The following is a 72,089-nucleotide window of genomic DNA, read 5'->3' as shown; positions in this document are numbered from 1 at the left end:
GCCCCCGAGCCTCCGGGTGACTCGAGTAGAGTTGCCCGGGGGGTTGTATCGGCCCCTTCGCGGGTAAGGCTGAAGGACTTAGTTTTTTATCAACTGGATGTTCTTCCGAGTGGGTCGTGGCGTCCCATTCGCTGGGAACTGATTCGGGGCTGTCCTAACTGGTGCTTCTGCCCTTGATGACGGATCGTTCGTGGATTCCTTCTTGGTTGGGCCGGTGGCGAGTTTCTGGGCCCTAGGTGGGCCAGAGAGAAAAAGAACAGGCCTTTGTGGCTTGCGTTTCCCGGGTGGGTAGAGAGTCCGGATTCGCTTGGGGAAGGCGAACCGTCCGCCGAGATTTTTGGGGTGAGAGGATAGGGACTACGGGCGCGTGTCCCGCGACGTGACGCGGTGGCGTGCGTGGCAGGCCTAGAGATCGAGGCGGACGGTTGCGCTTCTCGCGTCCGTCGCCCCCTATAAAACCGCGGGATTCGCCCCCCAGGGTCTCGTATTTCGCTCCCCTTCCTTTGCATTCTGAAACATTCGCCGCCAATCTTCCCAGCCTCTCACGCCCGCATCGCCACCGTCGACCAGCCTGCGTTCGTGTTCTAGCCGCCGTTAAGCTCGCGCCTGCCCATCCCCCCTACTGCTTCAATGGAGTTGTGGGTAGATCAAGAATCACCTCCCGGCGTCTGGAGGGCCTCGTCCGCCGTGGCCTTCTCTGCCCACTGTCCGCCGTCCAGGAGTGGTTGCTTCCTGGCGACGAGGGTGAGCCGGTGCCACCTGAAGGGTATGTCGTCTCTTTTGCCCTCTTCCATGAGCGGGGATTCGGGGTACCCGCGCATAGATTCCTTTGGGGGCTATTAGATTACTATGAGGTAGAGCTGCAGCATCTAACTCCTAATGGGATACAGCATATGGCAGCGTTTGTTGCCCTGTGCGAGGGTTTCCTGGGGATCGATCCCCATTTTGATCTGTGGCGGTATTTCTTTAGCGTTAGTCTGTCGAAGAGGAAGATTGGGGGGAAAGAAGTGAACGCGTCGATGGGGTGTGCCAGCATTCATCTGCGCCATACCCGGTCGAAGGGTTACCCGTACATGCGTCTGGCTACATCCAATAAGGGATGGCATTCGCAGTGGTTTTATGTTAGGGATGATGTGAGTGCCACCCTACCGAAGTACACCGGACGTCTTATTGTGGATGCTCTGGTGTCGTGGGGCTGGGGCTTCCAGTCTAAAGACAAGAAGCACATCTCCGACCTTCTCTCCGCCCTCCATGCCCTGAAGGGTCAGGGTGTAAAGGGGTCGGGGATTATCGGTGCCTACCACGCAAGGAGGGTGGCGCCACTGATGGCGCGTGTGCTTCCCCTGCATCGGATGATGCCCGAGATATCGTTCGAGGGGACGGTGCTCGTTGATGAGGCGCTCCCTTATTCGGAAGTGGCGCAGCGTGTCAAGGAGGCGACGGAGCCGATGAAGGATTCTGCCAACATGGTCCTCGACATCGTGTATTTGGTGCCCGGGCATCCTCCAATGCGGCTGGAGCCTGGGTTCTTCGAATTCGTAAGCCCTCTTCTCCCGCACTCTTTTCTTTCTCCGGAATCTCCCCTTTTTTAATACTTGCTTTTGTGATGTTGGGGCTAGCCGAGGGGGCTATTCTTCAAGGATAGTCCGGCTCCACTGCCGAAGGACAGGGCTGCGGCAGCGGCGAATCGACTCGCGGCCGAGCGGGACAAGAAAGCAAAGGAGGAGATGAAGAAGGCGAAACGACTGAAGCAGGAGGCACGGGATCGGGGAGAGGACGTGAGCAGTGAGAATGATGACGATGATGAGGATGACGATGACGACGACGAGGTAGCCATCGACGTGGATTGGGGCGTCCTGGAGGATGAGGAGACGCTGACAAGTGGCCACCCACCCGTGCAGGGGCCCTTCGCTTTTCACGCAGAGGGAAGTGAATCGATGAGTTCAGTGGAGGCCGGCGAGTCCACCGTTTCGCACGGCGTGCTGGCCGAGGATCGTTGGACGGGGGACGCTGGGCTTGCTGCCGCCGACCTTGAGGCGATCGTGGAAGAGGGTAGCACCGGAGCCGCGCTCGGCTCTGATGCCGCGCCCTGCAAGGTGATGGAGGGGAGCAGCTCCGGTGCTGCGCCCCGTGAGACAATGGAGGGGGACGGCTTCGGTGCCGCGCCCAATGAGATGATCCTCCCTGCCCTAGAGCAGGGGGTAGGCACGAAACGGTCCCGTCCGGATGAGTCAGGGCAGGGATCTGGGGATCCGTCCCCAAAACGCTTTCGCCGGCCGAGGACATCAATGTAAGCTTTTGACTCCTCTGTTTTCATCCTTTTTCCATTTTTATTTTGACTTAACGGTTATTACCTTTGTGTAGGTTCTTGCGGACGGGTCACCCCCTAGGGCTGGCGCCCAAGAAGAGTCTCGCCCTTCAAGTGGGACAGACGGCGTCACCTGAAGCCACCCCTGTTTTGGGCAGGGGTGGTGCCGATGTCGGGGCCGCGTTGGCCGAACCGACGGCGTCCATGGTGGCTCCCACGCCCGCGGAGGTTATTGAGCGAGCGGTCTCTTCCGTGGCGGGCGTGGAACAGCCGGCCGAGGACTGCATACCGCCGGTGAAGGTGATCGTGACTACGCCGAGCCTGGATCAGCTGGGCGCGGTCGTGGTGGCACCCAAGGGCGTGGTGCAATCTGTGCCGCCAGGCGCCCATGTGGATCCGCCCGTGGCGCCCGAAGTGGTCCAGACGGAGGAGGGTCCAGCCGGAGGGTCCTCGAGTGCGGCGGTGGTGCCGCACAGGGTTAGGAGGGAGCCGCCACCGGCCCCTTTGTCGGGAGGAAGCCGCTCCCCTACGTGGGGGGAGCTGCCACTCCAGTGGATGGCTATTCAGGACCCGACGTCAGCTCTTTTCTCGCTCGATGATCATTCCGAGAGCATGGAGCGGGACGGTCTTGACATCGGGATCTCAACCATGCTGAACGCCCTGGACCAGGCCAGAGGAGCCCTTCGTGAGATCGTTATCCCTACCACTCAGGTATTTTCTGGACCTTCTTCTTTCTTCGTGTGTTCTTGTGTTCTCGCATTTCTGATATCAGTCCTCTTCCTCCTCAGATTCTTGTTGCTCGTAGCTGGAAAAATCCCAATTCCTCCGTGAGCAGAAGGTGGAGTGGGATCGCCTCTCCGAGGAGGCCCGGCTGCGGGCAAACATGGCCGCCCAGCTTGCTATCGTCTAGGAGCGGGAGGCCCAGGTGCGTCAGGATGCGGAGGAGGCGCACGGGATGTTCGAGGACCTGTCGGTGAGGTCTAAGCTGGATGGAGAGGAGATTGCCAGACTCAAAAAAGAGCGAGACGAGCTGCTGCAGAGGAATGTCACGGCCAATGAGAAGGCCAGCGAAGTCCTGAAGGAGCTGGAGATGGAGCGGGACCTCCGGCAGAAGGCCGAGAGTAGGGCCACAGCCCTCCAGCAGAAGGTGGACGAGGACGTCGAGGTGGTCCGCTCTCTCCAGGCGGAGCTTGATGACGCGGTGAAAGGAAAGATGAGTGCTGAGAACGTCGCCACCAAGCTGGAGAAAGAGGCTACCTATACGCGCAGGGCCCTTCAGGCTGAGAGCGATGAGCACGATCTTCTACAAGCTGCGGTCGGGGTGGTCCTTAACGCCCTGAATGTGATGGAGCCGATGGAGACCAGCCCGCTCGCGGCTCGTGTCGGAGGTATCACGGCTCGGGTGGGCCAACTTGAGGAGAGTGCCTTTCACGCCGGGATTACCCAGGCCTTCACCGTCGCCCACGCCCATTATGAGAAGGAAATAAACCTAAGGGTGATGAGCGAAGGCTTTCCGTCCACCTACGAGGATGAAGAGCTGGAGGAAATGGAGAAGATGGTCGCTCCCCTTGCGAAGAACCTGGCAGACAGTCTGAAAGAAATGGTTCTCCCTTCGCGGGAGTAATTAATCGAACAATTTTGAGAACAGCTTATATGTAATATGTGGACAAGTGTCGGTACTTTTCGAGTCTGGATGCCTTTCGTGCTTTTGCGTCTTAATTTTGTTTTGTTTGATTTTTTGCGATTTCATTTTTTACGGTCTTACCAATATGTTCCCCTGAATTATGCCGCTGATTATAATGTGAGGAGATTGTTCCGAAAGAAGGAAAGGAGGTGGCCATACCTTAACAGCCCCCGAGTAAGGTCCGACCCCCGCACCTGCTGGGGTCGGGTGTTACTGGAGATCGGAATCGTGGTTCTGGTGATAATGGATGCCATCGCAATAATCCCCGCCCTATCTTCCAACAGAAATCCCAACTGGGGACTCTATGGGCTCGGCAAGGTGGGGCCTTTGAACCTGTGTCCCTGCATTGTTTGGCCCGAGCCCCCGAGCCCTGTTTGGGTCTGATAGGGTTTGGCCGTTAATTGCGTGTTACCCCGTCCTCGGTTTTCACAATCGGAGGGGCTGAGTGAACGACACTTGCCTCGACGGCTTGAGTACCGCGCTCAACGAGCTCGCTAACGGGTACGTTCGTGCGGAATCCGGGTCCATCATTTGCTGATGGGGTCGGCAGAGCCCTCTGGTGGCACTCCACAACTTCTTAACCCGCCTCCCGGCAGATGCCTGAGTCATTTGATAAGCTCAGGGGGCCCGATGGCCTCTCCTCGATGGAGATTCTGTGGGTTTGGCTCGAGGTTAGAATCGAACGAGAGAAGGTCGAGACGTCCCGGTTCGCTTCTGAGCGGGGTCGGGCAGGGCCGCTGGGGCTCGTCTCGGTTATCTCTCGCTGGCTCTGTTCGGCGTGAGGTGGCCTCGAGCCCTTTGCGGGCCGACCTTCGAACCTCAGCCTGTGGTTGCCTATATCGAATGAGGCGACAGCCGTTTCGTGGTGCGACATGAATCGTTGGGATGCAATTTTTTGCATATGAAATGTTTTGAATGCAAGATTTAATTGAAAATAAAGGCGGGGTCGGTAACGTTACCTTGGTGGTATGAGTGGTGGAAAGCTCCTACCGGATGGGTCTAGGCCCTGACGTTTGTGACGAGGTTGGAATAACCTGCATAAGAATTGCTGTTCTTTGTTTTCGTGTCTCGGTGACGATCTGAGCCGTTCGATTAACTTGGGCATCCTGACAGTTCTTCCCTTGGGGGAGACTCTGTAGGCGGACCCCTCCGAGCCTTCTTTGAGAAGGCAGATGTCGAAACTAGAGACGTGAGGGGCGTTGAGTATGATTTTTCTGGTGAACAGAAACACCATAGCTATCGGGGCGTAGGGTTTGCTAGTTCGTCCAGTTTTACTCAAAGCTTTCTGCCTGTATGTCGCGCCCTTAGTTTCAAGCGTACGGAGGGGTCGGGTGAAGAGGATGTCTAGACTGGTAGTCATCCTTGGCAGCCCGCTGTTCGCGTCCCTGCTATTTGACGGGGTCGGAATCTTGCGAACGAATTTTAACGCATAAAGTGAGAAAACTGAGAGGCTTATCTTTCTTTGGTCGTTCGTTCGTCGTGTCTTCTAGGCCGAACGGCCGACCCAGGAGATCTGAAAGGTCCCATCGTCGGGTCGTCCATGGTCTTGCATGGGGGAGGCGAAAAGTTGTCTGCCTTTGTGGGTGCCTTAATCACCGCGTCCGGAGCGGGTTAGTGGCGGGCCATACCCAGACAGTATTCAGTTTGACCAAAGAGGGACGCCTCGTAGACCGGGGTTCATCCCGTCACTTCTGGCACGTCCCCTCAGATATCAATCAGCATTGATTGCGTATTAAAAAAGGGGAAGGGAGAGGGTTTTTCGTCCGACCTTTCGCCTTTCCTTAGTTACAGCGCCTCCTCTTTAAATAGGGAGGGGGAGAGGAATTCTCATCCCACCTCCCCTTCTACCTCCGAGCTGCTATCTCTCCTTCTTCTTCCTTTCCGCCGAACGCGTCCGTGCGTCGTGGCAGTTCCTGGGTGAGGAAGAGTAATGCCAGAGAGAGATAGAGAACTTACAACCTTGCTCGTGAGTCTGGTGCGTGATGTCGAGCTGGAGGTTATCCAATGTAGATGAGATGGTGCGCGCGGCCCTTGGTGAGGAGTCGCTGCTGCTGAAGGAAAAAAGGCGTCGGTGGGCGTCCTACGTCATTGACTGCGCCGTCGTTCGCTGCGCTCCTCCCTTGGCGGGAGGCATTTCCTACCCATACGCCGTTGTCAGGGTTATGGCTGGGGATGATGGCGTAGTCCCCAGATGCCATGGCAGTGGTGTTGCTGCCGGGGTTGCGGCTGACGACGATGCCGTAGTCCTCGGATGCTCCGGCGGAGGCGTCGTAGATGGTGGCACCTTCGAGGATCTAGCGAAGATGTCGCCGATGGAGAGCGTGGCACGGCGACCGCAGTAGACGAGCTGGCCCATGTACACGCCCCGGACGTCACCGATGGAGAGTGTGGCGCGGCGACCGCAGTAGCACTTGTGGTAGAGCTGAGCCGAGACTGTAATGAAATAACGTTGTGGGGAAGCCCCCGAGTAAATAGTCCTTAGAGTATATTGTTCCTTTTTGTAATGACATCGCTTTGTAAGTGGTGAATTTGTGCAAAAAAATGAACAAAATTACATCCTTTGCTTATGGCAAGTCATTTTAACGCTTTCCAACTCTTCTCATGGTCTAAGTCATAGGAAACTAGGAACGTGGGCGAACTAATTCTGATTGAACTGGTGAGCAAAGAGGTTGCAGCCGCTGGGGCGTGGGTGTCTCACAGTCCTACCAGTTGTGTTCAGAATTGGTTCCCAAGATTTTAGCCCTTGAGACTCGTTTACGAGGCGAATGGAAAACTTAGAGAATGTTTGCAAGTATAACACAGGGATTTTTTACAAGCGTAATACTTGTATTACACATGACATATGTTACGATCACATGCCAGCCCCCGAGTGAGGTCTGACCCTTCGCGATTTGCAGGGGCCGGAAGTCACTAAGGATCGGGGTTCTGTTAAGACAAAAACTGATAAAGAAAAGTGTAAGCTTATTTTAAGGATAGAAATGACGTAGCTGCTCAATGTTCCAGGCGTTGGTGAAGACCTCGCCTTTGATGGTTTTCAACCGGTAGGCGCCTGGGCGAAGTATTTCCGCGATGATGTAGGGCCCTTCCCAGGGTGGGGAGAGTTTGTGACGATCCTTGTTGCTCTGCACAAGGCGGAGGACGAGGTCTCCGATGTTGAAGGCTCGACCCCACACCCGTCGACTGTGGTACCGCCGTAACGCTTGCTGGTACTTGGCTGAATGGAGGAGGGCGATGTCACGGGCCTCATCCAGCTAGTCCATGGCGTGTTGGTGAGATGCCTCGGCTCCCTTTTCGTCATATGCTCTGATTCTTGGTGCTCCATAGTCGAGGTCCGTCGGGAGAACGGCCTCGGAGCCGTAGATCATGAAGAAGGGTGTGTAGCCGGTGGCCCGGCTAGGAGTCGTCCTTAGGCTCCAGAGCATAGCCGGGAGCTCAGCGAGCCAATGCGCGCCGCACTTGTTCGACCGGTTGAAAATTCTGGGTTTGAGGCCTTGAAGAAGCATGCCGTTTGCGCGCTCGACCTGTCCGTTCGTCCGAGGGTGCGCAACGGCTGCCCAATCGATTCGGATGTGTTGTTCATCATAGAAACGAATGAATTTCCTACCGATGAACTGCGTGCCATTGTCTATAATGATGGAGTTCGGTACTCCAAAGCGATGGATGATGTCGAGAAAGAACAACACAGCTTGCTCGGATTTGATTGTGGATATTGGCCGAGCTTCAATCCATTTTGTGAACTTGTCTATGGTGACAAGCAGGTGGGTAAAGCCTCCGGGCACTTTTTTAAGTGGCCCAACCAGGTCAAGCCCCCAGACCGCGAAGGGCCACGTGATGGGGATCATCTGGAGAGCCTGGGCCGGGAGGTGTGTTTATCGAGCGTAGTATTGGCACCCTTCGTAGGTGCGTACAATTTGCTCGGCATCGGCTACTGCGATGGGCCAATAGAAACCCTGTCGGAATGCCTTCCCAACCAAGGTTCTTGGTGCGGCATGGTGTCCGCATGCCCCACCGTGGATGTCGCTCAGTAGGAGTTGTCCCTGTTCGTCAGGGATGCAAAGTTGCAGAATTCTGATGTGACTTCGTTTGTAGAGTTCGCCCTCTACAAGAACGAAGGATTTGGCGCGTCGCGCGAGCCGCCGGGCTTCCGTCTTGTCGGTCGGTAGTACATCGTGGAGGAGATACTCGAGGTAAAGCGTTCTCCAGTCATTGGGAGGATCGGATTCCATTGCTGGATCTTCTTCAAGCTCCATGACCTTGGGGTCGGGAGGAACAGTTGGCGGATCGGCCTTGGGGATCGGACTAGAAGGGCCATCGTCGGCTTGTTCCGACCCCGCATAGCGTACCGAGGGTTTGTGTTGATCACTGGCAAAGACGCCTGTTGGAACCGGCTCTCGGCTAGATGCTGCTTTTGCGAGTGTGTCGGCCACTTCGTTGAGGCGCCTGGGGATATGATTGAGTTCGAGGCCATCGAATTTGTCCTCCAGACGTCGGACCTCTCGACAGTATGCCTCCATCTTGACATCATGGTAGCCTGACTCTTTCATGACCTGGTTGACGACCAGCTGAGAGTCGCCCCTAACGTCGAGGCGTCGGATGCCCAGTTCGATGGCGATTCGTAGGCCGTTGATGAGCGCTTCGTATTCTGCAGTATTGTTTGATGAGGGAAAATGAAGCCGAACCATGTACCTCATGTGCACCCCGAGGGGGGATACAAAGACTAGTCCTGCTCTGGCGCCCTTCTTCATCAGCGATCCGTCAAAGTACATTATCTAATACTCTTGGTCGATGGCTGCTGGTGGCATCTGGACCTCGGTCCACTCCGCGATGAAGTCAGCCAGTGCCTGAGATTTGATTGCCGTTCGGGGGACATAAGAAATGCCCTGATCCATCAGCTCGAGTGCCCACTTTGCGGTTCTTCCCATAGCATCATGGCTACGAACGACCTCGCCGAGGGGGAACGACGTCACTACTATCATGGGGTGTGACTCGAAGTAGTGGCGTAGCTTCCTTTTGGTGATGAGGACGGTGTAGAGGAGTTTCTGGATCTGGGAGTAGCGGGTTTTGGAGTCGGATAACACCTCGCTGATGAAATATACAGGGCGCTACACCTTGAAGGCGTGCCCCTCTTCCTCTCGCTCTACTATTAAGGCAGAGCTAACCACTTGGGTGGTGGCCGATATATATAGTAGGAGAGATTCTCCATCGCATGGAGGAACTAGGACCGGTGGCTTAGTTAAAAATTGTTTAACCATGTCAAGTGCCCCCTGAGCCTCGGCTGTCCACTCAAAGTGGTTAGTTTTCTTCAGGAGTCGATAAAGGGAGAGTCCTCGTTCACCAAGGCATGAAATGAATCGGCTGAGGGCGGCAAGGCACCCGGTGATCCGCTGAACCCCCTTTATATTTTGGATTAGGCCCATCCTCATGATGGCTGATATCTTCTCTGGGTTGGCTTCGATGCCACGCTCGGAGACGATGAAGCCAAGCAGCATGCCCCTCGGGACCCCAAAAACACATTTTTCGGGATTGAGCTTGATGCCGTTCGCCCAGAGTTTCGCAAAGGTGCGTTCAAGGTCGGCGACAAGGTGGTCAGCCCGCTTGGATTTGACTACGATGTCGTCGACATAGGCCTCAACGGTTTGCCCGATGAGGTCTCCGAAGCAACTAAGCATACAGCGCTGGTACGTTGCCCCAGTGTTCTTCAGACCAAACGGCATTGAAACGTAGCAAAATGATCCGAAGGGCGTGATAAAAGATGTCACGAGCTGGTCGGACTCTTTCATCATGATTTGATGGTAGCCTGAGTATGCATCCAAGAAACAGAGGGTTTCGCACCCCGAGGTGGAATCGACTATTTGGTCTATTCGTGGTAAAGGAAATGGATCCTTTGGACACGCTTTGTTGAGGCCAGTATAATCAACACACATTCTCCATTTCCCGCTTTTTTTGGACAAGAACAGGATTTGCTAACCATTCTAGGTGGTATACTTCCTTTATGAATCCTGCGGCCAGTAGTTTGGCTATCTCCTCGCCGATGGCCCTGCGTTTCTCCTCGTCGAAGCGGCGCAGGCGTTGTTTCACCGGCTTGGAGCCCGGGAGGATTTGGAGAGTATGCTCGGCGACCTCCCTCGGGATGCCTAGCATATCCGAGGGTTTCCACGCAAAGATGTCCCTGTTGGCGCGGAGGAAGTCAACGAGCGCGCTTTCCTATGCGGAGGAGAGCGCGGTCCCGATTTGGACTTTTTTGCTCTCGGAGCTACTGGGATCCAAGAGGACGTCCCTGGAGCCCTCTGCCGTTTCGAACGATCCAGACGACTTCTTTGCGTCGGGTGTCCCTTCAATGACCTCCTGCCTAAGGGTGGCGAGCTCTTCAGATGCGATGACCGCGGATGCGTGTCCACAGCATTCGACCTCGCACTCGTAAGCGCACTGGAAGGAGGTGCCGATGGTGATGACCCCACGGGGCCCTGGCATCTTCAGTTTCAGGTACGTGTAATTGGGTACGGCCATGAACTTCGCGTAACATGGTCGCCCTAGAATGGCATGGAAAGTCCCCGGGAACCCTACTACATCGAAGATGAGGGTCTCAGTCCGGTAATTGGATTGATCCCCAAAAGTGACGGGCAGGTCAATCTGCCCTAGCGGCACGGCTTGCCTTCCTAGCACGACGCCATGGAAAGGTGCTCGGACGGGGCGAAGGCGCGTTCGGTCGACGCCCATCTCGTCGAGCGTCTTGGCGTACATGATGTTGAGGCCGCTGCCCCCATCCATCAGTACCTTGGTGAGCCGCTTTGGACCGACGATCGGGTCGACGACAAGCGGATACCTTCCCGGGTGTGGGATGGTATTCGGATGGTCGGTCCGATCGAAGGTTATGGTGGATTCCGACCACCGGAGATAAGCTGGCATAGCCGGTCTAGCGGTATAGACCTCTCGATGTGCGACCTTCTGGCGGCGCCTGGAGTCGTAGGCCGCTGATCCTCCGAAGATCATGAGGGCACCGGTCGGAGTTGGGAAGGTGTCGTCCTTCTCCTCCGTGTCGTTAGTGGTGGGAACAGGCTCCTTCCCTTGCTCCTCCTTGTTCAAACCCCCAGCCAAGTATTTGCGCATAAGGCCGCATTCCTTGTATAGGTGCTTGGCCGGGAAGGCGTGGTTTGGGCATGGCCCCTCGAGCATTTTCTTGAAGTGGTTCGGAGTGCCCTCCGTGGGCTTCCAGCCACCTTTGCGGTCGGCAGCGGCCGCGAGTGAGTTGTCGCGCCGTTGCTTCTTATTTTTCCCTTTGGCGGGACGGTTGGAGGCGCCTTCGCTGGCATCCTCGTCCCGCCTTGTCTTTCCATCGGAGCGATCAAAGATGGCTCCGACTGCCTCTTCTCCAGAGGCGTGACTAGTGGCGATGTCCAGGAGTTCCTTGGTAGTTCGTGGGCCCCTGCGTCCTAGCTTGTGGACCAGGGATTCGCAGGTCGTTCCGGACAGAAAGGCTCCTATCACGTCGGCGTTGGCGACGTTCGGGAGCTCATTGCACTATCGGGAGAAGCACCGGATGTACCTGCGGAGGGTTTCATCGGCTTTCTGACGGCAGTTCTTGAGGTCCCATGGGTTTCTAGGGCGTTTGTACGTGCCCTGGAAATTACCCACGAAGATCTCAGTCAGATTTGCCCAACTCTGAATAGCATTGGACGGTAGGTGCTCCAGCCACGCTTGCGCCGAGTCGGCCAAGAACAGCGGGAGATTGTGAATAATAAAGTTATCATCACTCGCACCACCGGCCCGACATGCAAGCCGATAGTCTTCGAGCCAAAGCCCGGGATTTGTTTCGCCAGAATATTTAGGAATGTTCATAGGCGGTCGATACCTTAGAGGGAACGCAGCGTTGAGGATGTGCCGGCCAAAGGCTTGAGGGCCTGGCAGGACGGGGCTCGAGCTTCGGTCCTCGTTGCTGTCGTAGCGCCCGCCACGTCGAGGATGATAGCCGCGGCGCGCTGCTTCTCCATCGTCGCCGTGGGCACGTCTCCGGGCGTCGATTATGCTGCGTACGTCGCGGCCACGGCCGAGGCGTTGATGTACAGGGATGACAGAGGGCTGCCCGCTGGCTGGCGGTGTTTGGTGTACGGATGCATCCTTGGTGGGACGCACTGAGGGTGCGCGCTGGCTGGTGTTGGGTTTGCATCGTCGAGACAATGAACTTTCCGCCAACTGCGCGGCTGCACGCTTGAGCAACGTGCGAATCTCCCGATAAGCGTGTCGATCCTCGGACGTCGTGGCCTCCAGGAGGCCATGCAGCAAGGCGGTTGCTACGGCGATGTTCTGGCTGGCTCGAGCAAAGTGAGGAAAGGCCCCATCGTCGGTGAGGATCCTTTGATGTACGGTGTGGGCTGTGGCGCACGCGCGCCCCCCGTCTTTGCGGCGTTCAATCTCGCGATTGATGTCCGCGTATTCCCATGCGAGCCCTTGCCCGGCCTCATCGATCTCTTGCTGACGAGCCCTTAGCTGCTCCATCCTCAGGTGAGATGGGGCTGTCCCCTCTTCCCCGGATCTGCTCTTAGGATTGTTTGTAGGGGTGGCCTCTTCCCTGGAGGCGCTTTTGGCATGCCCCTCGGGGGTCTGCGTCATGTAGCACTCTCGGGAAGGGTGGTGACACCCCCTGCTGGAATCTGAGCTGGAGAGCGATACAGGCTCCTCGTTGAGGAGCTCGTAGAGGGTCTCTGTATCCCGCTCCATCGCTCCCACGAACTCGATGTCCCTAGGTGGTTGAACCACACGTAGCGCCAGAAGGCGGCCAGCGGTTGCCGCAACGTTGCGGAGACCGAACGGAAACGCTGTCGGGGCGCTCCATACGGACCCTTCCGGACACATGGTGGCGTTGTGAGAGGTCTCCTTGGGTGGCGGGACTCCCCGGGAGTTGCCCGGTGGGCCCTTAAGCCTGAGACGGCTGAGGTTGATCGAAGGGGGAGATGGGGCGGCTGAGTGAGTCAGCGTCAGCTCTCCTCCTAGTGTGATGATGAAATCCAGGTCACCGAAACGCACGTGTGCGCCTGGGGCCCAGGTGATTGCGTGGGTGGCCATCTGAGACCTGATTTGGAACGCGCAAAGCCCCTACCCGGTGCGCCAACTGTCGGTGTTTCGTACAAGCACTGGCAAGTAAATTTATAGTAATGCGCGTTAGGCTTGGATGGTGCGCTAAAGGACACATGATTTATACTGGTTCGGGCGGAACGTCCCTACGTCTAGTTTGTTGCTGCTTGTGTTATTAGCACCGTGAACGGTCTGTAGTAAGGGATACAAACTGCCGAGAGAGGGACTGGTCCCAAGTCTCTGATCGAAGGATTGAAAGGTGGTCGAGAGCTTCATAGCTGCTTGTGTGTATGAGTGCGTTCTATTGTTCGGTCCTATTTTTTCCGTCCCTTTGATGGAGGATGCGCATCCCCTTTTATAGATGAAGAGGCTGGCTTTACAAGGGTGAGGGCTCTAGGATGCATACTCTACTTAGCCTTGGGGCTCATGTCTACCTGGTCAGGTCCCCCATTCTGATGAGTGCGAAGGAAGATAAGTGCTTACGATGTTGTCGATATCTCTGTAGGATGTCAGATTAGTCACAGCATGCTGCCCCCAGGGTATGGCCTGTAGTACAGTGGTTTTGACTTAGGAGCCTCCCCCCAGCCTTGCTCCATACGCCTTCTGGTTCCCATGATTCTTGTTGGGAGAATTCGGGGTCGGGGTCTGGTGTAGCACCGTGGCCAAGGCCCTCTGACTGGGAGGACCTGAGGGGTCGGGAAGAGGGCCCGCTCCCTCGGGTCCACAGCGCGGTGACAGAGTATCCGTTGTTCGTGGAGATAGCAAATCCGTTCTTGGAGTGTAGCGGTTGTCGTATATCTTCGTTGGGTTCTGTGTCCTAGAGCTGAAGGCGGCGCCTACAACTCTACCGAGTGAGATGCACGCACCTGTAATACCTTTTGGGCTCAGCGGCGCCTGGAAGGGTCTAAAGCATCAGTCCTATTGCTCCTTGGTAGTCCTTTTCCTGCCAGGGCATAGGGTATGGTCGTTGGAGCCATGGTTGACCCGAACGTCTTGTCTCGTCCTGTACCCATCATTATGAGGGATAGATATCGATCAGGGCGAGGCTCGTTCTGGGCCGTCGGGTGAGGCGGAGATCAATCCCTATCTCTTGGGCGAGACTAACCCTATCTCTCTGGGATCGGGCGAGGCGGAATCCATCCCTTAGCCTTCGGGCGAGACCGAGCCCGCCCTATAGGCGTCAGGCGAGACGGAGTTTAGCCTTAAGCCTTTGGGCGAGGTAGGGTTATCCCACAAAGGCGTCGGGTGAGGCTGACCCTGCCCCTCCGGGATCGGGCGAGATGGAACTCATCCCTTAGCCCTCGGGCGAGACCGAGCCCGCCCTCAAGGCATCGGGCGAGACGAAGTTTATCCCTCGGCCCTTGGGCGAGACCGAGCCCGTCCCAAAGGTGTCGAGCGAGGCGGAACCGAACTCCTGTTACTCGAACAAGGGATGACATGACGCCTTTATGCGTCCAGAAGTTTTTCACGTTTGGTGGTTATCGGTTCCACCTCCTGGGGTACCCTGGTATTAGGTCCCCGACAGTTACCAATAACAAGTATGAAGTATGGTATACAGTCTTATAACAACTACATGAATTCTTACTCCTAATGCTGATTTACTCTATATATAATAAAGTAATGGTAATAGCTACTCTATTTATCAACCTACTCTAAGGCTACAAAATTTACAGCAAGTACATAATAATCTAGTGAGCCTACTGTAAAATTTTCATAGCTATAGCTATCACCAATTTACCACAAAAATTCTTACAATTATTAATCTACATAATACTAAGCTTTTCTAGTTGGAATTTATGAACCTATCATTGTCACAGCTAACTGTAATCTGAATACACTAACAGGTGGATAGTATTTTTGTGAACCTAACAAAATTGGTTTCACTATTTTTGGATAACTACACAATTTACTACAATTTATCAAAGTTTAGCTAGGAATTATATTGAATAAATGTTTGTAATTCACTGGATAATTAAAAAATGAATTCTACCGCGTGGCCCGCCTACAACGGCTCGGGCCACCCTGGTGTCCTGTGCACGTGCACGCACAGCAACCGGCGTGGCCCACTCAGCAGCGCGCGACGCGGCCCACAGTAGAGCCCGTACGAGGCTGGCACTTTAGCGAAGAAGCCCCTGTTCTTAAACCTATTCGCGAAACTAACCCGAGCAATATTTAACGAGTCATTGGCTTCGCATCTAGGACCCTACTTCTATTCGAATTCACATTTTACGAAGCCCCTGGCTAGACTAACAGGGGCCGTGGCGAGCACAGACCTCTCCGGCACTCACCTGCACCCCCATGAGCTTCTACGTGCCATGCGCAACGGATTGAGGTAACAAATGCAAAGAATGGCGCACTATGCAGGTGTGGCCACGTGCCGCAGTGGGGTTTGGCCACGGTATTCCGACGCCGGTGAAACCACCTAACCGTACGCCTCTACTGCTACTCGGTAACCATCTACATGCTAAGAGTAACCACCTTAAAACCCTAATTGAATCACTACCGTGCCCAACCGAGCTAGCCATAGAAACAACATCTAAGCCAGCTCATCGGCGACCGCCAACATGCTTCGGGCTACCTAGCCACTAATTGGCTCAACCACCTATCCTAGGAGCAAGGGGGCCTTACCAGCGACACGTAGGATGGCTTGGATAAGGTCATGGGGCACGACAAGGCGACTGGCCATGCACGTGGGGTCGCTCTAGTTCCTGGCGAGAGCGGCGACGACGTTCCCAACGACCCGCGGCTCCTCCAGCAAAGCCACTATGCGAGTGAGGTCACCAAGTCAATCACTACGTAATGCACAACCTAATTGAAATAGCGAAGCACCACACGATGCCATGGCCATGTGCCCACTCTGGCGGCCATGGCAGACCGCCGCAAGCGTGAGAACGAGGCAAGCAGGGCAAGCCCACACGCGTGCACATCCAACGTCAATGGGAGTAGTAGCTGTACGGTAGCGCCGGATGGTGTGCAGTGCGAGTGATGTGACACGACGGCGAGCAACAACTTTAGGTGGACGTGATGGGAAGGGGCAGAGCAAGCAGGCATGGCTGGGCCCAGAGCACGGCAGTAGGAGACCTTGGCCGATGGCGTAGAGCCAACGCACGGGTGTGCGCATGTAGGTGCGATGGTGGCTAGGGCGGCAGCACTGAGAGCCATGTGGTGACCACGCCCTAGGCGCTGGCATTGCTCAACCCATGACTTGCATGCTTTTTAAAGCCATTCAAAAACTCAAACCCAATGATTCAATAGTCAAACCAGCTATTCTACACTCAAGAGGGTACCTAGGGCTATCGAACTAAGCCAAAGCATCTTGCCACTTCTTAACCTGATCGTTCTACAAAAATTGTCGAACGTAGCTTTGTCAACGCAATGTCCGACGTGGGAAAATTCGGCTAAGTCCTAACGATTACGTGTCGAATGCGATTTTCGAGTTACCCGATACACTAGCTAGCGAACCCCGTCCTCGACCGCACGTATTTTATTGTTGCCTACGAAGTTCTTGCTACAAACTTTATCAAAGTTTGCATAAATGTTCTATAGCATTTTTGTTCGATAAAAATTCACTTAGAATACTGACGATATAAAGCGACATGAAATGTAACATTTGTTTCTTGTTTCAGAAGAACGTTTCAAGTGTCGTACATTGATTTATACCCTATATTACACCCATGTACAAGCAAGTATGATGCTCATGTAGTGTTTTAGCAAAAGCTGTACAATATAACACTGAGAGTGTTATAAATCTACCCCCTAAAACAAAATCTCGACCCGAGATTTCATGTGCCTAGTGTGAGAAAAAGATAGAAAATACATTTCGAAGCAGCAACTAACTATCAGGGCTAGAGAGAAGGTGGGGGTAATGTTTCAATATATATCTCTCATGTTCCCATGTGGCCTCATCCTCAGAGTGGTTTTGCCACTGCACCTTGTAGAACTTTACCACACTGTTTCTGGTCACTCTTTCTTTCTCGTCTAGGATTTTGACATGGTGCTCAACATAAGTCAAATCAGGCTAGAGGGGAAGCCCTTCAATTTCCATAGCTTCATCAGGCACCCGCAAAAATTTCTTCAACTAAGAGACGTGAAACACATCATGTACCGTAGATAAGATATTAGGGAGCTAGAGTCGATACGCCACTAGGCCACACTGTGCCAAAATCTTGTAGGGACCCACATATCGGGGAGCTAACTTGCCATAGATACCAAACCGATGCACCCCTCTCATAGGAGAAACCTTGAGATACACATAATCTTCCACTCCAAACTACAAAAGCCTTCTTTGCTTGTCCGCATAAGACTTCTATCGGCTCTGAGCTGCCTTCAAGTGACTTTGAATTATGGTGACTTGTTCTCGAGCCTCTTTGATGAATTTTGGACCAAAGTAACCATGGTCGGCCACTTCAACCCAGTTAAGTGGTGTTCTACACTTCTTGCCATACAAAGCTTCAAACGGTGCCATGCGAATGCTCTCTTGGTAGCTATTATTGTAAGAAAATTCAGTTAATTTTAGGCATTCATCCCACTTCTGAGGAAAAGAAATGACATAAGCTCTCAACATATCCTTGAGCACCTGGTTCACCCTTTTAGTTTGACCATCAGCCTGAGGATGATATGCGGAGCTTCTAAGGAGGCGAGTCCCAAGGCATTGTTGTAGTTGCTCCCAGAAACAGGAGACAAAAATTGACCCTCTATCGGAGATGATAGTAAGGGGAACTCCGTGTAAGGTCATAATCCGATCAAAATATATCTCCGCATACTTCTTGGCTGTATATTTGGTGTCCACTAGGATGAAATGAGCCAACTTAGTGAGACGGTCCACAATGACCCAAATAGAATCATAGCCCTTGGATGTGCAAGGCAAACCCACCACAAAATCAATGGAAATATCTTCCCACTTCCAAACAGGAATGGGCAAGGGCTGCAAATATCTCGGAGTACGCATATGATCTGCTTTAACCCTACCACAAGTGTCGTACTCCATGACATGCTGGGTGATGTCCTATTTCATGTTGGACCATCAGTATAAATGGCACAGATCATGATACATCTTGTTGCTGCCAGGATGGATAGATAACTTTGAATGGTGAGCTTCATTCAAAATCTTTCTTCTCAGCTCCTCATTGGATGGAACCACCAGTCTATCCTTGTATCTCACTACTCCCTGCTGATCAACACTAAAGTGGGGGCTACGCCCTTTAGCAATCAATTTTCTGATGTGGGGAATTTCTTCAGGGTCTTCCCTTTGCTCCTGAATAATCTGTTCTAGTAATTCTAAGGTCAATGCAATGTGAGTCAACACATCTGCGTGGTTGAGAGACAAAGGTGTTTCCTCAACCTGGTGTGACTTTCGGCTCAAAGCATCAACCACTACATTGGCCTTTCCTAGCTGATAATGGACTTCCAAGTTGTAATCCTTTATCAATTCTAACCATCTCATTTGCCTCATATTCAGCTTAGACTGGGTGAAAATATACTTGAGGCTCTTGTGATCCATAAAGATATGCACTTTGTTGCCCAACAGATAGTGCCTCTAAATCTTCAGAGCGTGGACCACAGCAGCCAGCTCTAAGTCATGGGTGGGGTAATTCACCTCATGCTTTTTTAGTTGGCGCGAAGCATAAGCTATCACACGCCTATCTTGCATAAGTATACACCCCAGCCCCATCTTCAAGGCATCACAATATACATCAAAGGGTCGGTCAATATCTGGTTGGGCCAACACAGGGGCAGTGGTCAGAAATGTCTTCAGAGCTTAGAAGGCTTCTTCACACGCTGGGCTTTAGTCAAACTTTACTTCTTTTTGGAGCAGCTTGGTCATTGGCTAGGCTATCTTGGAGAAATCCAGGATGAAACGCTGATAGTACCCAGCGAGACCAAGGAACTAACGAATCTGATGCACAAACTTAGGAGATTTCCAATCCAACACATCTTGTACCTCGCTGGGATCTTCCGAAACGTCATCAGGTGTCAACACATGCCCTCAAAACTGCACTCGATCTAACTAAAATTCACACTTGCTGAATTTGGCATAAAGCTTGTGCTCCCTGAGTCGAGCCAGTACTATCTGAAGGTGTTGGGAATGCTCTTCATCATTCTGGGAATATATCAGGATATCATCAATGAATACTACCACAAACTTGTCTAGCTTCGGCATAAAGACTGAATTCATCTGGTACATGAAGAAGGCAGGAGCATTGGTGATACCAAAAGACATCACTAGGTACTCATACAACCCATACCTAGTAGAAAAAGCCATCTTTGGTATATCATGTAGTCAGATCTTGATCTGATGATAGCCTGATCGGAGGTCAATCTTCGAGAACACCTTGGCACCGGCTAGTTGATCGAACAAAGTATCTATGTGGGACAAAGGATACTTATTCTTAACTATTACCACATTAAGAGGACAATAATCCATACACATCCGTAGAGTACCATCCTTCTTCTTCACAAAAATGGCTGGGCATCCCTATGGTGAAGAACTAGGACGGATGAAACCTTTTCCCATCAACTCTTCCAGCTGCTTCTTCATCTTAGCTAATTCCCTTGGAGCCATGCGGTATGGACATCTAGAGATAGGGGCAGTACCAAGCTCTAGCTCAATAGAGAATTCTACCTCTCTGTCTAGTGGTAACCCAGAAAGATCTTTAGAAAAAATATCTGGAAACTCACATACCACTAGGATGGGGGTAAGATCAGGAGAGGCTTTAGCATAGGCAGCAACAGGTAAGACTGGGTCTGAGGGTATAAGAAGAGACATCCTATCCTCAGAAGAAGGAAGACGTAACTCGATACTTCTCCGCTTCAAATCCAAGACTACCCCATACATCCGCAACCAGCTCATTCCAAGAATATATAGCATCAATGCCTTGCCCAAGCATTACCATGAACTATAGGTGGTAAGTGTGGGTGGCTAATACCAAGCTTACTGTGTCCATTCGGGTATTGATGAACATTTGCGAACCCACAGTATGGATTCTATAGGCATACGGTATAGCCATAAGTGGTAAGTTGTGTCGATCTACAAATCCCATGCTTATAAAGGAATGTGATGCACCAGAATCGAACAACACATAAGTTGGATGGGAATCGATGGTAAACATACCAGCCATCACCAGTTCCTGCTACAATATCTGCTCAGCATCTGTGAAATGTAAATATTCAGATCTGCTGGGCACTTTCTTCTTGACCACGATCCTCCTAACTAGTCTGGAGTTTACCAATGGTTGAGCAGACTGAGCTGACTAGTTCTAGGGACATGCTCGGGCATAGTGGCTATCTTTGCCACATTTGAAGCAAGCGCCAGGCTTGTTCCCAAATCCCTGGCGAGGTGGGACCTGCTATCCCTAAGGCTATTGGGGCTGCATCTACTACGTGGGAGCACGGTACTGTGTGGAAGAAGTCTGAGAAGTTTGCTGGGGCTACCGAAATGAAGGCCTACCTGATGATTGATAGGGCCCCCGCCGGACAACCTATACCTTCTAAGTATGTGGGTGGCTAGAAGACCCTGTAGCCACCCACTTTCTCTACCACTTTGCCTGGGAATCCCACTGCAAGCCCTCCATGGCGATGGCAATGTTCATCATTGTCCTAAAAGTCTGATAGTTCATAGTGTACAACTTCTTCTAAAGGATATAAGAGAGGTCGCGAAAGAAGCGGTCCTTCTTCTTCTCGTTAGTGTCCACATGAACACCAGCATACTGGGACAAGTGATTGAACTTATTAACATAGTCCATCACTGTCATACTCCCCTATCGTAGCTCTAGGAACTCAGTCAGCTTTCGGTTGATGACACCAGCTGGAATATAGAACTCTCTGAATGCTGTGGTGAACTCCTACTAGGTTGCCGGATGATCTGGCTATTGCATGGCATGGAAGGTATCGCACCACGCACTCACGGACCCCAATAGCTGTTGCGCTGCAAAGCGCACTTTCTGCTCGTCGACCACATTGAGCAACAGAAACTTCTGCTCCAGAATGCGAAGCCAGTGCTCCACATCCAGGGGCTCATCTATTGGTGTGAAAGTGGGCGGGTGGGTCTTGAGGAAATCCTAGTAAGAGGAGGGTCCCTCAGGATGGCGGGCACCACCACCGTTCCCACCATTGCCCTCGTGGTCTCCGCGGGCGAAGCCAGCGACAGCTTGTGCCATTAGCTCCATGGGACAGGCCGTCTCTCAGCGAGCAGCCATCAGTTCCACCATCATCTCTATGGGAGTCATCGGAGGTGGCGGTGGCGGTGGAGGAGGAGCCAGAAGTGGAGCCCCATGGATCTCCCCGTTGTGCTCATTGGCCTGGCCACTCTCGCCTTGGCCTTCGCCAAGATCGTGAGCCGCCCCAACACTAGTGCTCCCGCATCCAGACCTTAGATTCATCTATAAGAGATAGAGACCATTCATTTAGAACAACCTTCCTGATCAGAAGCAAGGGATTAGAGAAATGACAACACATTTAATTAAAGCATTCTTTTAATTCATCCTATCACTTTACTAATCCATTTATACGTGTAGGAGGGATTTTAGTTTAAGCAAAATGCTATTATCATGATGCATGTACTACCCTATACGTTCACTCAAGCTGGAATATAGCGACATTAGCAAAATTTTTTGGCACATCGCACACTCACTTTCTGTATGCTAGACGATTTCTTACGCAACGTAAGTCAGTGTACCTGTAGAAAACTGATTAGATAAAACCAGTGCCGCTATCCTAGATAGACCATATTGCTATGGCTTATATTTATTTTAACTAACTTAATTGCATCCTACTTTTCCTAAAACTTTTGTTGGTAAAATTTTTAAGTTTTGAAAAAGAGTGATGAAACTCGTAATCATTATTGGCTCTGGTACCAACTATGGTAGAACCACCCAAAATAACTCGCTTATGGAGGCACTCATCTTTCACCAGACACTAAGCACCCCGAGAGTGAGTTACAACGGCGGTATCCGTCGGGCACACCCTAAGGGAGAACCCGAAAGATCCACATTTTTTCCAAGGATCCAATAATGAGAACGAGTTACAATACAGGTCCATTTCATACATCAGAGTTTCTTAGAAATTACATTACTACATTACCAAATAACAGAGTACAGAATGGTAAATAGTGAAATTGAAAATAAACATCTAGCGATAAGAACGAGGATCCATATGAGCCCACTAGAAGAATCCTCCACACAAAGGTACTTCTCATGCATCACCTGAAACATGGGTAAATAAACCCTGAGTATACAATGTACTCGCAAGACTTATCCGACAAGTGAGAATAATTTCCCGACTCCAAGGAATATGAGAAGCTTTATGGTTTACTGGTTTTCTTTTAGCAGAAAGCAATACTAATAGCGAGTCCTTAGTTATGTTATTATTACCAGCCATATTAAGTTATTATCTATCCAGTCTATATAAGCACATGTTCTACTTTCAAGCAAGAGTTGAGCAATCAGTTCCATTTCATCATCTTTCATGTTTCAGTTCTTACTATGGTGCTAGACCCAAAAACAAGCCATACCGGATTGCCCGGTGATTCATGAATCAATGCCCCTAGCTGGGTACCCCGAAAACATATGCCCCACTTGTACCCAAGGCACAAGCAGGACTAACCCATCACCCTCCTATCCTGGGTGTCCAGGTCCCCGGCCAAACTTGGACTCCAAGCCCCCACTCCTGAGTCCTGGACTCAGTGCGGTGCAAAGACCTCCACCATCCTCGCCTCTAATTAGTTGGTCCAGAAAGAGCCGGATCCACGACAAGAGAGCAACGAGTCTTCCCTGCGCCTATACTCAAGTATGTGCTCGGGATAATAGATCTGTGACTTGCCTCGAGACTTAGGCAATGACCGGTCCTTAATTGACACAGATAGAAAAAAAATATAACCGAGCTATGCCCTGTTGGCCGCAGAACACAACCCCTTACACCCACCAGTACCCAAACTATATCCCTGCTCGGTCACCATTTTTCCTTTCCACCATTTTATCATGAGTGATCATATTTATCACCTATTTACGAGTAACGGTAGGTTACTTATGCTACCGATATCCTGAGCATAGCAATTACCCGATCTTTACTAGTAGGACTTATGGGTAGATATATTTATGCATGTAGTTTTCATAAAATGCCTATAACTTAAATGCACATCATATGTATATATATTCAGTGATCATAAAATAGGGGTTATGCTCTGGGGCTTGCCTTGGACAGGCGATGGGTCAGCAAAGTCAGCACCAAAAGGCTCTGGGGCTCTCTCCTGCATGAGGATCTCCTCCTCGTACTCCTCAATGACTTCCTCGTACACCTGTTTGTCGACGGGCACGAACTCTACCAACTCATGATCTACATGCATGAAATGATGATGCAATACTTAGTAATATAGCAACATCAACTCTTAAAATAAAGTACATCTGTCTAACTACTAAGCTAGTGCTACCGACGACCACGGTACTAAGTTATCTATTGTTACCAATAACAAGTATGAAGTATGGTATATATTATTATAGCAACTACATGTATTCTTACTCCTAATACTGATTTACGCTATATACGATAAAGTAAGGGTAATAGCTACTCTATTTATCAACCTACTCTAAGACTACAAAATTTACAGCAAGTACATAATAATCTAGTGAGCCTACTATAAAATTTTCATAGCTATAGCTATCACCAATTTACCACATAAATTCCTATAATTATTAATCTATATAATACTAAGCTTTTCTAGTTGGAATTTATGAACCTACCATTGTCACAGCTAACTGTAATCTAAATACACTAACAAGTGGATAGTATTTTTGTGAACCTAACAAAATTGGTTTCACTATTTTTGGACAATTTACTACAATTTATCAAAGTTTAGCTAGGAATTATATTGAATAAACGTTTGTAATTCACTAGATAATTGAAAAATGAATTCTACCGCGTGGCCCGCCAGCGATGGCTCCGCCCACCCCGGCATCCCGCACGTGCGCATGCACAGCAACCGGCATGGCCCACTCAGCGGCGCACGATGCGGCCTTCAATACGCGGCCCACAGCGGAGCCCGCACGATGCTGGCGCTAGCGAAGAAGCCCCCATTCTTAACCCTATTCGCAAAACTAACCTGAGCACTATTTAAATGAGTCATTGGCTTCGCATCTAGGACCCTACTTCTATTTGAATTTATGTTTTACAAAGCCCCTGACTGGACTAACAGGTGCCACGGCCTCGCCGACCAAACGCCGGTGAGCACAGACCTCCCCGGCACTCACCAGCACCCCCATGAGCTTCTACGTGCCACATGCAATGGATTGAGGTAACAAATGCCAAGAATGGCGTACTACACAGGCATGGCCACATGCCGCGGCGGGGTCTGGCCGTGGTAACTCGACGTCGGCGAAACCACCTAACTGCACGCCTCTACTGCTACTCGGTAACCATCTCAGGCTAAGAGTAACCAACTTAAAGCCCTAATTGAATCACTACTGCGCCCAACCGAGCTAGCCACAGGAACGACATCTAAGCCAGCTCGTCGGCGACCGCCAACGCGATCTGGGCTACCTAGCCACTAATTGGCTCAACCGCCTATCCTACGAGCAAGAGGGCCTTACCAACGACACGTAGGATGGCTTGGACGAGGTCACAGGGCATGGCAAGGCGATTGGCCACATACGCGGGGTCGCTCTGGTTCCCGGCGAGAGCGGTGATGACGTTCCTGATGACCCGCGGCTCCGTCGGTGAAGCCACTACACGAGCGAGGTCACCAAGTCAATCACTGCGTAATGCACAGCCTAATTGAAACAGCGAAGCACCACACGACGCCCTGGTCGTGCGCCTGCTCCGACGGCCATGGCGGACCACCGCGAGGGGAACGCCCCGCCTCACCTCACTGTAGGCCGAACAAACGTCGGGATGACTCCAATCGAAAGCTAACTATCCGAGCTCGTAGTGAGCACGGTTAATTGGAAAACGGTGGAGTATGCGAGGCCAATTGTAGGGGCAGCACCTATGGACTTATGGTGGCCGACGATGGCAAAAATTCAACTTGACACCCCTCTCTTGTACCACCGCAACAGTGGCCGGTTAGGCATGAAGTTGTCCTTCCACTCGACCACCAAACGTGCTCGGTACACGGAAAGGGGACCGGCACATTGGTTGGCTTTGGCGTGGCTTGGCCGACCGGCGACCTCCCAGGCGACATGACTGGAACTTTTGGCGTGGCCTCACGCGCAAGCGTGAGAACAAGGCAAGCAGGGCAAGCCCACGCGCGCGCACATCCGACATCAACGGGAGCAATAGCTGGACGACAGCGTCGGACGACGCGCAGTGCGAGCGACGCGATGCGACGTGACGGCTAGCAGCAGCTTCAGGCGGACACGATGGGAAGGAGTAGAGCAAGCAGGCATGGCCGGGCCCAACGCGCGCGTGCCGTGTGCCAGAGCACGGCAGCAGGAGACCTTGGCCGACAGCGCAGAGCCAACGCGTCGGTGTGCTCGCGTAGGCGCGGCGGCGGCGGCCGGTGCGGCAGCACCGAGAGCCGTGCGGTGACCGCGCCCCAGGCGCTGGCATTGCTCAACCCGTGACTTGGACGCTTTTTAAAGTCATTCAAAAACTCAAATCCAATGATTCAAGAGTGAAACCAGCTATTCTACACTCAAGAGGGTACCTAGGGCTATCGAACTAAGACAAAGCATCTTGCCACTTTTTAACCCGATCGTTCTACAAAAATTGCCGAACGTAGCTTCGTCAACACATTGTTCGACGTGGGAAATTTCGGCTAAGTCCTAACGATTACGCGTCGAATGCGATTTTCAAGTTACTCGATATACTAGCTAGCGAACCCCGTCCTCGACCGCACGTATTTTATCGTTGCCTACGAAGTTCTTACTACAAACTTTATCAAAGTTTGCATAAATATTCTATAGCATTTTTGTTCGATAAAAATCACTTAGAATACTATACGATATAAAGCGACATGAAATGTAACATTTGTTTCTCGTTTCGGAAGAACGTTTCAAGTGTCATACGTTGATTTATACCCTATATTACACCCATGTACAAACAAGTATGATGCTCATGTAGTGTTTTAGCAAAAACTGTACAATGTAACACCGAGAGTGTTATATGCTTTGCCTTCCGTTGCAGATGCCCCTCATCCCCGGACCGCCTAGGCTGCGTAGGCCCAGGACGTCGGTCTCCATTCAGTCATTGCGGCGTAGTGAGCACCTTGAGGCGAAGCCACGCGAGGCGGACTCCACCAAGCAGGCTCAGTCCGTGCTCATGCAGAAGCTAGGAGTCGTAGCAAGCTCGCCCAACGTCGAATCTGAGATGGTGCGCAAGTACAAATCTACCTTGTAGGCACCGTTATCGGCCTCCAATCAGAAAGCACTTTAGCTTCTTTTCGGTGGGGAATTTGACCCGTTGACCATGAACTTGGATATGGTTGGGATGGACGAGGTTTGAGGTGTATCATTGTCTTAGTCGCGAAATTATATCTTATGTAATCACAACCGCGTGCGAGTAGTGTGAAAGGCGTGGACTGTGGGTTTCGATAATTTTTGGATTGATGTAACTTTGACAGTTTTATAACAAAACTTTGTACTCATGCTTAATGAAAAACGTGCCATGGCACGATCTTAAGAAAAAAAAAGCACGACCTCACACATAGTCATGCATGTTACGCGCTAGTAGTACCGTTAGCGCGTGGGGGCAAGAGATATGCTGCCCCCCACGCGCGCGAGCGCGGATCAGCCACCGCGTGCCCATGCCGCGTGTGGAGCCGACATCGTGCTTGCGGAATCACCTGACTTTTAGCTTACAGATGGCCAAAAGTGCTGGGCGAAATGAGTTGTACGAGGTATGGCTCAAACGCAGCGTGGTGCGTAGATCGTTGTGTATGTGCTGGCACGATTTGTAGGCTTCTTCTTCTTCATTTTGCAGGCCATTGGCTTTTTTTTGGATACAAGCGTATGACAGGTACGGTCTTCTTCTGATACGCATATATTCATCTCAATCTACACGTGTTGAAGTAGATTAGAGTGGAATTAAACTAAATTCCATTCCATTCCACTTTAACATATATTAATTTAAGTGAATACACATGCATCCAAACAAGATCTACAATGGATATATCCCAAGTGGATATAGAGTTTTTTTTATATCCTTTATCTAAAAAATACCGCGCTTGCCATGAGAAACTGGAGAGCCAATGATGGAGGACAATCCATGACCCGAGTGTGGAGGACCTGTTCGGCATCAGTGTTACACCTATCAATGTCCCTGACAAGGGGCGATGGTGATGGCGATGGCACTATTGTTGGGGCTCCATTGGGTTCCGGATCTGTGGTCGCTTCCACCAGGGTGAAGACTGAAGAGGACCAAGATGTCCACTTTTGTTGTTAGGAATGATTTCGAGAATATCTTCAAGGATGAAAATAGTGACAAAGTCAGGTATGATAAGTGCTACATCTGCAAATGAGTCTCGATTACTAGATCTACCGATGGTACTGTGCATTTGAATAGGCATCGAAATTAAAGGACCCAGATGTCCCCTAGATGGGAGGGGGGCTGAGAGACATGTTTGGGTTTTGGTAATTAAAAAACATGTGTGGACTAATGTTTTCATACGTAAGATGAAATGTGAAGTTTAGTCCACAAGCCAGTTGAGCAAATATGAAGCCACGGAGAGGAGATGGCAAGAATCATGTGGCGCAAAGGCTCAACAAGAGATGAGATGGAAAGGATGCTAGAAGTGGAGAGATGAAAGACACAAGTGAATGCAAATGTATAAGATATTGCTTTGTCTTCACCGGCCATGAGGAGATTAGAGAAGAGCTAATGCCCGAGTTGGTATGATAGATAGCCGTATGGGTCTGTTTGGATCTCAAGCTATTCTTTTTACCCTTGAGATACTAACAGAAAGGCTAATGAGTGGACCAATTTTTAGTCAAAGTTCGAACTAGTTGTTAACCAACTAGTTCGCCATACCCAATTAACGAGAGCTAAAAGTCCTGACTACTTCAACGAACTCACTTCTACCTCTATTCTTTCTCCTTTCCTTCTCCCTAGCCCACCTTTTCGGGCTCGCTTAGCCTTTCTTTCTCTCTCCTATCTTTGGCATGAATGGCGGCAGGGCAAGCCCAACACCGGCCTCCTCCTCCCCGCTCTCCGCCACGGCTACGCCATGGACTAGCCTCCGGCACAGCTATTGCCCGCCTCCCCCACCCCGCTCTTCGTTTGCAACCATTGCCTGCCTTCACCTCGCCTCCAACGCCAGGCTGCAGTCAAGAGAGGGTGCGCCTCATCTTGTGTCCATTCACAGTGGCGGTGCTCTTGCTGCTGGCGGTCGATTTGCCTTGGAACGACGTCGACCCACCACTAAGAAGAGCATCTCGGGTGCCTCGCCTCCATCGCTGGCCACCTCTGTCCTTGCTCTCTGCCACGGCCATAGCCCATAGCAACGTTGCCTCTGGTGGAGAGACATGCAGTGCAGACGAGGGAAAAGAGAGAAAAAGTTAGATGCACTCTAATACATCTGTTGGTATGTATGGAGTTATTCGTTAAGAATCCAAACAGACATGATTAACAATTAGCTAGTTAATTTTCAGTTGGCTGATTTTTGGCCAGAGCTAACAACTAAAACTTGTTCCATCCAAACACGCCATATATCGGCCAAAAACACCAGTCCCGTAGGACGACCGACATCCTATACGCTTCGAGAAAGCCTAGTACTCTCCACGTCCCGCTCGTCCGTACGACTCGGCACGCTGGACCCGTTTCTACTAGACGTGCACGTATGTACTAGCAGTCTAGCACCACCAGAAGTCATCAGCCGCCACCCGACGCGAGAGAGAAAAATGACCGCGCGGGCGTGTGTGGCTCCCGGGCACCGGCAAGTCCATCAGGGAAGCGGAGGCGAAGCGCGGTAGCCTGTTTGGTTCTGACCCGGGTGAAGGCCCCTGGGCCAGGCAGCTCCCCAGGCCGTCGATTTTGAACGTCTGGCAGAACTGTCTGGGCGAGCACCCTCCGGCCACGCTGTGAACCAAACAAAATTATCACTAACTACGTAAATTTTCACCATGTATTATTATAAGATTAATATATGTCTCCTTAGTAGTGCACCACCCTGAATTTAAAGTTGGGTTCGCCCTTCTAAGGGCTAGCAGCCTAGCACAGACACAAGCCCGGCGTTCGCTGTCACGGGCTCCCCTCGATCGGCCTGCTGCGGGGCTCAGGGTCACGCACGCACGCACGCATGCGTCGTCGTCCTCCCATCGCGCTCGTGCCCCCGCCTCGTCCTGCCTGCCTTATCTCCTCGTACCGGCAACACGGATGGCGGTCGACGGGCGTACGACGGCCCCCGTTCGCGGTGGTCGTGTCGCGCGGGAAGCGGGGCTGCTGCTGCGCGCGGTTGGTGCGGCTTGCGTGGCTCGTTCGCGATGCGTTGCGCTGGGGCGTGGAATCACGCAACGCGCTCGCGCAGCCACTTGGCCCCGCCGGCCGGGGATTATGCCGCCGGAGGTGCGGTGTGCGGGTGCGGCCGGCTAGCTTGCCGGAGGAAAAAGGTCACGGTGCGTGCGTGTGTGGCTGTGGCATGGGCGTCTCAGCGTCTGCGTCGTCTCTGGCTGTTCGAGCGTAGAACGGCCGGGATTTTTTGAGCGGGTTCCTGCCTTTTCCTCAGGGGGCTCTCCTGGCCGGTCAATAGGTAGGTGTTGCGCATAACAAAAGGTGATTGAAATGAATGGAAAAGATGATAAAACAAAACGAATACTTGACTGGAATCGTGTAGATTTTTGCATGCGTTTCCGATCAATCAGGGGCATGGGTTCTTTCTTGGTGCCTCATCTTTTGCCCAGTTCATTTAGCTGATAAGCCATGATTAAAAGTACTATCGACTGATTTGTTACGAGAGAAAAATACTATACATTAGCTAAAAAAGTATGACTTATAAGCCAAACAAACAGGGCATATTCTGGAAAATAGGGGTAGGACCGTAGAAGAGGATGGATCTAGCCTTGACATGAAATCCATACATAGTGCGCAAAAAGTAAACGCATTTTTTCTTCTCCTGAGAATTATTGCAGTGGAATCACATTTTTTAATGGAATTCACCGACTTTTTTTTTAAACGTTAGCAGGAGGACCCTTAAGAAAAGGAGGAAACCAGAGTTTCTGGAAATTCACCGGACTTGCATAACTGAAAACAAGGTACTAGTATTACGAGCAAATCTATGGGCAATGTCGCGTAGCGGTTTACAGCAGGGAGACATGCATGGTAAGATAGAAAGTTTATGTACACAGGGCATTGTTTTATGGGCAATCCGTATTATTATCAAAACTATGAGTTGACTATCACAGAAAGAAAGTTTATGTACAAAGGGCGTGTCCTAATTTTCAGGGCATTGTTTAGATCTACGCGTCCACCTAGGAAACCAAGAGACAGAAAATAAGACTGGCATAACGTCATCCTGTGATCACCATGTTCTGAGAATAATCAAATAAAGCTTTGCTAGTCTATCTAGATCAGCACGATATAGAGTGTGTTTGGTTCTTTAGTCGCTTCTAAAATTTATGTCACATCAAATGTTTAGAGACTAATAAGGAGTATTAAATATAAATTAATTACAAAACCAATTACATAGATGGAGGCTAATTTCCGAGACGATTTTTTAAGCCTAATTAATCTATCATTAGCACATGTTTACTGTAGCACCACGTTGTCAAATCATGGACTAATTAGGCTTAAAAGATTCATCTTGCAAATTAGTCGTAAGTTGTGCAATTAGTTTCGTAATTAGTCTATATTTAATACTCCATATATATGTCTAAATATTCGATGTGACAGGAATTTTAGGAGGAGGGGAAGGAACCAAACTGGCCCATAGTATGAACGAGCAAAAGGCTCCAATGACCCAAAATGACAATCTACTCATGATATGATGCAAATTGATATTGTGACGATGCAAATTGATATTGTCCATGAGATGGACAGCCGTTAGCTAGCTAGGCACCCGTAGCTTTTCTTAAAACCTAGCTAGTTACGTATTGTATCCAAAGTATAAGAGTGCGAACGACCGAGATGTGTTTGTGGTAATGCGGTGTTCTTCGTCTCACTTGATGATGACCTCGAAGAGTGGCCAATGAGAAAACAGAAACAAATACACACCGGCCGTGCCGTGTGGAGTCGATCAGGTGACGTTTCTTGTGACAACTCTTCTTCGATCGTGCTTGACGCACACTGCACTATGTCTGTCGCCTAGAATATTGGGACGTACGCTAACAGAGTGTATTCTAACATTTTAAAACGATTTAATGACACATGTACGTATGAATTATATCCTATTAAGAAGTTACTTCTCAAATTATGGTTTTCTTCTTAACAAATTTTGTCAAATTTTTACATGGTCATATATTGAATATAATATAGTACATATTTTAGAAGTCACAATGCACTGTATTTCAGGATGAAGAGAGAGTACATATCACACGGGAGAGAGGAGAGAAAAAAAAAGTCGAAATTGCGGCCGATGAGGGAATTGCATGCATCGATCACCATTATATATTGCTGTCTATATATCGATGGAAAATATCTGCGGATCACCACTCATCGCCATACAAATATTGAATAATGATGTACTAGTGATGTTGGAGTGTAAACACACACGTGCACGGTAAGGCCAGTATCAATGGAGAGTCTCATTGTATTGTTTCCAAGACTGTCATATCATAGAGAATGAAGTGAAACTTGAATAAAACACATACTCTTAATGTTAAGTTTCATTTCATAGTTTCATAGACATTTAATTATATGACTCATATAGAGTTGGTAATCGTGTCAAGAGAGTTTCATCCCCATGAAACTCATTTCTTCTCTCTCTTCATTAAAACACCGTCATATCATAAAAAATGCATATATGTGGCAGGCTATTAAATATAAATGAAACTCTCATGAAACACTCACTGAGACTGACCTAAGTAAGAAACAACTAGAAGCGGACACCAACCTCATTGATCAATCGAAAAAGAACCAAACCCAGAGGATTACTCCAACTTACTAGCAGCAACAAAAAAACGGATATGTTAGGTTGATCTCCTCCCGACTCGGTCCAACGACCGAGTCGGGGCCTTGATCTGCGCCCTGATCAGGGGCGCCCAATCGAGCCATGGTTGGGGGGGGGGGGCAAGCACTCGGTATGAGGTTCACCATGCTACCACTAACCCCACCGATAAATCCCTAATCCAATCTAGAGAGGGGCGCTGCCAGCGGTGGGAAGACTCACTGCTACCACTGCATCAACCCCGACGTCCTCGCCGCCCTTGGACCGTGACGTCTACACCGCCGTCGGACTTCATTGCCACCTATTCATCGACTTCTCGTGCCACCGACACTGTCGCCATGGCGAGCTCCTCCGCCAAGCCTACCGATGGTCAGTCACTTCAATTCTCTCTCTCTCTCTCTCTCTCTCTCTCTCTCTCTCCCTAGTTCATGGTCTAGGTCTTTTTCTCGATTAGAAATGTTCTCACCCGCTAGATCTACTCCTAGTGATCCTAAGTTTTTAACAATGGTATCAATTGAGCCTATTCTAGGTGTAGATCTAGTTCTTGGGGTAGAAATTGAGTAGTAGAAGGAGATGAATCGATTGGTTTGAATCGAGCAGAAACAGTCTAACCTAACACTAACCTTGAAGGGGAAAGGATGGAAAGGGGGAGGAACCTACCTAGTTTTCCTTACCACCGTCGACACCACCGCATGTGGGAAGAAGGACCCGCCACTGCCTCGCCGGCATACAGGAAGAAAAGCCCGAGCCGCCGACTCATCGGTGCTCCGCGTGCACGAGCGCAGGGCTCCAAAGGGCACCACCGCGGTGCCGCTCGATGGCACTGTGCGCGGCTCCGGCCGCACGCGTGCGTCGGCAAGGGGTGCCATGGCGGTGCCATCTCCTGCGTCGTGCCCGTCCTGGAGTCGTCGGCTGCGGCGGCTGTGGTGTGCAGCGCGGTGAAGAGAGAGAGAAACAGAGGAAGAGAGTGAGCCTTAGGGTTTGGGGGAGCGGCCGGGAGGGGGTTTTGTTCCTCCGATCCTCGCACATGACCGTCGGATCACGATCGACGGCTCACAGCGCTCGGGCCAAATTTGGCCCAGGCGGGAGAACAGAATCCTGGCCTAGGCCCAGGTTGCGGCCTGGGATGCGGAAACACGCAACGCGCGAATAGGCCGTGGGCCGATTTAACTCCCAGGGTGAATAAACAGTAGATAACAGCTTTAAGTTTTTTCTTTTTTAGTAGCATTTTGTCAATATGTTTTATCTAGTTTTTATCTCTATAAATTTGCACCAACGTGTTTAATTTTTAGAGAGTAGATAAGTACTCAAAATGCTCCTGGAAAATAGACTATTTTACATGTTTCCGCTTCTATGTAAATGTTTCATCCTCTCATTAAATTGGAACCAAAGGAAAATTTTAACTAGAGGAGTAGTCATATATGTTTAAATTAAATTATGGTATTTTTATTTTTCTAACCAACGTTGGTGATAACAATATTATAAGTTTGTCCACGAGTTTTTCCATGCATTAATTATATTTCTGCCCAACGGTGATATAGAATTAATGTAGAAGAATATTGCTTTTATGATATTGCTATTTACTGACCAAAGTTGATGATAGCAATATTATAATTTTTTATTCATGAGATTTTATACATTAGTTCTATTTCTGCCCAATGGTGATGTAGAGTTAATGTAGAAGCACATTGTATGTTTTAATTTTGACCACCGTTAAATTAAGGCAAGCAATTATTATGTCAAATGTTTCTCACTTTCTCTGATGTTGTTTTCAGGCTACAACCCAATGACGTTTATCTCGTTCATTCCACCTCTCAATGGGAGCAACTATAACACATGGTGAGAGAAGCTTAAGATAGCACTTGCGCTGTGAGACAATGATCTAGCACTTATCTCTCTGTGTCCCACTAAGCCAGTGGACCTGGTGACGGAAGCAAATGAGACTGATGCAGCTTTCGCCATGGATCCTGGCATTGGGTGCAGCCGAGGGATCGGGCGAGGCAGACTCATAGACCCATCGCGCGTAGCCAAGGCAGTTTAGGGATCGGGTGAGACGAAGCTCGTGGATCTTGGCGTTGGGCACGGCCAAGGCGTTTGGGTGTCTTGAACCCCTAAGCCTTGTTGGGCTTGGTAAGGGTCGGTTGAGTTTTGTGAGTTACTCTGTCCACGGTTTCTCATAACCGGAGGGGCTGAGCTAACATCACTTGCCTTGATAGCTCGAGTGACGTGCTCGGTGACCTCACTAACGGGTATATTCGAGTGAAGTCTGGGTCCATCATTCATGATGGGGTCGACATAGCCCTCATGTGGTACTTCACTGCTCCTCATCCTGCAACTCGGCTGATGCCTAGGTTGTTCCGGAGACCGACCCGGGTGGCCCTCTAGCCTCCCCTCGATGAAGATTCTATGGGTTTGGTGGGAGATTAGGATCAAATGAGAAGGTTGAGATGACCCTGTCTGCTTTAGGGAAAACTGGGTGAGGGCCGCTCGAGGCTCATCTATGTTTTCTCCTCTGGCTCTATTTGACGCGAGGCGGCCTCGAGCCCTTCATGGGCCGACCTTCGAACCTCGGTCAGTCGTTGCTCATGTTGAATAAGGCAACTGCCGCTTCATGACGCAACACAGAGCATTGTGATGCATTTAACTGCACATGAGATGCCTTGGATGTATGGAATGAATGAATGCGTGTATAGATGAATGAATGATTATATAAAGAAATAGTGGGGGTTGGTAATGTTACGTTGATGTCTCAAGTGACGGGGTTTGAGGAGCTCCAATCAGAAATGTCGGACCGGGATCCACGCTCGTCGTTCGTGACGGAGTTAGCATGGCCCACATGGGGCGTCCCTCTACTCCTTACCTGTATCTCGGTGTTTGCCATCCGATTGACTCAGGAAGCCTGATGGTCTCTCCTAGGCGGAGATCCCATAGTTGGACCTTTCCAAGTCCCACCTGGGAAGGCGGAGGGCCGCCTACGCATGGTGGTGCTTTGTTTCTTGCACCCGGCATGCGGTAGTGGTGGTCCATACCTAGGCCACGTCCCATCTGACTAGGTGTGGTTCCGTCGGGTAGGGTGTGTCCCATCGGTCAGGGTGTGTCCCATCGTTTCCCATCCGCATTGAATCTAGGAAGGGAGAGGATTTTTTGCCCTAATCCTTTGCCCTTCTTCAACTGCTGCATCTCCTCCTTAAATAGGGGAAGGGAGAGGGAAAGGAGAAGTCACATACCCGTCTGTGATTTCAGAGCGCAATGTTGAGCTGGAGGTCATCCAGCGTAGATGAGGTGGTGTCGGCTGCCTTCGCTGAGAAGGGGTTGCTTTCGTCGAAGGAGGTGGCGCACTAGAGGGTACTACACATCGCCGGCTTTGTCATTGTCTATGAGGCTTTCCTCGGGATGGAGCCATATGTGGACTCCTTCTGGTGAGTATTCTCTGGGCGAGCCTTGTCGGAGAGGAAGACGCTCGGGACTACGCTGGTGGGAGGTTTCGCCCTTGTAGCTGCTTAGGTTGGCCAGTTCATAAAGTTTGATGAGACATCTTCTAGCCACGGCGGCCATACCTCAGTGGGCAGCGTCCCTGCTCAGGAGCTGCCTTGATTGCATGAGAAGGTCAGGAGCTCCATGCTCTTCTGCTGAGCATCTATGGGTGCGACGCCCTTGAGGTACCCGTTGCGCTTGCCGAAGTCGAGGGAGCGGAACCGGGCGAGGCCCTTGAGGTACCCATTGCGCTCGCCGATGTTGAGAGAGCGGAACCAGGTGGGTCCCTTGTGGTGGTGGTTATGTCCAACGGCATGTGTCGTGGCCTCTCCTTTGGCATCAGCCGATGCCGCCAAGCGGCCATAGTAGTATTTGGAGTAGTAGTCAGCAAATGTAATCATTAAGTTTGTGAGGGAGCCCTCGTGTGAACAATTTTTGTAACAATGAATACATCAGTTCTATTTTGTGATAGAATCACTATCCGTTCCTTGCTTTTTATCCTAGCATAGCTTTGTTTTTATCCTTTCTTTTTTGCACCTGCTCGTTCGTTCCATAGGTTGTAACTTTTTAAGAACCTGGGCATGGCCTGTGAGGCTCGGCTACTTGTAACCGTAGGTCGTGATGGGGTGCGCTTGGTCGGGAGTAAAAACAAAGTCACGTAGGGTAATCAAAGGAATGGAATGCGCTTTCGTTCGGGCAAAAAGTTTTACCATGTGATAGTAAAAAAGAGAGGTAGTATTTAGTATTGTACCCTCATGGAGCCCCCGAGCGACCCGGGCTGAAAGTGTTCAGGCTAGGGTGCTTTATAGGAGCAAGTGTTGAATAAAAAGCGGTAAGACCGAATTTAGGGAAAAAATGACGTAACTATTCAATGTTCCAAGTGTTGGTGAGAACGTTGCCGTTGTCGTCCTTTAGTCGGTAGGCGTCCGGTCGGATCACCTCAGTCACCATATAGGGTCCTTCCCATGGTGGAGAGAATTTGTGTTTCTCCTTCGTTGATTGGATCCTCCAGAGTATAAGATCACCGACTTCGAGGATCCTCCCCATGATGTTCCTTTCATGGTACCTGTGGAGAGTTTGCTGGTAGCGAGCGAAGCGGATGACGGTCATCTCGTGGGCCTCCTCGAGCAGGTCGACTGCGTCTTGCTGAGCCGCCGCAGCTCGATCGCGGTCGAAAGCCTTCACTCTTAGGGCACCATGGTCGAGGTTAGAGGGCAGCACTGCTTCAGCTCTGTAGGCCAGGAAGAAGGGTGTGAACCCTGTGGATCGGTTTGGGGTCGTTCTTAGGCTCTAGAGGATCGCTGGGACCTCTGCAACCCATTGCTCGTCATACTTGTTAAGTCAGTCGAAGATGTGTGGCTTAAGTCCTTGGAGGACCATGCTATTGGCATTCTTGACCCGACCGTTAGTACGTGGATGTCTGACAGAGGCCCAGTTGATCCTGATGTCATATCCATCACCGAAGTCTAGGAACTTCTTCACAGTGAAGTTAGTCCCGTGGTCAGTGATGATGCAGTTAGAAACGTTGAACCGATAGATGATGTCGAGGAAGAATTTGACTGCCTCTTCCGAGCGGATGTTGGTGATGGGCTTGGCCTCTATCCACTTGGTGAACTTGTCGACCGCTACGAGTAGGTGAGTGAAGCCACCTAGGCCCTTTTTGAGGGGTACTACCATGTTGAGGCCCCAGACCACTAATGGCCAGGTGATGGGGATGGTTTGAAGCTCCTGTGCTGGCAAATGAGTTTGTCGAGCGTAGAATTGGCATCCCTCACACCTGTGGATGACCTCCTCTACATATTGTAGTGCTGTGGGCCAGTAAAAACCTTGGTGAAAGACATTTCCAAACAGTGACCTCAGGGCTGTGTGATGTCTGTAGATCCCAGCATGGACCTTGAGGAGGAGCTGCTTCCCTTGGTTGGTAGGGATGCACTTCATGAGCTCCCCCGATGAACTCCGTTTGTGGAGTTTATCACCGAGCGCGATGAAGGTCTTGGCGTGTCGAGCGATCCATAGGGCTTTAGTCCTTTTAGGTGGGAGAACCTTCTTGAGGAGGTAGGCGAGTAGCGACGCTCACTAGTCGGTTTGATCGAGTGCCAACACGATGATGTTAGTGGGTGACATCGTCATAGAGGCACTGGGGTTAGAGCCCCTGAGCGCCGGCTTGGCATCGGGGTTAGAGCCCCCGGGCGCCGGCTTGGCATCGGGGTGTGTCTAGATTGGACCTTCCAGGACACGGGGCAGACGGCTCATGGAGAACGTTGATGAAGACCCCGCTAGGAGACAGATCCCGCCTGGCAGCCAATTTTATGAGAAAATCGGCGATATCATTGTCCTTTTGGGGGACGTGATGCAGCTCGATCCCCTGTAATTTGTCCTTGAGCTTGCACACCTCCTAGCAGTATGCTACCATAAGGGGGCTTCTGCAGGAGGACTTCTTTATGACTTGGTCAACGACCAACTCTGAGTCACCATGGACGTAGAGTCACGTATCACGAGCTCGATGGTGATGCGCAGCCCATTGATGAGGGCCTCGTATTTCGCGGCATTGTTTGAGGCTGAGAAATGGAGGCGGATGGCATAGCGGAGCCTACTCCTGTCCGAGGAGATTAGAACCACTCTAGTCCCCGAGCCGGGCGCCATTACGAACCCATCGAAGTACATTGTCCAGTATTCGTGGGTGACATCCGGGGTTGGTAGCTGCACCTCCATCCATTTAGCGACAAAATCCGTGAGAGTCTAAGATTTAATAGTGGTACGGGGGATATACCTGATGTCATGGCCCATGAGTTTGAGTGCTCACTAGGAGATCTGTCCCACGGCATCATGGTTGCGGACGATGTCCTGAGCGGGTATGAAGTGATGATCATGACTTCGTGGTCGGTGAAGTAGTGCAGGAGCTTCTAGGTCGCCATTAGCACGACGTATAGGAGTTTCTGCACCTAGAGGTACCAGACCATGGGGTCGGTGAGTACCTCCTCGATGAAGTATATAGGCCACTGGACCTTAAGGTGGTGTCCTAGCTCCTCCCTTTTGATGACCAGGGTAGCGCTCACCACATGGTTGCTTGTCGCGATGTAGAAGAGGAGGGGTTCTCCTCGTTCAGGAGCGACAAGGATTGGGGCCGACGTCAGTGATGCTTTGAGGCTCTCTAGAGCCTATTGAGCTTCCTCAGTCTAGATGAAGGCATCTATCTTTTTGAGGAGCTTGTAGAGTGGCATCCCCCATTCGCCGAGCCAGGAGATGAATTGGTTCAAGGCAGCTAGACAGCCGGTGAGCCTTTGTATGCCCTTAAAGTTGTGTATAGGGCCCATGTTGGAGATGACCATGATCTTTTTGGGGTTGGCCTCGATGCCACGCTCAGACATGATGTATCCAAGCAGCTTCCCCTTTGGAACCCCAAAAACACATTTCTCGGGATTCAATCTGATGTTGAACCATCGGTGGTTCACGAAAGTTGCGACCAAGTTTGCGATCAGGTCACAAGCTTGAGCCGTTTTGACCACTATGTCATCAACATAGATGGTGATTGTTGGTTTTGGCCGCTTAGCTTGATTAGGCTAATCGAGCGGGTCGATTTGGTCGGCGAAACATTGCTGCATGCATCTTTGGTTGGTGGCGCCAGCATTCTTCAGACCGAAAGGCATGGTTATGTAATAGTATGAACCATACAGGGTGATGAACAGGGTTGCAAGTTGATCAGACTCTTTCATCGCAATCTGGTGATAGCATGAGTAGGCATTCAGAAAGGAGAGGATCTTGCATCCCGAGGTGGAGTCGACTATCTAGTCTATGTGTGGTAAAGAAAAGTGATCCTTTGGACATGCTTTGTTGAGGCCAGTATAATCAACGCACATTCTCCATTTCTCAGTCTTCTTTTTAACAAGAACATGATTGGCAAGTCGGTCAGAGTGGAATACCTCTCTGATGAATTCGGCTGCTAGGAGTTTTGTGATTTCTTCACCTATGGCCCTGCGCCTCACATCGTTGAAGTGATGTAGGCGATGCTTAGCGGGCTTCAAGCCTAGGATGAGGCGCAGTGTGTGCTTGATGATGCCCCATGGTATGCCTGACATGTCAGATGGCTTCTATGCGAAGACATCATGATTGGCGCGTAGGGAGTCGACGAGCTCGCATTCCTATTTGGCCGGGAGCTAGGTCCCAATCCGCACCATCTTCGTTGGGTCAGTGGGGTCAATCCTCACTGCCTTGGTTTCCTTGAGTGAGCAGAAGGCCATCAAGGGGTTGGTCTGCTACAGTCCGAGACTGCTGGGGTCAATGACTTCTTGAGCAGCGGGAGCTCAGTCGAGTTGATGACCGCGATGGCAAGCTTGAAGTGCTCGCGGTCGCACGTGAAGGCATGTGAGAAGGCGCTGCCCACGGTGATGATGTTGTTCGGTCCTGACATCTTTAGCTTGAGGTAGGTGTAGTTAGGGATTGCCATGAACTTGGCGTAGCATGGCCACCCTAGGATGGCGTGGTAGGACCTTGGGAAGTCCACCACTTCAAAGATGAGGACCTCTAAGTGGAAGTTGGCTCGATTGCCAAACATGATGGGTAGGTCGATTTGCCCGAGCGGGTATGCCTGCGCTCCTGGGATCATGCTTTGGAAGGGAGAGCCCGCTAGGCGGAGTTCTAACCGGGGGATGTGCATGACATCGAGGGTGTCGACGTAGAGGATGTGGTGGCCACTGCCTCCATCCATCAACACCTTGGTGAGGTGCTCCTTGCGGACGATGGGGTCGACGATGATCGGGTAGCGTCCTGGTCTGGTGATGTGGGAGGGATGGTCCCTCTGATTGAAGGTGATAGAAGATTTTGACCAGCTTAGGAAGGAGGGGACGGCCGTCTTGGCAGCGCATGCCTCCCTATAGCGTACCTTATGCTAGCTCTTGGAGCAGGTGGCGTTGGATCCCCAGAGATCATGATGCTTTCCTCAGGCTTGGGGAAGCTATCTCCATCCTTGCCCGCCGTGCCTCCTTTCTTGGCTTCTGCCTCTTTGGCGTCTCCTTCTTTCGGCCCGCTGGCCTATCGCAGGAAACGTTTGAGGAGCTCACAGTCCTTGTAGAGGTGTTTGATGGGGTAGGCATGGTTGGTGCATGAGCTATCCATGAGCTTGTTGAAGTGGTTAGGTAGGCCCTGCTGGGGCTGCTTGCCCGCGTGATCAGCTACGGCGACCAACGTGGTGTCGGCAGGTCAGCACCGATCCTTTTTGTTCTTTTTGCCCCTCTACATGGAGGGCCTTCATCTTGGTTCTCGCGCTTGGCCTTACCTTTGTCTTGGCCTTCGTTGAAGACCGCTCCAACCACCTCCTTGCTGGAGGCGTGGTTAGTGGCGACATCGAACAGTCCGTGGGTGGTACTAGGCTTCAGGCAGCCAAGCTTATGGATCAGGGACTCGTAGGTTGTCCCAGAGAGGAATACGCCGATGATGTCTGCATCGATGACATTAGGGAGGGAGTTGCATCATTGGGAGAACCTATAGATGTAATCCCGTAGGGACTCACTAGGCTGCTGCTGGCAGCTCTTGAGCTCCCAGGAGTTACCAGGGTAGACATACGTCACCTGGAAATTTCCAACGAAGACCCTCTTGAGGTCCGCCTAGTCGTGGATGCTATCGTGTGGGAGGAATTCAAGCCATGCCCGAACATGTTCCCCCATGTAGATGGGGAGATATTGAATGATGAAATGGTCATCATCTACCCCTCTGGCTTGGCAGGCGAGCCAAAAATCTTCGAGCCATATACCGGGGTCCATCTCCCCAGTGTACTTGGCGATGTTGGTGGGCGGTCGGAAGCGCTGTGGGAATAGTGCTCTCCGAATACGATGGCCAAAGGCCCTTGGTCCTAGGCCATCCGGGCTGGGACTCTGATCGTCTAGCCGGTGACCATTCATGGGCCGTGTTTAACCTCTCCCCTCGATGGTTCGGCCAGGGCTTGTGTCGCCTACCCTCACCGCCGCCCACTAGACATCATCATCATGTCGGGTCTGATGCCGGTTGCTGATGACGCCACGAGCATCCTAGTGTGGACCGAGCCATTCATGTACCGGTGGTTGGTGTGGAGCAGGTGCTAGGTCAGACCATGGGGCAGCCACAGCCTCCTGTGTCGTGCTTGGTGGCTGTAGCGGCGAGCGGATGGAGCGATCCATCTAGTGCATCCATACTCCCCTAGTGGGGAGAGAGGGCATGAGTCGGAGTCACGATGCGGAGCTTTCCACCAACTGAACAGCATGACTTCCACCAGCGCCCGAAGGTTCCGGTGGACTGCTCGCTCCTAAGGGTCGATGGGCTCAAGAACGCCATGCAGAAGCTTTGCCGTAATGACGATGTTCTGGCTAGCCCGAGCGGACTGTGGGGGGTCTTTCCCCTCGTCCATGATGTGGCACTATACCTGGCGGGCGTGACCTCGGGCGCCGCTCATCGGGTCATGTGCATGGGGCATAACGTGCTGCACCGAGCGTGCCGGCACAGGTGGCAGCTAGTTCTGCCGCTATTGTCGTAGCTCCTCGGTGTGCTCTTATGCAAGCGCGAGGGCCCTGCATGAGGGTCTGGAGGGGTATGAGTCTGCAAGCACTCTGCTACCACTAGCGGTTGTCCCGGAGTGTCTGCCATAGCGCACTCCCAGGATGGACGGTGGTTAGGTGCCATGTCGCTGATGCTGGAGCTGTCGCTCTCAACCTCATCATTCAGGAGTTCGTGGAAAGTGGTGGGAGCATAGCTCACCATTCCCATGACTTCGGACTTGAGAGGGGGTGGCACCACCGTCCTTCAAAGCCCCCAAGCATACATGTCCACGGGGGATGTGAGGTCATAGGGGAACTGGTCGTGCGGTGGTTGCAGTGCGGACAATGCGGTCCCTCCGGATAATCCGCGGGAGATAGTAAATAACGAGTAAATAACAGCATGTACATTACTCATAACGGGGTTTGAGTAGAGCGTTTGCTCGAATTGAAGCGCAGGCGCCTCATCGTTGAAGACATTGTGCGTCTCGGAGATGATGGAGGGCGCCCCTCTAATGGGCGCCAGAGCAAGTGCCTCCATACGAAGGTGTAGTACGCTGAGCCGGTCGGTGATGAAGTCTAGGCTTCCGAAGAGGAAGGGCTAGGACAACTTGAAGACTGGTGGAACCCACATCCCAATAGGTGGGAATGCGGGAAACTCTAGCGAGCTGAAGCGAGACGTATCGCTTGAGCCCGCCATGGCGAAGATGGCAGAAAAGTGGGTTATCCGATAACCAAAAGTGTGAACTTACAATGTCTTCCTCACGGACGGTGCCAACTATCGATGCAGAAAGTGACCAACACATAAATATTTGTAGTTTTGCTATGTGTTGTAATCGGATGTGGCCTAGCACTCAATGACACAGGATTTATACTGGTTCAGGCAACGTGCCCTACGCCCAGTTTGAGTCGGTCGGTGACTTTATTCCCAAGCCCAGGTGCTTGAATTTTACTGTGGGGTTATAAACAGAAGGGAGAAAGATGGGGGGTACAAGAGGTCTGGTCAGACTCTGGTCTAAAGGGCCAAGAGTGATGGGGGATCCGCTTTGTGCTATGTGTTCGAACGTATGTTGTTCATTGGGATCCTTGGTCGTTTGGATCGTGTGTGTTGTTCGGGTTGTTGTGGATTGATTGATCCTCCCCTTTTGGGAGAGAGCGCATCTCCTTTTATAGATGAAGGGGATGACCTTACAATAGAGAGAGAGTGTGTGTATGTATGCTAAGTCTTGTTGCCCACGTCATTGGGTATAAGATGATTGTTGGCGTCCATAACACTGTTTTTAATGTCAGGTGCATGTGGGAGGTTGCATTGTCTTCTTCCGGAATGGCAGACATCGGTGCCTGCTATACTGTTGATGCCTAGAGGCATGTAGGGGTATTTACCATGTTCGATTGGTACGGTAATGCCGGCGCCCACAACACTGTTGATACCCAGAGGTATGCGGGGGGAGCCTCACCATGTTTGTCTGGTATGAGAGTTGATGGCGCCCATAACACTGTAGGGAAAATGTCGACGCCCACAACACTACTTGGGTTCTGACATGCCAGGAAGGTTGTAGGGTATTGTCCTGCCGGTGTATAGGGTACGGTCCTCGATATTGTAGTTGACCTAAGTGCCCTACCTTACTTGCTCCGTCCGTTTCCTAGTCTTTACCGAGCGGGTGTCTCCGGTCGGTTGGTTCCAGTCGGCTCTGACTACGCCAGTCGGAGAAGAGCTATAAGCAGGGGTTTGGTGCATTTTTGGTCTGAGAGGCGGGCCAAAGTCGGAAGCGAGCGTCGTTCCTCTTTGGCAAGGCCTTCTGGTCGGAGAGGCAGGCCAAAGTCAAAAGCGAGCATTGTTCCTCCTTTAGCGAGGCCTTCCGGTCGGAGATTGGATCTCCCTTCTGGCCTGTCGTTTAGGTATTTGGGCCAGCCCAGGAGTTGCGTGTCGTTTGCAACGTCGTCTATAGGGCCGAGCCTTTGCTGGGAAGCCGGTCCATGAGGGACCCTAGGTTTATGAACCCGACAATTGCATTTATACAAAGTTCAAGAATGGGAAATTCATTTTTCTAATCCTATATGTGGATGACATCTTACTCGCTAGTAGTGATGTTAATATACTACTGGAGATGAAGAAGTTCTTGTCTTCAAATTTTGACATGAAAGATCTCGGTGAAGCTAGTTTGTTTTAGGGATAAAGATTCACCGAGATAGAAGAAAGGGGGCTATAGGATTATCGCAATAGGCATACTTAGAAAAGGTTCTAAAGAAATACAGTATGCATGCGTGTAAGCCTTCACCTGCTCCTATGGTCAAGGGCGATAGTTTTGGGGAATTCCAATGTCCCATGAATCAATATGAGATCAATCGAACGAAAGCGGTTCCATATGCTTCAGCTATAGGAAGCTTGCTGTCGGTGTTGTCGGACCACCAATGAGTAAATTTGTATTTGCACGTCTGCTCGAATGGTGTGCTCGAAGGACACAAGGGTTTATACTAGTTCGGGCGAAACGTCCCTATGTCCCGTTTGCTGCTGCTCGTGTTACCGGCACTAAAAGTTTGTAGTAGGGGTTACAAATGAGCGAGAGAGGGAAAGGATCCCAAGTCTCTAATGGAAGGAGTGAACAGGTGCTGAGAGCTCGGTTGCTGCTCAGCCGTGTGTTCGTGTCGTGCTCTTATGTTTTCTATCTCGTGGTTCGGCCTCATGCGGATCTGGATCCATTTCCATCATGGGGCACCCAGCTTTCCCTTTTATAGGCCAAGAGAAAGTGTGGGTTACAGCGGAGGAAAAGGAGAAGAACGAGAAAGAAGAAGGCTTCTAGGATCGTCGGGCCCTTCTTCTCCTTCATGTGGGTCTCACCGATCCTATAGACGTCAACAGGGATGGCTCCACGTCGTGGCCCTATTCGTCACTGACGCCATGCGCAGGTGTCGTCTGCCGGTCATGGCGTTCCATTCTGTTCCGGCGGATGTCGTGCTGAACTGACGCGCCTGCCAACGTTCATACAATGGTTAGGCAGAACAGCACTGGCACGCCCGATACTGTTCTTGATGTGAATCCTCAGGTATGGCCCGTCATGGCCACGGGTTACATCAAGGTATGCCAGTCTCTTCCCTAGTGTTAGAGTTTTAACCTAGACCCATACGCTTGGACCAGGAGTGGTTGGCGGTGGTATAGGTCCCCGTTAGACGAGACGGAGCCCGTGGCCTTGGGATCGGGCGAGACAGAGCACAAACCCAAGGGGTCGGGCGAGACGGAGCCCGTGGCCTCAAGGTTGGGCGAGACGGAGCCCATGTCCTTGGGGTCGGGCGAGACAGAGCCCGCACTCGAGGGGTCGGGCGAGACGGAGCCTGTGGCCTTGAGGTCGGGTGAGACGGAGCCCGTGTCCTTGGGATCAGGCGAGACGGAGCCCGCGGCCTTAGGGTCTGGCGAGACGGAGCTCGAACCCGAGGGGTCAGGCGAGACGGAGCCCGCGGCCTTGGGTGAGACCCCCGTGGCCTTGGGGTCGATCGAGACCTTTTAATACGTCTTGCTCCATCCAAGGAAGTTAGCGTGGGCGCTAGCTCCTTTGCTTTGAGTATCCCTACTATCGATACCCGACACTTGCAGTATGCTCAAGTATGTACACGCCCTGACTTAGCTTTTGTTACCGGGATACTTGGTAGATATCAGAGTAATCAAGAAATATAACACTGGAGAATGATAAAAAAAATTACGTTATTTGCAAGGCACAAAATGTCTGATTCCCTACATATAGAAGGGTATTCAGATTCAGATTTTGTGGGAGATATAGATGATAGAAAATCCACATTAGGTTATGTATTTACTCTCACAGGGGGAGTTATATTGTGAAAAAGCTTCAAGCAAACCGTCACTGCATCATCCATGATGTATGCCAAGTTTGTAGCATGTTATGAGGCCACATGATAGGTGAACTAGTTAAAGAAATTTATGCCTGGGTTGAAAGTGGCCGATGACATTCATAGACCACTCAAGTTGTACTGCGACAATGAGCCGGCAGTAAGTTATGCTCACAACAATAAGTCAAGTGGTGCTGTCAAACACATTGACATAAAGTTTTATGTTGTGAAAGACAAAGTCTGGGATCATTCTATTAGTCTCAATCATATTAGTACAAAGAAAATGCTTGCAGATCCGCTTACAAAAGGCTTACTGCTTAATGTGTTCAGAGAACACTTTGCCGGCATGGGTTTACGGGAAAACCTATGATTCCTGGACAATAAGGGCCTAGTTGAGAATCTGTTTCAAAATAGAGAGGTGTTTTGTAGCTGTTAATCCAGTGGTACTCACTGTTGTGACGAGGCACGTTCTATGCATTAATCTGTGATGGAATAGGAAAAGATAAAGTATTTTAAGTTCAAGTTGAAAAGTGAGATCAAAGAAGAGAATGTTAGGTTGGACCGAGTCGGGGCCTTGATCCGCACCCTGATCGGAGGCGTCAAACCGAGCCATGGTTGGTGGGGCCCCGTCACACAGCGTCATATAAAAGGAGGTGGAGGACCGGGGCACTCGATACGAGGTTCACCGTGTTGCCACTAACCCCACGGACAAATCCCTAATTCGATCTAGAGAGGGGGCGCTACCAACAACGGAAAGACTCACCGCCACCACTGCATCAACCCCGACGTCCTCGACGCTCTTGGACCATGACGTCTAGACCGCCGCCGGACTTCACTGCCACCTCTTCATCGACTTCTCGCGCCACCGACACCGTCGCCAGGGCGAGTTCCTCCACCAAGCCTACCGATAGTCAGCCACTTTAATTCTCTCTCTTTCTCTCATTCCCAAGTTCATGGTCTAGGTCTTTTCCCAATTAGAAATGTTCTCACCCGCTAGAGTGATCCTAAGTTTTTAACAGGATAGACTTGTTCGTATCATTGGCTAGCTAGCTCGACCGGCAGCGACCGACCCCACTCGATCGATCGCGCGCTCAGTGCAATCTCCAGCCATCGTGGGGGCAAGCACCAGCAGCCATCGATCGCGCGCAGGCGCAGCAGTCAACTGATGCGGCAGCGGCGGCACATCATTCCCCCACTCGCCGGGATATCGATTCCACCACAGCCCACTCTCCCCGCCCGTGGCCCACGCACGTTCCACAAGAGGAGGACGACGACCCCCGGGCCTGCACGGCGAGCACCATGTCCTCCGGCTCCGATCCATCCACAGCCACCCATCCGCCCGTCCATGTCCATCCGGGCAAATGCCAGGCCGCGCATCACAAATTCACAGCATCACAAATGCTAGCCCGCCTGCCTGCTCGACTCCCCCACCATTTCCTTCGTCCTCACCGTCACGGCGGCGTCGCGGCCACCACCACCACCACCACCACGACTGACGCGCGCGCACGACAAGCTAGCCTGACGCGATCGCACGGTGCGTGCCTGCCTGACGCTGACACGGCACCGGTGACCCCGCCCGGCCGTCAGTTCACTGCTAGCTAGCGGATGGAACAAATAGCTTAGTGCGATCTGTCTCACCCGGAGCTGAGGTCTGAGTGTCTGATAGAGGAGGGGCAAGCGAGGCCGCCTTTCCTTTCCGTAACACAAAGGACGTACTAGTACGTGCACTCGCACCCCGGCCACTAGCTAGGCACCACCGCACCCAGCATATCGAGTCCCCCCTATAAAAACCACCACGAGTGCCACGAAACACCTCGCACCATACCGAGGGATTAAAGAAAAACTGCTTTGCTTTGCTTGCTTGGGCGCTCCAAGTGCTCGCTCGCTGCTAGTACGAACGCCGTACTTAGCCTGCACTGCACCGGTCCTGCACTGCCAAGAAGCCAAGAAGCCGGGCGCGCCGTGTGCATACAAGGACGGCGGCTGGAGTATCGATCGATCGTTGTCGCGCCGGTTGCAAGAAGGATCGATCGGAGCCAAGGACCGTCGTCGTAGGGAGCAAGAGGGAGCCCGGAGCCAAGAGCCATGCTGCACGGCGGCGAGGAGAAGAAGGGGAAGGTGAAGAAAGGGTGGCTGGCGGTGCGTGTCGGGGCGGAGGGCGACGAGGGCGGCTTCCAGCGGTTCGTCATCCCCATCGCGTACCTGTACCACCCGCTGTTCCGCCGCCTGCTGGAGGCCGCGCGCGACGCCTACGGCTACGACTACTCCGCGGGGCCACTGCGCCTGCCCTGCTCCGTCGACGAGTTCCTCCGCCTGCGCGCGCTCGTGGAGCGGGACACGCAGGCGGCGGCGCCTGCCTCGTCGTCCTCGCACCACCGCGTGCACGCCGGCGGCGGGTCGCACGGACACTACTCCCTCTCCCCGTGCACCCGCGCCAAGGTCACCTCATGAGTCATGATCGATCACTGTCAGTCGGTCACGGCCGGCCTGCCGGCCTGCCTAGTCAGGTCTGGAGGTGTTTATTCCTACGCGCGCGCGGCGACCGTGAGGAAGGAGCCCATGTTTGTCTGGAGGTGTGTAGAGTGAGGGGAAAGAGGCAGTAGTCGTAGATTAGCTAGCCCGGCGGGGTGCGTGCTTCCTCTTTGATTTCCAGTTTTGACTCTTTGGCCTTCTCTTTTTCTGCGTTTGATTTCGCAGGCGCATGTACTATACTATAGAATTAACAGATGGATCGGTGTATGATTACTACCGCGCAGCAGAGTTAACTACAGTTGCAGTTCTTCATCAGTCCACGTATCTCGCCATGATATTCCGAACACGATGATATGGACATTGCATTACAACAATCTTAAAAAAATAAAAACTTGTAACTTTTTTTAGTTCTTGTCTTATAATAATGTTTGGCAGCCTCTTGCGTGTAACCTATTTGCACATACAGGGCAAGTTCAGTGACCTCCAATGCCATTTCCACTTCTTTAAACAGTACTATGCACTGCTCTGCACATGGTACAACAGACAATACCGCAGTAGGAGTTTATGTCGGCAAGGTTAACCAGAAACCAAAGGAATCGAAACCATTTACCGTACTAAATCGCTGTCGCCGTACGTATGTAGGTTAGGTTACATTTCGACGCGTAGTAGTAGTAGACTGCAGTGGCGCCGGACGTACTCCTAGTCCTAGGTGTGTAGTGTTGCCTTTCGTGACGGACTCGCGACGATCTTTGGAATATTCAACGTCACGTGCACGCGCCTCCTGCCCTCTGCCGCTCTATCTGCGAGAAAAATTCGGTTGAGAACGAAACGCATCAGCAAGTCGACAAGTACGCAGGCGTCCCATCCGAAGCAACTCGCACCGATGACACCTCCAAGTGCCGTCGTCCGTACTACCTTTGGATTGCAGGGTTGGCAGGTCAACGACCGGCCGGAAGAGGAAGAGGAAGAGGAAGACCCAAAAAGAACCGCGAAAGAAGGCTTCACCTTGTTGTTGATAAGTTGTTCGCTAGCATCACCAAATCTGGATAGCGACCACGTGTGGTGTGGCGGAATCTCGATCTCATAAACGCACTTGCTAAAGCCGTAAAGCGTGCTTATCACTCTCTACGGCGGAGCGATTCGTGCCAGCCAGTGGTAGCGTTACGTGCTCCGTCTTAGCAGTAGCGTTATTCTTCAGAACTTATCTTCAGCACGGCGACGCTTGAGATGGGAGAGGCGCATCTTGGGCCACGCTAAGAGTCACCGGTTCCAATCCAGCCCTGATGCTTGCCAAAGCGAAATGCGAAAGAGAGAATTAGCTATGTGGTCCTGAAAAAACTTGATCTTCCCTTTTTACCTCTTTTCTTTTCGAACTTAGCCTCAAAACTGTTTTCGATTCCTTTTACGGCCTTTCCGTTCATTCTATTAAGATTTACTGTTAGTTATCCCTTCTAAGGTATGCGGAATATCTAAAGTACTCTTATGTCCTTGCTTTCCCTTCTTCTATCCATCACGCAGGAGCTCGCGGGTTAGGAAAAAAGGGGGCGCGCAGCCACTGCGTCCATGGACGACGACCGCGCCTTCGGGGGCTGCCCGGCAGCGGCGCCGGATCCGCCCCGGCGGTGGATCCAGGGCGCGCGCTGACCGTCTCTCGGTGGAGAGCGAGGTCCTCGGCACAGAGAGATCGACGTGGCGTCGGCAAAAACTCCTGGAGGTTCGAGTCGTTGGCCTCCGTCGCGAGTGCCGCCGGGCTCTCGCCTTGGCCGCTCGGCGCGTTCGCCGTTTCGCAGGTGCGGCTGCACTACCCATCGGAGGGGTACGTCGCCAAGGAGGCCCGCGGCGCGTGCTTCCTCGGCTGGCGGGACGCGGCCGCTCATGTCGGTCTCGTCTTGCAATAGATCGTCGAACGGCCAGTGCTGACTGTTGGACCTTGTCATGCATGCGTCTCTTCTCCTTCATCGCTAATGGCTTCGATCTTGCTGGCTAGCTACCTGCACCTGCACCACTGCATCGCCGCAAGCAATGAGCCAATGACATGGATCGAGGCTAGCTACCTGCACCTGAACAACTGCATTGCACAAATGCATTGGTGACCTTATTTATGTCCGACTGAACCTAGCTAATATATACTGAATTGCAATGTGCTTATATCAAAAATAATATATCTTTAATTTTACGCAATTATAAAAACTTAACAGCATGTGTAATATTGCTCCAAATTTAAAACAAACTAACTAAACTTGCCTAGGGTAGAATGGTCATTTTACCCCTTAACACCGTCAAGTGCCTAAACTAACGAAAAGGTCATATAAGGAAGCGAAAATAGTTTTGAGGCCATATAGGTAAGTTCGAAAAAAAAGAGGCCAAGAATGAAAGACCAAGTTTTTTTTTAGAGCCACACAAGTAATTCTCTCAATGCGAAATGTGCCACCTAGAGAGCACACTTGTGAGTCCATGTGAGCCAATTTTTTGCATTTTGGCCATTTTTAAGAAAATTTACGTTTAACCCCCTGAGCGATGTAAACTGATCTTTGGACCCTGTGGTCGGCGCCGAGATGCCTAGCCGGGCAAAACGGGACATCCAAGTGGCGCTGACGTGGCAGGTAGGTCGGCGCCACGGACCCTGGCGCCGACGTCGGAGCCACATATCTTGGCGCCGAGCTCGGATTCAAAACCCACACCAAGGTTTCCCTGGTCGAGGATCCTTTCATTTCTTCCTCCTTGTTCTCGGGTTTTTGCTCTCCCCAAACCGTCCAATCTCTTGAATCGAGCAACTTGACCTTGGAAAGTTGGATTTGATCCATAGATCTTCGAGAGGAAGGTATGTTCTCTCCCCTCCTTATTTTTTACGCATTGGTTTGGTATATATTACGTGTATTTTGCAACCCTAAATATGTTAGTATTTATTGTTTGAAGTGATTATTAATTTTTTTGTATTATGTAACGGTAGGATGCTAAGGCGTGTTAAAGCTAGTAAACCAAGGTAATCTTTGTCAATCATGTTATATTATTGGTTCATTTATGTGCAACAAATAGAAAACCCTAGGTTTATGGTTTAATGGTCATTGTTTTCGGTTCTTAGAACGAAATTGGTTCATTTGTAGTTATGGCCGGATGACCAAAAATGCCTTCGACCCATTACCTCTGCCTAGTGGTGTTCCAGTGCCCATGTGCTTTTGCGGTGATCCTTGCAAGTTAGCGAAGTCCGATAAAGAGGACACGTATAGGCAGATGTATTGGATTTGTGCTAATTTTTTCTTTGAGCCTATACTTCTTCAGCGTCGCATTAACAAGATGGTGAGAAATTTATGTTGTGTAATCATTATTTTGTGTCATATGAAGTCATGCATAGTTTATTTGGTGTGTAACATTTAAATGTATTGTAGACCCCTCCACCGCTCTGTGATTTTGAGCAGTGGGTCGACACTGGGATCAAGCCAGAAGACAAGAAGTGGATGTAGAAACTCTTGCAATGGGAGACAGAGGACAAGGAGTTGATCGAGAGGAGACGCAAAGAGGTGGCTGCAGAAAAGGAGCATAGGGAAGAGGAGGAAAGGAGGCGTGTTGCTGCGTACATGGAGGAGAGGGAGAAGAAGCTTGAGCATGCGCGCCGAGCGAAAGCAACGATGGAGGAGAATCCTGATGCCCTTAGGAAGAGAAAGTGGCCTCGTTGCACTCAGTAGTCTCCATGACTTGCAAGTTGTATGGTTTATTCATGAACAATGTTTTCTAGTCTTGGACTTTTCATTGTGTTGTGTCATGTACTGCACTTTAATTATAGACGTACTTAGGCTATTTACTGTGTTATTTAGTTTGTTGGCATGTACTTCTATTATCATTGTATTGTGTAATATGCCCTAGTATTGGACTTTCATTGTGCTGTTGTTTTCATTATTTGTGGTCATAATATTTTATTTTTATATTGTGGAGGTAGTGAAACGAGTTCACGTACTCCAAATAAAACATAACAAACTAGTGCATTACATAATTCGACACGCACAATACATGAAATGGCATGTGAGAACATATGCCAAACTAGGGTACAGAGGTCATCGACTAAACCTAACATACCTTAGCTGATTGAAGCAAACAACAAGCACATGAAATGACATGTAAGAACATGTACCAAACAAGGGTACATAGGTCCTTCGACTAAACCTAATATGCCTTAGGTAATTAAATGAATCAACAAACACATGGATGTGGCATGTGAATAAAATCGGTTCCTCCTAGTAGTGTGGCCACATAGCAAATTGTGTTACACCTTCTCTATAGTATCCTCCCATTGTTGGTGGTGGTGGTGGCGGGGGTGACGACGGAGTCCCCTTGTTCTTGTGATTAGGGTAGGTACAGTATGGCTCATTGCAGAGTGCCTCATGTGAACCGGCACCATTGTTGTTGCCATCGTCTTAATCATCCTTGTAACCGCTGCTAACTTCTCTTTCTAGCTTAAAGATACGATCCTATAAGTAGTAGATGTACAGCTGATGCGGATAAATTAGATGAGGATTGACCCATCTAGTGAACCCACAGTTTTCTTCGGACTCGGAAGACTGCAATAAGTATGTCATGTAAGTTGTAGTGTAATTGAGAAATATATTTAACAAATGAATAGTAATAGTAATTCCCTATGCTCGTGGGTATTTGAAGAAGCGACGGCCTCCATCCATTCTCTCGGTGAACATCTGCACTAAGCAGTCCTCACCATACATGCATTTGGGCCAATCTTCTTTTCGGTTATCATATCCTCTGAGAGGGCACTCTTTGGTGAAATCACTATTACTCTTGGGAACAAACTGATCAACTGGTTCCTCAAAGAAATTAGGACTAAGAGACCCCTCCCACACTATGGGAGTTCTTTTCGTCCCCCCTTTTCCTCTTCCACTACCAAAACTCTTTCCTCTAGACGACCCTCCAGACATTTGTACTCCAATGAAAGCAAATACTAGTTTTGGTTTTGGTTAGCAATGCATCCCGCAACACATATATATAGGCAGAGGCAGATTTACTATCCGTTGTATTGTGTTGTAACTGTTCCTAGAAAGCCTACTTAGAATCACTGAAAAGTCTACATTGAAGAACACTAGAAAGCCCAGATTCCTTGACTGGAAAATCTATTCGAATTCACACTTCAATCATTGTTTTAAGGCAGAGTGAAAAGCCTATTCGAATTCACACTTCAATCACTGTTTCAAGGCAGACTGAAAAGCCTATTTCAAAGCTCAACTGAACTGCACACAAGTACTTTAGCTTGAAAATTTTGACAGAGTTTCTCCTATTTTTGATGCAATCCATACACCAATATGACATGAATATATAATCTCAATACAACATGTTCAGATATACAAATATATAGCGCATTTATCTCAAACCATACACATGAGCATATTAATAATGCACATAGTCCATAATTATAGTCCATAAAGTCCATAGTAGTACATACAATCCATAATAATAGTCCATACAACACATAATAGTTCAAAATAAAAGTCCATGAAGTCAATAATAGTCCATAATAACATCTACCACAAAAGCCTACCACAAAGTCTACCAAAAGCCCTCAATGTCTCCTAGCCTTACCCTTACCCTTGCGTCCAAGAGCGTCGGTGTCTGGAGTGAAAGGGTTAGGCGGATGGCATCGCCTAGTGCCTGCAAGTTGCGTAGGTTGAGTCAATGGAGCGTCATGTAGCTGAGATGGTCCAAGCTCCTCATAACCACGCTCCTCTTTGTCCTTGTCCTCGTCCTTGTCCACGTCCTTGCCTCCATGGTCCTAAAAAGTATCCACGGTGACGTGGGATGAGCTCTAGCCTCCCAAAGAAGTACCTCCGTGAGTAGAACTACCGAGCCATACACTCATGTCTGAGAGTCCTGTGGCTGGTGCGTGTGCCTCCATCACCACTCTAGTCCCACAACCACAACAAGCAGCAGCACGGCCTAGCCGATGTGCTAACCTCTGGAGTTCAAAATTTTATTAGTCACACACAATTCAATATGGTTTGCGTGTCAAACTAGTGGATGTTGTTGTTCAAACTTACTGTAAGAAAGTTCTATGTCATCACCCTATCGTGTACGTCTGTTTTTCACAAGTGTTCGATGTCAAGCACAGACTATTTCAAAGTGTTGCCCTGCAAACAATGGCATTAACAGTTACACTGCTAAAATTAGAGAAATCATGGTCTATATGCATTGCTATTATGTGTTCATTCGCTAAAACTATAGATATCATGGTCTTTATGTGGTATCAGTAAGGTCTAAATCTCTTAAAACATAGCTATCTTGGTATTAAGTGTTGATTTGCTAAAATTATAGATATCATGGTCTTTATGTGTTACCAATAAGTTCTAAATCTCTAAAAACATAACTATCTTGGTATTAAGTGTTGATTCACTAAAATGAAATATATCATGGTCTTTATGGGTTACCAATAAGTTCTAAATCTCTAAAAATATAGCTATCTTCGTATTTAAATGATGGGATTAGAGTTGACATTACCACTCGGTCCAAGATCGGTGCAACCGCCACCTGTGCCCTGCCCTCGTTGTAAGGTCATACGACGTATTTTCATCATCTGAGGGCTCAATGTCGGCATAGTCTGCTTGGGTCCATTGCCCCTTCAGCTTGGTCCTTGTTGCACGTGTGTACCAAGATAGGTGCGCTCTGAAGTTGTTGTTCGTGTGCGGCTGGTCGTTGATGTACAAGTTCTCATGTAGGAGGTCCCACTGGTCGATGTATTCACGATGGAAGGTCTCGAAGTCCGACTCCTTTTTCTGCTTCTGGTGATCGATCCTGTAGGTAAAATAAATGAATATGCAAATTTTTAGGCCCAAACACGATATCTTAACAAAATGAAATCAATAGCAGGCCATAAACTTAGAGGATAACATTACGCATGTCTTAAAAAACAAATAATTTTTTGAACAGTTTGAAGACGCTTACTTGTGCAAGTCTATGGATGTCGAGAACGGTTCCACGGGCCATTCCTACCTCAACCCAAACTAGCGTGCAACCCTGTGTGGCAGATGGAACTCAACCGCATAGAAACAGATCAGCGGGCACTGCATCAGGTACAAGTCTTTGTCCTTGCTGCACATGGTGCTCAACCCAATGTGATGGAACTATTGGTCGTCGTACGACTCCCAAGTAACCTGTGAATGATTTATTAGTGAATTAGTGCTTACATTGCAAAAACAAATTAGTATGTCTGCCTCGACGCACTGGGGAAAGCACCAGAATGCATGGAAGAATATCTGCCTCCCATCCTTCCATTCATTCAGCTTCAGGATGTACTCGTAATGCATGCCTGGATTTACTGCTTTCATTGCATTGAACATTGCAGGCAACTTCTCGTACCCCTCCTCCCAGTCCCCATATATCATCTTCTAGGCCCGTTGCTTTGCCCTCCATGCTTTCTCGTACTTTATGTCATACTTAAATATCTCCTTAGTCATCTCTATAATTGTCCTGACCTTCAAGTTTGGCTGACCCTTCAATGTTGTGTACAACCATCTAGCAATGAGGGTAGAGGTCAACTGTTGATGCTTCTGATTTAGATCTTTCTAGGCACAAGTGTGTGGACCTACAATTTTGGTGATCTTGAACTTCCCTATGGCCTTCTGTTTTCGAGCACAGACCCTCCAATTGCAATCTGCATTCTCGCACACCACTATGTAATGGCGCTCCACATAGGAGTGCCTCACCTTGAATGGTCTTTTACGTCTCACAGAATATTCTTGTAACCACCTTCTCAAGATGGACAAGTCCTTAAAGACCATGTCCTTCTGAATTTCCATGCTGTCATCGGCCTCAGGAGCCTCTAGCAGCTCGTCATCTCTTCTTTCTCCATAAGCATGTTGAGAATGACTGAGGTCATTGAATTCATGAACTAGTGGATCACGATTAGGATACAAACACCTAATGAGCTCCATTTCTTGTTCGCTCAAAGGTGCAACTGGGCGATCATCATCAGAATCAACAGCTCTTGTTGTGCCATAAGGCTCCTCATCATCCGTAATATTAACATCCACGCTGTTAGAGGCTATAAACTCTAGGTCCATGTTGGTTGATGGAGGCACAGGAGGACAACCATCATTATTAGGATTGTCTCCTGCATGTAAAGCACAAATATAGAGAGAATTGAAGAAAAAGGAATGGAATGAAGGAAGAATAACGAAAGTGAAAGTGTTACTACGCCACTTACTTGGATGATTCTAGGTCAAAGGGATCTCCTAAGGGGTAGCAACTCAATCATCGGACCGACATTCTACACGAACATCAGGACATACTCTAACCTCATTCGGGGTGGATTGAGCATTGGGCATCAGAACCACATCTTCCACATTCACCTCGCGGTTGGGTAACGGAGGGTCAGAAGGTGCCGGGTTCTCCGGTTCTAGAGAGAACCCACTAGGGGGTGAATGCCCATTAGGGGTGAATACCCATGAGGGGTGGGATCATTGGACAACTTCCGCACAACTAAATCCAAACATTGAAACTCATTCTTCATGACAGTTTTGACATATTTGTCCCATTGAGCCTCTGATGCAATTAGGACCAACCGCCTAAAAATACGGCCTGATTTACCATAGTGAAGTAGCCCCTCAACTGAGATGCCCTCCTCATTTGAATTGCAATGAAGCTCAACACGAGCACTGCCAAACATCTCAGAAAACAACGGCCGGTCATCGATCATGAGAGGCACCCTTTGCATTCCAACAAAACTGATATTCCCAAACTCATATTCCTCCACACTTCCTCCATAATACAGAGTGACTACGTTGTTCATCTAGTTGGTATGCACAACATCAAAGTTATTACGGTTTTAACTAATAAGGATATAACTAAATTACATATATAATTAAGTATCCTGCTGTCTACCTAAATAAATAAGTATCTAAACTACCTATCTATCTATCTAACTATATAAGTAATTTTACTAACTACAGTTACTACAAGTACTACCTATATATAACTTACAAATAAATTAAATAACTAAATTAACTACCTACAAAAGTTAATAAATAACTAACAATCAAACAATCTATCTAAATTACCTAAATATATAACCTCTACATAACTAAGTTACCTCACTAAATACCTAAATTAACTAACTAAATTACATCAACTAAACTATTTAAACTAACTAAATTGTAAAACGAAATTACAGAAAATAAAAAAATCACCTTACCTGAGGCTGACGCCCGACTGAGGGAGAGGGGTGGCCTCATAGGGCGGACAGTGGCGGGGGGGGGGGGGGGGGGGCACCGCCAGGCGTGGCTGACGGCGGCCCGTCGGCCGGCAGGGACGTCGGGGGTTGCCCTCGCCGCCGATGCACGCGGAGGAGGATGGGGCGACAAGAGCGGCCGAGGGAGCGGACAGGGGCGCGGAGCTCTTCGGAGCGGGTGCCGCGGACTGCTGCGGTGGCGCGGGCGGCGCCGGAACGACGATAGAGAGAGAGAGGTCGCACAGCGGCTGGAAGAGGAAGACGGCGCGCGGTATAGGTATAAGACCTCGGCGCCAAGATCTGTGGCTCCGAGATCGGCGCCAAGATTTGTGGCTCCGACCTCAGCGCCAGGATCCGTGGCGCCGACCTACCTGCCACGTCAGCGTCACTTGGATGCTTCATTTTTCCTGGCCAGGCATCTTGGCGTCAAGAGCTACGGCGCCGAGACGTGTTACCTCGACACCGTAGGCCACGGCGTCAACCGCCAGAGTCCAAACATCAGCTTAAGTCGTCAAGGGTGTTTAAACGTAAATTTTCTTAAAAAAATAGCTAAATTGTAAAAAATTAGGGCCGTGTGACCTGTTGCCGAAAGGGCATCTCCCGGCTGCGGTCCTGCCTTCGGCTGCTCCTGCCTGCCATGGTCCTGCGCCGATGGATGGCTGGCACTTGGCAGGAATGTTCAATGCACCATGAACTGGTCAAACACGTCATGGAAAAAAATGCAGATAAGCAGATCACAATGTGATGCTCGTGCTCCTGCCCAAGTACGCAGTTATATACTCGCATGACAAACGCTACAAATTGTGGTCAGCTGAGAGCTTCATTCTGAGACTGAGGCTAGCTGTTGCCTTTTCTCCCTTTTCTTCCGCCCCTCTTTGGATTTCTAGACAACACCACACATAGGCAAAGCCGTAACCGAGGAATATCTTTTGTTAGCTGGAGCTGCCAAAGAAGAGGTTCTAGAAAAAGCAGCCTACCCAGGGTCGGTCGGTCATCCCAAATCATCAAAGAGGATAAAACGCAGTTCCTTGATGGCTTGCGGTTGCGGAGAAGAACAACAGTTACCACTTTACACATCACAATGGGGCCATGTCTCTTTGTACAAAAGCAGCAAACACATCTTCAGAGATGCTGGGCACAATTGCCGGGAAATTTTGCGAAAGAAAGTCAGAACTCAGAGGGAATGATCAATGATGTCCCCTGGTTGGTGCTTCAAAAGCATCGCCGTCATGATACTACTCACCAATCGCCTGCCTTCCAGTTTACTACTATGCAACAGAAGACACAACTAAAGAATTTCATCACGATGTGATTCACAGCTGCAAGTAGAAAGCTAGGCAAGAGACCAGAACGGGTAGAATTTGGAGTGGTCTATCCATCAACGAAGCTGCTGAAACGCTTCCAGCAGGGCCGTTGGCCGTAGAGACTTTCGGGAGCGTGAAGCCGTGAAGGGTCCTGCTTGCACCGGTGAGCCTGGGCCTGGCGAGCCTGGTTCAGGCATGACTCCACCAGCTTCTGCTGGTCCTGGCGCTGATAGTGGAGGAAGATACGTTGAGTCATGGCTCACTGTTGTAGGTGGATCCGTCAGCGCAGGAAACTGATGTGGTGCTGCATGAAGAAACATTACCATGAGATAAATATACTACAGTCAATTTGCCAATTTCTTCATAGTTGAACTTCAAAGATTATGCTACAGGTATATTATTGAACAATCTGATATTTTACTAAAGTACTCTATGATTTTCTATACTTGGCGTTGGTTAGTTCAAATTTGAGCACCAACCTTACCAACAATACTTGGCGTTGATTAGTTCAAATTTGAGCTCACCAACATTACCAAAGTCATACATAAGAAAACAGATGGAATAGCTAACGCCATGTTCGCTTGGCTTACAAGCCGTACTTTTTCAGTCAACGAACAGTATTTTTCTCTCACAACGAATCAGCCAACAGTACTTTCAGCCATGGCTTATCAGCCAAGCGAACAGGGCATTTTTAAATGATCAGGGGTGCAAAACAGATAGTGAATCAAGACATAGATTGCCGTGACAGGTAGAGTCTATAGTTACCACTGCCTTGGAACCCAATTCTGCATGGACAGTAACAATAATTACCTGGGCATCTGGATTGGAGACCTGCGTTTAGCCTGCATAGAAAAGGTAAGAAACCTTAATACTAGTAGGTGGAATAAAATGGAAAGTATTGGGCAGCACGTTGCTTACGAAGCAGTTATAGTTCCATTAACAAAACCTCTGTAGTTGCAAGTAGAGACATTGCATCCAGCACTGGTTGGATGGGTGCTTACATTGCCAAGCATCACATTGCTGTTAGGACATTGCATACTTGGACAGGATCCCGATAATGAAGTTGGTGTGCAATATAAACTGACAGAACGGGTTCCAGAAGTTAATCCAGCAGTAAAACCAAGGACTGGAATGAATGAAATGTTACTAGTTTAAAATTTACTTGAGACTGCCAGGTCCACAGCTACACTGCACACAGTTGCTAGCAGTAAGCGCATAAGTCCCATTTGCTACAATCAGTCCATGGTCTAATGCAGATTTTGGAAATGTAGATGCACATGCTGATGCAGAAATAAACAACCATCATCAGAATAATTGTTGTGAATATTTGGGCTACATGTACATGAATCGAACACAACTATTAATGCCTCAAACCAACCAATTTGTAACTTGAAATACTTATGTCACCCACGTTAGCATGTAACTTTACTCGTTAATTAGTTATTCAGAACATAGCACACTGGCCGAACCACCAGCAGGCTTGTTTGCAAATGGCCCAAAACTATCCGATGCAGTGCACAACAACTTCATTTTCCCATTTTGTCCACAGACTTGCATCGACCTGAAATAGGCTGGAAGCCTGGAACTACCTAACACCAATTGTATTCAGTTACACAATGTCATCAGAAGAATTCCCAAAGACCAGATAGACATTGTATACGAGGGCATTTCCAGTAAATTCGCATGCACTTCCAACATCGAGTGCATACTGCTGGGGCAGGAGCTATAATAGTTGAAACAAACAGATCCAGAAGATGATCGAGTTGCCTATTTCACCATACATAATTCGTCTGGGGTTAGTATGTACTCCTACCTGGGAATGGGATGGCGAGAATGTCGCCTGGCGCGGCGACGGGACTCCCCATGGCATTCACATTCATGACATCCGTGACGGTGGTCTCGTAGCTTGCACGGTGTCTCCGACCTGCACGACGTAGGAGAGGTACACGGCGGGCAGGTTGTTGTCAGACGAGTTGAAGCAGACGCAGGGCAGCGGGATGACGAGCTTCTGGCCGGAGTCGAGCGGCGCCTCGGGGTCGGTGGAGGTGAGGCCGTTCTCGTTGCGGATCTGGTCGGAGGAGGCGAGCCCCGCGAAGACGACGTCGGCGACGGTGGCGAGCGTGTCGGCCGGGCGCGCGGCGTAGCGGACGGACACGGACTTGCGGACGCCGTCGGCGCAGGAGCAGCGGGTGGGCACGCGCACGAAGAGGCCCATGGGCAGGATACAGTGCGCCGCACCGGGGGCCCCGAAGTCGAGCGCGTTGGCGGCCAGCAGCGCCGCCGGGTCGGCGGCGAAGAGCGCGGCCACCTCGGAGACCTTCATGTCGGCGTAGAGCGTGTAGCCCAGCAGCGCCGTGCAGGAGTCGGACCCGGAGCACGGCTCGATCGTCGTCTTCGCCTCCGCGCCGCGTGGCGCCACTGACATCACAGCCGCCGCCGCCATCACGAAGCCACGCAGCTCCGCCATTCCCGAGAGTTGCTAGCACTCGCGAGTGCGAGCTTGGACTGTGGACCTCGTGACTACTAGAGTACTCTGCGCCTCTGTGGGCATGGGATAGGTGAGACCTGAGAGGCGTCGTATCGTATGTAAGCTGGTGTGGGGGCGAGGAGACGTGGGGCCATCACGCCAGCCAGACGTCGCAAAGGATGCGTCGGTGTCCTGTGAGTAATGGCGGGAGGGGAGGGGAGGGCGTTGTTTGCTTTTGGCAGCGCTGGGAATCTGTGCCAAGCTAGGGGAAGAAGAGGGAAAGGTCGCAGAGGCCGCAGGTCTTTCCCGCGGCCACTCGTTGTCTTCGAGGATGCCCAGTGACAGATGGGACCGGAAGTTTACTGGACCCACATGTCGGTTACTGTGAGGGTAGTGTGTCGGTAGAGGGATTTGGTTTGTTTTTAAAAGAGGACGGAGCCACGCAACGGTCGGCGGCGAGAAGGGCAGACGGAGCCACGGCGGAGCCTAGCTGGGAGCCTGGGAATGGGAGAGAACAGAGACGGGGCCGGGTTGTGGTGTTCGGCGGAGGCAGCGGCGGCACTGGCACAGCTGATGTGAGCGTCTGGGCGGCCTGCATGGGGCGTGGCAGTGGCAGTGGCACTGTGGCAGGCCGGAGGAGTGGACGACGTCTGCCTTGGCTGCCGTGCCGGGACACCACTCACCACGATACTACAGCCGTATTTCACGCCCTTGCCCTTGGTTGGGCTGGCTTATACGGAGTATTAGCTGTCTCGTACTCTAGTGTAATTTCAGGATTCTAAATTTGTTCAGGGAAACTTTGTAGTAGGAGTAAGTCGTATGGCAACGGTTTGTGTAGTCCTCCCTCATGTCTAGTATTTTATAAGGCATTTCGTGTATGTCAAAATTTAAACTTTATAATCACCGGCAAACATGCAACGCACGGGATTTATGTCTTTGTGCCATTTGTTCTAATATGTATTAGAATAGGCTCCGTACATTGATTGGACATATACTATCTAACTCGTATGAGTACACCTCATGAGTTCGAGACAATTAAGTACCATAATACAAGTTAATGTTGGTAATATTATGATAATGTCGTATTAATACTGCATCTAGTTAAAATACAATATTTGTTGTTTTTCTCTCTCATTGCAAAGCACAGAAGTATTTAGACAAATCTATTATATCTTTAATTTTCATACTATCATAAAGAAAATCATGGAGCATGATTTTCTTTGAGGACTCGAATAATATGCAAATCTAATCTCTCATTAAAGTTGACAAGGAGCTAGTTGTTGATATGTTAAGGATTAGTTTGACCTCCTATGGTTATGTTGGGAAGAGATTTGTCGCACAACGTTTGGGATAATTTATTCAGAATCACAACAGGCTGTTCAAGATTTTGAGTTGACAGTTTTGCCCATCGATTCGGGGTTTTTCCCGACATACGTGAGAAGATCTTCTTTTTAAGCATAATGCCTGGGGCTGTCTTACCCACTCATCTCCACCATTGACATTGATTCATCATCTTTGTGAGATTGGAAGAGAATCCAAGTGCATTGTTTGAGTGATTGCATTTAGAGGCATTTGGTGTTCGTGTTTCGCTGCGGGATTCGTTTGTTACTCTTAGTGGTTGCCGCCACCTAGATGGCTTGGAGCAGCGAGAATCGTCGAGCGGAGGTTGGTGATCGTCTCCAGCTCCGATCGTGGTGATTGTGAGGGGTTCTTGACCTTTCCCCTACGGAGAGTCAAAAAATACTCTAGTGGATTGTTCGTGGCTTATGTGATCCTTATCTTGTGTTGGTTGTGCGGCACCCTATTGAGGGTTTGGCTTGTGAGGTCAATTAGTGCGTGAACCTCTAAGTGAGTGAATCGCCACAGCGAGGACTAGCTTGGTAGCAAGCAAATAAACCTCGGTAAAAATCTTGTATCACCTTATGAGGATTTCATTGGTTATCTTGTGATTGATTGATTGACCATCTACATTTAGTAAGTATAAATTTTGTTTCTACCCAAAACTACATCAATAAATTGATAGTGTAAATCTTTTGTTTTTAGAGAAAGATAAATAGTTTATAAGTGTCTGTCTTTTTTTTTTGCTGTTTATGTAAGAAAAGAAAACACCACGGAATTTGAGAAACATGCAGCAATAAGCAGGCCAAAAACCCAACGGCCGAACAACAATCTAGCCAGAAAACCGAGTGGGTGAAAAAATCGTACCTTTATTTTTTTCTTTTTCTTTTTCTTTTATTTTCTCTTCCTTCCTTTTATTTTCCTTTCTTTCCCAACCTTATCCGGGAACTCGTGGAAGCGCAGGCGCATGCGACCGCGTATCTCCCGGCTATCCGCGTCTCTCTTCAACCTCCGGCCGCCGCGCACGCCGCTCCCGCTTCCGCAAGCCGCGCCGCTTGGTCGCCCCTGCGCCCCACGGCCCGCGCGCTCAGGCCAGCGGTTGCTTCTCCATGCCCGGTGGCTGCACCCTCGCTTGCCTTGGCGGCCACGCGCGGCGGCTCCTTCTCCGTTCCGGTGACAACGCTCGTCTCCTGCGCGCGCCCGTGCTCACGCCGAGCGCCCCGGGCGCGCGCATCAGGAGCGCATATGCTCTCTATGAATTTAGGGAGTTTTAATTGGATGTGATTTCTGGTTGGAAAAAAGATTGAATCCCTTTCGCAATTCTGATTTGGACTTCTTCTGTGCCCTCTCCCTGACATCCCTACGTACGGAACCCACGAGCCGGAGAAAAAAAAAAGCGGCGGGAGAAGGAACAGAGACCAAAACGGAAAGAAAAAGGATACCGAATATCGGTGATTAGGTAGGACGAAAATTTTGGAGTCCCAGAAATTTTGGCTTTTTAGTATTAGGTAGAGATTTATCAATAATGTTATCAACTATTTTTACCTATTACAGTACAAACTTAATATCATCATATTTGTAATCAAATGTACTATCCGATGATGATAAGCTTATAATCATAAATAATATAATATAAAATAAATAAATAGTAAAAACATATTTTTTAGATTGTGAGATGGTTGCTTTGCGATATAGTTATATCTTTCTCGCCTTCCTCTCTCTCTTCCATGTTATAAAAATTCGTATGCGCACTATATGTATTATATAACTTATGATATTATTGTCGTGTATGAATGCAGATTGTTGGGTCGTCGTTCCATCACAACATTTTCGACGAATGTTAAGTCCAGGAGCGGAGCCAACATGATGGCTGAGAATTTCTAAGAATATACAACTCTTTTGCTAACAAGTCAGTTACATAGTATCACCCTATGTCCTAAATTATAGGTTGTTTTTGTTTTTCTATGTAACTTTTGTTATGCACCTAGATATATTATATGTCTGGATATATAATAAAAGTTGTGTATCTAAAAAAAATCAAAACCACATATAAACTGGAACTAAGAGAGTAGATTGTTATACACATACAGACACACCATGTGTGTAGTTTTAACTGTTCGTTGTACAACTCCTCTGTCTGCATAGTAAACCAATTGAACAACCAAACTATAGTCCATATTAGACTGTCTCCAACCGCCCGTATCCAAAAACCGGACGCATTCGTTGTTATAGGTCATGCACAGGGAAAAGGTCACGTACCCAAAACTTCACGTCTCCAACAACGGACGCAACGCTCCATCGTAGGCGGACCTCGCCGGCGAGCTCGGCCCCGGCGAGCTCGGCCCCGGCGAGCTCCGTCCCGGCGTGCTCGGCCTCGGCGAGCTCGGCCCCGACGACGGTCGTCCCCGAGCTCGTGGTGGTGGGACCTGCTTGCGTGGAGAAGACGCAAAGGGAACGAGAGAGGACGCAAATTTGCGTACCGTGTTTAGCCGGACGCAAAATGGCTGCTGTGTTTGGGTAGTCCGTTGGAGATTGATTTTTTCCCGCAAAAGCACTGTGCACTACGCAAAATACAGATGAGTCATGATTTGGGTACTCCGTTGCGGACAGTCTTAGTATGCATTCCACCTCCTCTCCACCTAAGTCACCGGGCACCTCACGTCGACGGCTTCGTGGATGGCAAGCCAGCAAAGGGTAAAGGAGCGAGAGTGCATTGTGGCACCGGCTCGTAGTGCACGGCCTTCGTAAGGAAGCCGTAATGAGGCCAGGCCAGCCCATGGCTTCTCTCTTTTTTTTTTTGAGCAACAGCTCATGGCTTCTCATGGCACAGAACTACAGAAGGTGTGGCCTTGAATCTCCAGTAATCCATCCCATTGCTGGGCTGAGGCCTGAGGAAAGTTAGGGCCGTTGTGTGGAGGTATTGCATGGGCCCTGTCCGTGTCCGTGGGCTGTGGGCTGGGCTGAAGCACGAGGAAAACACTTCTCTTCCACACGTTCATCTTCTTCTTTTTTTTACTTTTACAAAAGAAAACACGCATACGGCATACACACATTGGTTGACACCATTGGTAGAAACCATAGTGTAGCAGATGTGAGATACGTACACATTTCTCAAAAGGAAAAAAGAAGAAGAGAAAGATGTGAGGCATAGTACCGGAACACCGTGGTGTACACAACTTGTGGTAACTGGTAAGGTAGGACGAAGCGTGTTTCAGTGTATTGCAATTTGCATTGGCAGGTAGTGCGCCCCAACATGTTTGACCCGTAGCTTAGCTTCTGAGCCGTGGAGCATACATCATCTGCATCCTACGGCTAGACGAGCGTACGCCCGGCGTGTAGGTGCCAGATGGCCCAGATGGGATCCGAGAGGCTTCAGACCTCTCTGCGGCGAAAAGACCAGACGTGGAAAAAAAAGAAGCTGGGAGATACGAGGACGTACATGACATCAAATTATAGCATTTTTTTCCTGCACTGTACGTACGTGTTCGGGCCGCGCGCGGCCTGAATGACACCGAACTTGAACCTAGGCGTGTTTGGTTTTTCTTTATATTTTAGTCGTTGTCCCATCAGATATTTAATATGTGTATAGAGTATTAAATATAAACTAATTATATAGCTTACGACTAATTTGGAGACGAATCTTTTAAGCCTAATTACACCATGACTTGACAATATAGTGCTACAGTAACCTTTGCTAATAACAGATTAATTAGGCTTAATAAATTTATCTCGTGGAATACTGACGGATTCTATAATTTATTTTTTTATTAGTATCCAAAACACCTCGTACAACACCCTCACACTAAATTTTAGTCACCGGATCAAACACCCTGTGATTCCGGACGGCATTGAAGAAGATGCTCCGAAGTCCAAATGACGTGTTGCACTGTAGGAGTACCGTATAGTAAACTAGTAATACTAGGCTCGTCGAGCCTGCACTTCCTATGCAAAGAAACACGAGCAGCGTAAAAACGCAATAGTGAGAGCGAAAGAAGGTTTCGACCGATCCCGAATTCCCGATTGATGCGGTTTCCGGCGTCTTTCTCGCCGCGCCGCAACGCCCAATTAGCACACTGCTGCACGGCCTGTACGTCTGGGCCGGGGGTGCAGTACAGGCAGCTAGGCAAGGTATGGGCGGCGAGCCGCGAGTGCGTCTGCGCGTCAGCGCATGCGTCTCGTCGGAGCGGCAGCATGCCAGCATCCCAGTCAAATCAGTCCTTGAGCAGTAGTCTGCTTCTCGGTGATGTTTATGCAGCGTAAAGTTTTGAATGGAAGGATGGTGTCGTAGAATTTATTAAGTCTAATTAATTTATTTTTACCGCATATGATACTGTGGCACTTTATTATTAAATCATAAACTAATTAGGCTTAAAAGATTCGTCTTGCAAACTTAGGCTCCGTTCGCTGGTCTGAAACTTGGCTGAAAAATACTGTTCTAGCTGAATTGTTGTGAGAGAAAAACGCTGTTCCGGCTGAAAAAACAAGCTAATTATAGGGTAAGCCGAACAGAGCCATAGTCGCAATTTGTGTAATTAGTTATTTTTAGTCTATATTTAATATGTGTCAAAACATTCGATGTAATAGGGCATAAAGTCTTGGAGGAACTAAACAAGCCCACTCGCGCGCGAGGGTGATGCATGCGGCCAGAGAGATCACTGTGTCTGATGCAACATCAGTGTTTGCATACCTTGCTCTTGAGTAGTGACTCTATACAGATTGAGACGGGTGTCAACCATGCATGGGTAGGGAGGAGTTAAACTTTTATAATAAACTTAGGTATAGAGACATAAATGTTAATGTTATCCGTTATAAACTCAGTCTAGGTTAAACTAGTTTGACTCGCATATGTACAGTTGCAATTTTTATGGACAGATGGAGTATCTTTGACCTTATGATTGCAACTTTGCATGGGAGAAGTAACTCACATTTATAGAAAACACAATTACCTCTTCATATTTATACTTTTCATAACCTCATTAATTATATCTTATAAACATATTATAATCGAAAAAATGGCCAAAGTTCTACTCCCTCCATTCCAAATTATAATTAAGTTGCTTTAACTTTTTTAGTGTATCCATTTTGCTGTACATCTAGATATAATAATATGTCTAGATACATAGCAAAATGGATGAACCAAAAAAGTTAAAGCGACTTATAATTTGAAACACTCTATACAGATTGAGACGGGTGTCAACCATGCATGGGTAGGGAGGAGTTATACTTTTATAATAAACTTAGGTAGAGACATAAATGTTAATGTTATCCGTTATAAACTCAGTCAAGGTTAAACTAGTTTGACTCGCATGTGTATAGTTGCAATTTTTATGGACAGATGGAGTATCTTTGACCTTATGATTGCAACTTTGCATGGGGGAAGTAACTCACATTTATAGAAAACACAATTACCTCTTCATATTTATACTTTTCATAACCTCATTAATTATATCTTATAAACATATTATAATAAAAAAATGGCCAAAGTTCTACTCCCTCCGTTCCAAATTATAAGTCGCTTTAACTTTTTTGTACATCTATTTTGCTGTGCATCTAGATATAATAATATGTCTAGGCGTAGCAAAATGGATGAATCAAAAAAGTTAAAGCGACTTATAATTTGGAATAGAGGAAGTATCTCGAAGTCTGTTAAAATATGTTATTTATTTAAGTTATCATTTTGTCCTATATTAATTAAACCTAAAATTCGACCAAGAGCATATAAATGCCAAATATGCTCAAGTCAAGTTAATCATTTTTTTCTGAGGGCTAGCTAAATATGATCATGAAGCATATACACAAAATCACCTTAAAACAGCTAGGGTGAGAAATTTGCCTGGTACTGATAATTCGATTGTTGGATTTTAATTGAGCTTGGTCCAATTTCATTCAATTAAAATTAAATAAATGCTACAGTCCAATTTAATGCTAAGTGCAATAAAGTCTTAGTCCAGTATGGAAATTTGACTGAATGCATGTTGACTCAACTTAAATATGTCATTTTTGAATGCACATATTGTAAGGTAGAGAGACTGAGAGAGGCAAAAGGCGTGTCACACACGTGCCTAGCTCGATGATGCACAATGTGCGCAGAATGGCTGGTTTTGCCACTTGGGCCATCTGATGCATGGTGCCTGTTTAAGGCTCACCAAATCCTTCATGGCGTCCATTACTAGGGCTAATATGCCTTCATAGCCCATTACTAGTACATATACCCTATTACCAGTAACTATCGTGCATCTAGGTGCATCCACCTTGTCTGATGGCCTTTCTCTTGGCGCTCGGGGCGCCACCTCATCTCTGTCTCACACAAGTGACAAATACCTTCTCCACCACTACCACTGTTGTTTCTATTTGCTACTGCTTTCTAGTTTCTCGGTCCGCATGTGTTGGGAGAGTAGGCCTTCAGAACCGATGTCCGTCTACAACATTTGCACGGGTGTACGAGCGATCGAGTTTTTAGGAGGGCACTTCGCACGACTGCTCGCTCGCTATTTCAGGTGGTATGACTATTTCCTGGTGGCTGGCACTAGCTGAACGTGAATGACTACACTGCTTCATCATCTGTACACCGTATTAGCTTTTGATCAACTACACGTCTACATGAAACAGGCTTGGTCATGGCTGACCCAAGTAATAGCACCACCGATGCCCATGGCACTGGATTCTAATGGTGACAGTGAGTTATATATATGTCATGTAGCAACTCTATGGCTGCATAATGCTTGATTGTCGTTCTGTGGTAGAGCAGGCTCGTAACATACAGACTTTGGATGTTTGTTGCCAAGTAATCTAGGTAGCTCGTAGCCTGGTAGGTAGATAGCACTACCCCAGTTTTCGATATCATTGCCGGTTCAAAATCCCCCTTCACTGCCGGATTTTGAACCGGCGGTGGCATACCGGCAGTGATGCTCGCTGGCTACTGCTATCGGTCCTTCACCCAGCAGTGATAGGGTTTACAAAAAACAAAAAAAGCAATCCAGCATGCTGGCTGGAGCATGCTCGCTGGCTACTGCCGCCACTACATCAAACATTTCATCCAAGAAAAAAATTCATACATCACAAACAAAAGGACGGATTCAACACATCAGAAAAAGTCATCCACAAATCCATTCGTGCATCGCAGACGAAGGAGAAGGGTTCAATACATCACAAATCAACCCATCCACAAATCGATTCGTACATCACAGACAAAGGATTAGGGTTCAACACAAACAAAATAGCTCATCTACAAATTGATTCACCCAACATAGAGGGAGGGGAGGGGAGGCCAGGAGGGGGAGATTGGGGATGCCGCCGGGCAGGCCAAGTCGCCGCAGACAGCAGGAGGGGTAGGCCGCAGTTCCGCTGCAGGTCCGGCACAGCTCCTCCACCGGTCCGGCGCAGGTCCACTGCAGCTCCTCTCCACACCACAGATGTAGCGCCCCCTTGAGCCCCCTTCAGCACCTAGAAACCAAGCGCGGTGAGCCGCGCAGAGAGGCAGGCCATCAGGAAGGTGCAATCTACGGACGGAGAAAAGGAATAAAAAGCGAGGACGAGGATAGGCCAGGGCGACTCACCTCGAAGGCGTTTGTGACGTCTTTATCCATGTCGTCGTGGCTTGCGCGGCGGATGGGACCTTCGACTCCCGCGCATGCGCTCTAGGCCTCCAGCCACGGAGCAACCGAAGCGCACGCCGGCCAGCTACTTCTCATGGCTGCAATGGAGGAGATGAAAGTGTGGAGGCATGGGGAGATCTAGGGAGGAGGAAGAAGCCGCGATGGGACCCCGACCGCTCGTCGGCGCCCACGGCGGCCTCACGGAGATTTGGGGAAATCTGGATCTGAAGAACGGAGAAGTATGAGAGAGAGGAGAGAGAGCGGGGAGAGATATGAGAGAGAGGAGAGACAGCGCGGTGGATTCAGCGGACGAGTTAACTAGATTGAATAAAAATTTCGGGTCCGGAGCCTATGGATCACTGCCGGTTTGTGAAACGCAACCGACAGTGATAGACATCACTGCCGGCTTTTATTACCATCCGGCAATGATAATATATATCACTGTCGGTTTGTTACAAAATCCGGTAGTGATTACCTTTTTTCTTATGAACTGGCAGTGATGCATCTATCAGTGTCGGTTTTAAAATTCTGGTAGTGATAGGGTCGACAGTGATAGCTTATTCTGTAGTAGTGTAGTACTAGTAGGTACCTCCAGTGGTAGGTTATATCTGACTGCCTCTTCTACGAGAGCATGCGTTGCGGAGACACTCATCCCACTGATCCACGCACTAGTAGAGAACCTGGTTGTAGTCCCTGTTCTCAACCCTATTTAATCCCGGTTTTGGAAATCGGGACTATGTAATCGGGGCTAAAGGTCTTGATTTTCAGTCCTGGTTCTTTCAACCGGGACTAGAGGTGTTTATTAGGTAAAAAAAGTTACAACTGTGGAGATTCGAACCCAAGGCCTCCTTTTGCACATGTTACCATCTCACCTCCCATCACACATCTGACTTAGATAAGATACGATTTCCTTTTAAATTCAGTCGGGAGACACCTTTAGTCCGGGTTTGAGACACAAACTAGGACTAAATGTACCTTTAGTCCAGGTTCGTGTCTCAAACCGGGACTAAAGATTCTCGCACTGACATGCCTCTGACACACCTCGGTAACCGTTACAATCGGGACTAAAAGGTAGAATTAGTCTTAGTTTATATTATAAACCGAGACTAAATGTTCAGTCCTCCCTTTAGTCACGGTTGCAATTTTTAAATCGGAACTAAATACTTTTTGGGCTTGAATGAAAGATCGTTTCTCTGCTGGTAACGGCGCCTCATGGTCAGACTGCGAGGGCATGCAATACAAGCATCTTGGTCAAACCGAACCATCAGTCATACGTACGGTGCTGTGTACGCCTGTACAACGTGATATATACATACAGACCTACGCATGTGAGGTAAACGGCTACTCGCACGCGCTGACACACCTACTACCATTTTGGTCTCGCTAGACCTGGCCGGCCCATAATTTTAGCTGATGATGAAGCCGTCACACCAAGGTGAAACGTACAGCTAGATTCGGCCGGCCCATAATTTTAGCTGATGAAGCCGTCACACCAAGGTGAAACGTGCAAGCAACATACTGTCATACCCCCGGCCATGGAAAAATATACTTGCAGTCTACTCCCGCTGTCCCATTTGAGTATGGCTACGATAATTGTGCTCAAACTTTCTTAAGTTCAATTATGCTTTAGAAAATATTAGCAACATTTGAATCTCCAAATAAATTTATTATAAAAATAGTTTTAATGATTTATCGAATGATACTATTATGTATCATAAATATTAATATTTTAATGTATAGTTTAGCTAAAGTTGAGTATGTATGACTTCTCCATAGTGAGGAGGCAGCTAGCTA

The 72,089-nt window shown here is 49.5% G+C and overlaps 1 protein-coding gene and 1 pseudogene across 1 annotated transcript; one reads left to right on the top strand and one right to left on the bottom strand.

Moving 5' to 3' along the window:
- Positions 1 to 47,685: 47,685 nt before the first annotated feature.
- Positions 47,686 to 48,675, top strand: LOC136474904 (auxin-induced protein 15A-like). Its single transcript, XM_066472476.1, has one exon. The coding sequence runs from the start codon at positions 47,985 to 47,987 to the stop codon at positions 48,348 to 48,350; it is 366 nt and encodes a 121-aa protein (XP_066328573.1). The 5' UTR covers positions 47,686 to 47,984; the 3' UTR covers positions 48,351 to 48,675.
- A 10,012-nt stretch (positions 48,676 to 58,687) lies between these two features.
- Positions 58,688 to 62,479, bottom strand: LOC136474903 (lysM domain-containing GPI-anchored protein LYP6-like; annotated as a pseudogene).
- Between the last annotated feature and the right edge of the window lie 9,610 nt (positions 62,480 to 72,089).

This window comes from Miscanthus floridulus, chromosome 8 (genome assembly GCF_019320115.1).
Source record: "Miscanthus floridulus cultivar M001 chromosome 8, ASM1932011v1, whole genome shotgun sequence".
In the NCBI taxonomy this organism is placed as follows: Eukaryota; Viridiplantae; Streptophyta; class Magnoliopsida; order Poales; family Poaceae; genus Miscanthus; species Miscanthus floridulus.
The sequence above is the reverse complement of the archived record's forward strand: the minus strand, read 5'-3'. Positions and strand labels throughout refer to the sequence as shown.

Excerpts from the sequence above, each read along its gene's own strand:
- LOC136474904 (XM_066472476.1), top strand. The coding sequence starts at position 47,985 with ATGCTGCACGGCGGCGAGGAGAAGAAGGGGAAGGTGAAGAAAGGGTGG.